At 39.0% G+C, this 59,745-nt stretch overlaps 1 protein-coding gene across 1 annotated transcript; it reads right to left on the bottom strand.

Moving 5' to 3' along the window:
- Positions 1–31,921: 31,921 nt before the first annotated feature.
- Positions 31,922–38,913, bottom strand: LOC139719228 (alpha-N-acetyl-neuraminyl-2,3-beta-galactosyl-1,3-N-acetyl-galactosaminide alpha-2,6-sialyltransferase-like). The gene is made up of 6 exons (XM_071630657.1): positions 38,896–38,913; positions 37,219–37,788; positions 36,535–36,789; positions 35,693–35,862; positions 33,217–33,324; positions 31,922–32,617 (listed from the first exon to the last, which is right to left on the bottom strand). Exons 1-6 carry the CDS (start codon positions 38,911–38,913, stop codon positions 32,245–32,247), a joined length of 1,494 nt encoding a protein of 497 aa, XP_071486758.1. The 3' UTR covers positions 31,922–32,244.
- Positions 38,914–59,745: the final 20,832 nt, after the last annotated feature.

Below are 59,745 nucleotides of genomic sequence, written 5' to 3'. Positions count from 1 at the left end.
CTTAACGGTGGTTTAGGAAAATCAGCAAAAGGCAGATGACTATCAATTTTCACACCTGTCAGTATGGAAGTAGGTACATTTCATTCAATTGGCCATTTCAAGCTAAAGACGAGGGAAGTCTGAGAATGAACACACATTAACGTCTATCACAGAGACTGCCTGATACAAATGTTCTCATGCAGATCAAAATACATGTACATGAATTCAAATAACACACAGGATGGCCAAACATTATCTTTATAGTTAAGTATACCATGTATGGCAAATAAGCCTAGGCAACTTTATTCTGTCAGCTGCATCCTAAGATGTGTTTGCTTTGATGGAGTGGATCATTTCATTTTGTCACTTACTGAAAGGAAAGAATATGTGAAAACTAGCCCAAAGTCTCCTGTAGATAATAAGCCTGGCTTGTATGAAGTGCTTAACCTTTATACCTGAAAGTATTTATATACACATAATACATGTCTATTTGTGTGTGGGTCAAATCAATTGAACTTCATCCGACTACTAGCTTTTAATAACATTTGGAATGAAGTCACAATATTAAAACAGGGATGCCAGTTAGCATGAAAGAGGGGGCCTGAAATACATCTACATGAAGCTATTTTGTACACATTGGGGCCTGAACTTTGATACGACTAGGACCTGAATGCAGGCTCTTACATGAAAACTGGCATTCCTGTTAAAAGCAAGACTTTAAAGTGTATAAACTACATCAATATCATAAAATTTATGTAGATGGAGTAAGAATTTATCAGTACTCTCTAAAAACCAAATCATCAGCAACTGCATTTTAGTAGCACAACAGATCCTTGGAAAGCTAACATTTTCATTCTTGTGCCAATCAATTTGTCATAGGCCTCTAGTAAATAATTTGAGTTCTCTGCATTGCTGTACTTATGAAAGAACGCTATCATCACTTGTACTTTCATCACAGAACACTACTAATCTACTATGTTTGGTACACCAAACCGCTTTTGTCTGTGCTACTCAAAAGACATAATGCAAATCAAATGGAAATCTTATATCTAACTGCCACATTACTGTATGTTTCTACATGTGTACAGCATCAGGTGCCTCTTACAAGTATATAAAATGAGTAATGCGGTAGAAGCAGAGACATACACTAGCTTTATTCATAAAAGTCCATGTGAATGCACATGTACGGCAAGGATTTAAATTTTACAAGGACAAAGGTCATATTATTCTTGTACAAGTAACAATAACAGAAAGCTATAACCAGGACACTGACATTGTTTCATGGATCGTCACTGAAAAGGTTCGATTTTGAGAGGGCACAGTTTATTTGCAGCAAACACATTTTGAACACTGGTAGTGAAAACTCCACAAAGCGTCAAACTTTCACAACCTTGTCCATTCATTTTAGTCAGTCTCTGAGTTTGCTCATCTATTACTGACCAGCAATGAGTCCACCTCAGAACAGGGTCTTTCTGTACACATGCATCCCCAGCCACACAGGTTATGCAGAAAAGTGATGCAACAGGAGCCAACCAGCTTAGTGAAAAGTTAGCCTGGTCTGCCCATCCTTGGCTCCCGGCACCTTCTCATACGTCAGCCTCCGCTTCTTTGTCATGGCATCGCCAAAGGACGTGCTCTGTGCATGGATTTCTGGAAAGGTCAAGTAAAGAAATTTGAGGAGAAATAAAGAAAGAAGAAGAAGAAGAAGAAGAAGAAGAAGAAGAACAAAGAATCAGTACAGATACAGAAGGTGATCCGAGAGGATACTCGGATCACCTAATAAAAAATGATGACCAGGAACTACAAAGGAAAAAATATGGCAATTACCTTGTTAAATTAGGTTTCTTGCTATGTCAGGGTACAAAAACAAAGAAATATAAGGAGTTACAGGGATGAGCAAAATCACCTTGTTTGTTACATCTGACCTCATGAGGTACCAGATTCAACATGCACATTGTGAGTTATTTGTGCCAAGTGGATGCAAATAATGAAGGTTTATGAAGTTTCTTGTCCCCCCCCCCCCCCCATATCCCCCTCCTGGTCAGCAAGGAATGCCGTTATGCAGAGCAGGGTTGCTATAAGGAAATTAAGATGGTAATTGGTTCTGAGAAATTGATCATGGATGGTGGTCAAAGTTTTAGCTGCAGATACCTTGTAGAGGAAAGTCTCTCGAAGGCACCCTGTTCGAAATGGCACCTTGAAAGAAGGTCGGCCTGCATTCAGACTTCTGCCAGGAGGTCTTGTAGCCAGAGGACTCTCTCACAGCTGTGCTGGGGTGCGGGCAATCTTGCCAGATGTGGCTAGGATAGCTACCACCAGCCCGCATGGCATCTTCCAGGCTTTGACTCCACTCATGTGATCCTGTGTTTCTCATGGTTCTCTTGTTGCAGCTCCCACCTAAGTTTGGAGGGACCCTTGGGCACGGTTGGGCCACACCTATGTGCCTCATGGATGATGGACCTTCCAATGGCTTGCTGTATGATGATCTACGTTGATTAACATCTGGTACAAATTTTAAAAGAGAGAAGTAAAATGCAGATTAGATGGCATTAAAACTAATGATAAGATCTTTTATTACCTCCGCCAAGGGAGGAGGTTATGTTTTCGTTACCGTTTGTTTGTTCATGAGTTCGTTAGTTTGTCCGTGTGCAAAATAACTCCAAAAGTAGTTACGGATTGGGATGAAACTTGCAGAAAAGTTTGAGAATGACACAAGTAACAAACAATTAACTTTTGGTAGTGATCCGAGAATTTTGGGGGAATTTATGAAGGATTTTTGATATTTTGGCAGGTAGGGTCAATGAACTTGGGAGCTCAGGCTGCGCGTACTTGAGGTTTGCATGCGCGCACTAAAGTGCGTGCTCTAGTTTCTGCTAGGGCGAGGCGCGCCGTGCAGCTTAGGGTTTATGACGTAACAAAGGCTTCTATATTGGGAAATCGGGCGACTTTCAGCACACAATGCTATAAGTTATATGGGTAGAAATCACTGATATCTCTATGGAAGAACAAGATCAGTGGTGGAAATGAGCTGCATGCTTGGAGGTCTGCGCTCTCTGAGTGCTTCTCTAGTTACAAAGGTGAACGTTGCCACATTAAGAAAGATTACATTTAGAAATGATAAACAGGATGTGTTAACAATTACAAATATGCTAGTTGTGAAAAAAAAACCACACCAGTATTTAGTAAGTGTTGTATAATTCGATTACAAATTACTTGGTGAGTATTAAAACTTAAATGTTCTAACAAAGGAGCAAACCTTTAGATAATTATCAAACAACTTACCAGCATATCTGGCATGACCTGTTGCTTCCCTGTCGGGCTGACCAAGGTATGAGAGTAATTCAAATTCATCAGAGGGGTGATCAACAAATCTGCTTTCATAGTGTTTCTGATGGAGACTTTGCATGGTTCTTTGCTGACGGGGCTTGGAAGTCTCATCCAGCATATCTCTCTGTAGATTGGTCCCGACTGAATGTGAGAGATCAAGTCTTGAGCTGTTCAAACGAGGTTTTGTGGCTCTGGATGTCGCTGAATGTGGCACTTCAGCATCTGCTGATGTCACTCCTTCGATGAACTGGTCAGAGGTGTTTCTCTGGCTGTACTCTTGACCCTCTGCACGTCCACTTTGTGGCCAGTTGCACTGCTGGTCATTAGCTCTGTCTTCATCAGATGTTAACCTATTACCATATACTGGCCTGTAAGTACCAGGGTCTGTGTAGCCCTCGGGCATATCCCATGGATCATAGTACAGCTGGTACTCATCATTACTGCCATCAGTGCAATTTTCGTATGCAGCAATGAGCTCCAAGGGTGTCTTCAAGTCGTCGGGCACGTGGCACCTTGCCATCGGTGCGTTGGCACAAGCGGACTCTTGGCAGTAAGGGAAACCCTCATCCTTTTCGAGTTTGACCCTAGGGACAGGCGCATGGTGCAACTCTTTTCGGTGTTGATTCAGCATACCAGGCCAGGTGTCTTCTCTTCCTTTCTGAAGAAAGTGGTCTGTGTCAGCTGCTGGCAAGTGCTCTCTTTCAAAGTCGTTCTGAATCTCGGCTGTAAGGTCGGGTTCTTCCTTGATGGGCCTGAGCACTGTGTTCACATCCGCTGCTTGCCTTGTGAAGACTTGGTCCCTGTGGCCTTGGCTATCTCTTGTGATGGAGGCAGGATGCATGTCATGCACAATGCTATGGAAACTCTGCGAAATACAATCAAACAAAAAAACACAGGTGCCTAAACATGTCTAGTTGAGCTGTAGATTCTTGGGCCCCTACAGTACCTTCAAGCTGCATTTGCCTCACACACATGAAAATATGTATGCCAATCAGACTTTCCCTCAAAGTTTACATTAAAGTAGCATTCAAACAGCGTACATGCCCTTGATGATATCAAAACTTTGGTGAAACTACATGGAATGTATTTACTTGCAGTTAATCAAATAGATAGTGACAATAGTGACATTGCAGCATTTTGGTGATAAGTTCCTGCCCTCTGCTTGCATTCAGATTAGGAAAAAAACTCTTTTCATATAATTTGTCAAGTTTCAATAATGCTGAAAAAAAAATAATTAACTATTGTAATGTTCATAATTGTTAGTTAACTGACAATTTTGCAAGGTTTGAGTTTCAAGTCAAAACTTTCATCAAAAAAACTCACTGACATCATAAGATTATATTCATATATGACAAAATAGAGTAAGACTTACACTGGCCATTGCATGAAGGTAAACTGGCATGCTGTGTTCTTCTGATCTTTGTTGTAATCTTTGTTATATTCCAAAAATCTGATTATCGTTCTTGCCTATGATACATCTCCCTTACATCAAAGGTTTATCAAAGTTGTAGTACCAAAAAAGGAAAAAAGAAAGAAAAAAAAAAGAGGTGACGAGTGTGTATTAAATGTTTGGATGAGATGTATGCCAGTTTTGGAGAAATTCTAATTCATATTGTTTACAAGTAGTCAGCATAAAAGAAAATGTCATCTGGTTTGGATCATGATTGTGTGAATGATGTAGTGTCTTTATGATCTCACCTCAAGCATTTTCCTAGGAATCCAGGGACACAGCTGTACAAGGTTTTTGAGAGAGGCTGTGAGTAGAGCTGGAAGTGGAGCGGCCGTCAGCATGATCTGGGCACTCATCGAGTTCAGGCAGGGGAACCGGACCAAGAACTCTTCATGCTACGTGTCAGGAAACCAGAAAATTTATAAAGATGCGATTGTGATGAAGGATGAAGAAGGTGCTGTCAGGATTATATGATAATTTCATAACCCACACAACATTCAATTGTAAATACCTGTCAAGTCCAGATTAATCACAATGTCACTCTAACCCATTCCCATGAGATTCTGAAATCTCTGTAGACTGTGCACAGAGTCCACCCAGTTCCAACATTCAATGGGTATAGACTGCAGCATCAATTAGAGGATTAGTTTGTGCCCCATTGATTAGAAGACAAGCAAAATTCAAAGTTTCAATCATAATAAGCATACATACTTAAACCAAATTCCTGATGTAACCATTAATAATGAAACATATTCCTACAACACAATTTTTCAAAATTTGCACTGCCAGTTGAAATATTCAATGGGATTGTGTGTAAAAGCCTTTGGCATTAATTCTCTGCTTCTCATCACGCTTCAGATGCAATGCATTTCAATTCACAAGCTGGTGTATAAGCTACTGAACTTGCACCCTGCTATCGGGCCTTTACTTACCCTGGTAAGACGGTCCGCTACCCACGGCCTTGCTCGCCAGTCTTCCAGACCCCAAACAGGTGTAGCGGTATGCTGGCTGAAGCTACAGATAGACTCAATGGCGGCAGCTGTCTGATCACTGTTCCCAGAATACATCACCTTCACAGAAATCACACGAAATTTTTGAAATGTGATGAGATGACACACTGGGGGAATATCTACACTGAAACCTATTTTGAAATCAATTTCCCCCCCTCAGGGTATACATATATTCATCATCCACAGTATTGCCATTACATACACTTTAATCATAACGTGTAACCCTACAAACAGGTTATGGCATTAAGTACATTCATATAATTGAAGAGGAATTTGTCTCTAGAGCCTTTCTACAAATTATGTGTATGTTTTCCTTGATGATCTGAAGCATAAACACTGGCCTGAGGATTTGATGGTGGAGTTGGCCACTGGCTCTCACCAGCACTGAACATGTTCAACTCAATTCCGGACAAATATTATTGGTTTGAGGGCAATTACCCCCTGGGCAATACCCCGGACCCTTCCCCCAACCCTAATCCTAACCTGAACCTAATCCTAGCCCTAACCCAACCTCTAACCCTAAATCTAACCCTAAACCCAATCTTTACTCTAACCTTATCACTCACCAGTATTTAGCCTGGGGGTAATTCCCCGGATACAATATTATTCCTACTCATGCACTCGACAAATATTTGTAATTGACTTTTGTAACAACAAAAGAAAATGTAGTGACCTATTAGTATATGGTATGTGACCTTCCATCATATCAACCAACAGGAAAGGTCATCATGCAAGATTTTTGAGTTTGGGTCACATTTTATGATGTGACTTTTGTGAGTTTTGTGATGCATGGTCACAAGTGTCTTCACTGCATGGCATGCATTTTCCTCAAACATCAGTCACACTTTAATTTTGACAGGGATAGTTACTCACTTTCACTTCAAAGTCGTTTGATTTGGAAGAAAGCTGTGACAGCGCAGCATGTAGTTTGGTAGTGTTGGCAACCACCTTCCCTCCCAAAGAATACCTGTAGCAGTGAATGGTATGAACACTGAACTGAAGGAGGAACATTGGTCATCAAAAGAGATTATTGCACATACATGTACTCTTAATCTTAATCTTTCTGATGATAAGACACAAGATTCTATCATGCTCAAGTTGTTTGCAATGTATGAACAAATGACAATGATAGAAATGGTTCTTAAGAGTAGTTGCTACATGACATGTCAGTGGAAGTGCTTTTGTAACAAGTGATCTGTCAAGCATCTTCTCCATATTTATTCTTTTGTTTTCAACTTTACAAAATACTATCCAAACAGACAAAACAACAAACCAACCAATCATCCAACCAACCAAAAAACTAACTGAGCAATAGTCTATCTAACTTGCACAACAAACTTTATCAAGAAACAGACCAACAGATTGACCACATTGACAGCCATGACCACCCATTGACCGATCAACTGGTAGACCAACCAACCAACGCATCAACCACCCAGCAACCCATGCAACCCACCAACCACCAACCTACCAACCACCCACTCAACCCACCAAGCAAGCAAGCAAGCAACCAACAAACCCACCCACGACCCACTAACCACCACACCAACCAACCAACTAACCAACCAACCAACTAACCAACTAACCAAGCAAGCAAGCAAGCAAGCAAGCAAGCAAGCAAGCAAGCAAGCAAGCAAGCAACCCATCAACCAACCAACTCACCAATCAACCAATCAACCACTATACTAACCTATTGGCACCACTGTTCCCTTCCAGTATGATCCACAGGACACAGAACTGCTGGGAGAGGAGGGTAATGGCGCGCACCAGAGGCTCCACCGACCCATCCTCCTGCAGCATCTCCATCTCCTGGAGGATGACACCGGTTCTCTCATCAATGATGAGGTCAGCTCTGGGCTGCTTGGAGGGAAGGCTGGTGGAAGACTGAACGTAGGCACCAGACCGTTCCACTATCAGGACATTATGTCTAAGGATTGAAAGAAAGATATGTCTTTAGTGGTGGTGTCCTAAGCAGTGGTTCTCATCTAAACGGATAAAAAGTACATTATTGATGTTGTCTAGGAATTGATATCGTTGCGGGAAAATGTGTGTGTAGCACTGACTGCTGGGGGTTTGCACTATTTATAGGCCGAGCGGGAATTATACCCCAATAGACAGGCAGATTTTCCACAATGGAAGAGAGTAAGTTATATAAGGTGCAGATACATTCACGCAATTCACCATCATGATGAGAGAGGTTCAACATGGAGTTCAAATGGAAGAGCGTATTTCCGGGCAAACTGCTAGTTTATTGGCAGATACTTCTCGTTGCCACACATGATTGACATGAGCTGTTACAGGACTTGTGTAAATGCAAGACATGAAGACTCTCCCTAAAGTCCTAGATGGAAGAAGTCTTTAGATTCGAGAAGTACCAGAAAGAAGTTCCTTGCTTTGTCAGAGCAATCGATATTTATACCTCAATGCTTAGTGTATTTCTTTAAACTTATAAAAGTATTCAGGTGATTCAAATTATGTGGAAGCTATGAGAAACTTAGAATATTTGGGTGCATACCTTGATATAGGGTAAAACATAGAATCTTTAGTGGACTATACACAACATAGAATTCCAAACGATGTAATTCGAGGAATGGTCAGAATTTAGGGAATGTGCAAGGAATGTGTACTTTATCAGAGATTCAGGCTAGAGCGGAAATCCACTTTTTTTGGAATGTGCCCTGCTCAGTACTTTATGAGGTCGAGTTATGCAAAAAATCCTAATGTTATGGTACGAAGGCCGGAAAGAGGAGAAACCCTAGAAAGTGTCAACATGGAGGGGTGTGCTAGGCACGTGTGGAATGTAAACATGGACCCCTCGAGAATTCACTGTGGAAGGCAAATGGTTTTCAGATACAACAAGGCACAATTGTTCTGCATAGTCAGTGGTTTTCTGCTTGTCCACATTCGTAACACTATATGTAACAGTACAGTACATCAACAAAACTGAAAGATGCACTAAACACAGACTGAAATTGACAGACATCAATCTATCATAATTTATCACTACAGCAGTGCAGTTGAAAAAGCATGGACAAGGTGATGTAATGTTGGTAACAAGTTCATCAATATCTTTTGTACACAATGCTGATGGATTAAGCCTTGTCTCACAAACACAGTTAATATTTTTACCCATATTAAGCGTAGAATAAAGAAGGGGTAATGCTTTAAATATACTTTTCATTACATATAAAATGTCAATCTATAACGAATATTTCCAAAGTACTCTGTTGATAGAAAATATCAGGACTAATGTTAAATATTTTGCTATCTTACCTTGTCTCCAGTAGCTGTAAGAGTGTAGCTGAGTGTGTGATCTTCTCAGATCCCACCAGCTTAAGAGGAGCCACCTTCATACCTCTATCATCAACAGACTTTTTCAGATCTGGTCACGTAATATATAAAAACATGAAAAAATTTACTATTTCCACATTCTGATAAAATCATCACAGTTTGCACATATGGGAAAAGGTAAAACAGCGCAACATAGTATAGGTACATATACCTCGTAAGTATATATGCCTGCCGATGCATATGGACGTTAATGATGAATAATAATTCTACACAAATCTACTTTAGATATTAACTTAGTCAAAACTAAAAATCATCAAATACTGTACTTACATGTATATTATTGAATTATTTTCATCAGCAGAATAGTTTGCTGCATAGAAAAAGATTATATATCCCTGAAACCTAACAGAATGAGATTAACTTTCCAGAAACAAAAACAAATATATATAAGTAACATATACATAAAAGTTAAATTGTCCTTTGGAAAGTCTGCCATGATCAGTATGTTCTGATGGTCGTACATATTGACATCTACACCCCACCACAAACTATCTTACAATACCCATCACCACAATGACTTGCTCATTATAAAGTTAGCAAAACTTAGACTCGACCATTGATTTTAATCCACATTCAATGATTTCCACATCGGACTGAAACAAAAAGCAAATAAAAACAATTTCAGCAAGGATATGCAATGACAAATCAGATCGATTTTGGAAACTCTTAAATTTTCTTGTCCTTCCCAGTGATCTTACCTGTACCTCCGTTGCCATGGCACCCAGACACAGGTGCAACTGCCACGCCCTGCACACACTTCAGCTCAATGTGGCGGATCCTCTGACGCAGACACAGGTCCTTCCAGGGGGACTTCGGGGAGGCCTCGTACTCCACGACCAGGCCAAACTGGGCCCAGGGAAAGCTCTCATCTATCTGGGAGGGGGTGGCTACCAGGGCATTGTGTTTCTCCAGCATGTTGCTGATGGCCGTGTATGTTGTAGGTGAAGACTCAAGGACACACACAGACATGCCTAGCAATATTTCAGAGATGAGCATCAACAGCCCCGCCACACACACAAAACACAACAGTCAAACAAATTCATACACAAAGTATGAAATGATAGAAAGACAACGGGAAACTAATGAGGAAAACAGAAGTGAACAATGATGGAAATAGTACGTCTCGTTTCATATTAAAGCCTCACTTACAATTCTATTGGATCTGCAGTACAGTGCATGTATATTCTTGTTTGAATCTCTGGTGGGTACCAAGAGTCTAAATACCAAAGCAGTGAATGTCAAAGAAAGAAAGGAAAGTCTTCTGGGACTGCTAAGTGGTATGGGCCTAAAGGACTACATAATGGTATGAAATTGAAATTATGCCTAATGGTCTCAGCTATGCAGGAAATGCTCACAAATAGCTGATTTGATATCAATGCTGTCTTGCAGCATTGAGTTATCTGTAGAGAAAATATGTAATGGCAGCTGAGGAAAATAATGCCTATTTCAGAATGTGTTATTGAGATACAGCCGATCAAAAACTCAGGGTTGTCCCATCACGGCCCTTCTCTTTCCTTTTCACCTATATGATAAGAATATTGACAGGAAGCAAAGAGTGGCAAGGTTGTATTATCTTTGAATCAACTGCAGAGTTTGTCTGTTATAATGCATAAACACAGCTGTGATAAAGGCTAGACGTAATTGTTCCTAAAGGCACACTCTGAGTTGAGAGCCATGTGACAAAGGATTTCTCTTTGTTTGGCCTGCTATGCACTCACTGTAATCTGTATATGAGTACAGCAGTTACAATTAAAATCAATAATAAAAATGTAATAACATGGTAATATTTGTTATCAAACCTTTGATTGATGACAGCACAGAGGAAATGCTTTCGGCCAGCTTTCCACTATCACGTCGGGCAATTACAAGCACCTGAATGAAAATTTAATGCAAAAAAGAATTCTTTTGAAGCTACACATCTCAGAAAAATAAAGCCACATCTTGGTTTGGGCACGACAGTGAAATTAAACAAGGTTTAGATGGACTCTAATACTGTATCACATGGTACACATAATACTGACAATAATTCTGTAATTCACAAGAAAAGTAGTTGTTGACTTGTTGGTGTAAAGCTCACCTAGATACAAACTTAAATGGCTGTTTTGAATGCCGGTATTACCTGCATATGATGAAGGCAAGTGAAAGAAGGAGATTGAAAAAAGAAAGTCTGACTGCATCATCTCAAATTCAAGGGAAATTCAACTATTTGAACACAATATATCATATTTTTCACTCCATATATTAACTTATCTAACCTTTGGGTCATGATCTCTGCCTTCTTTCTTGAGTTTCTTCTGGAACCATTCTCCTGTAAGTTTGGCCAGCTCACGCAGCTTTGGGTGTAGTTCATTCCTGGGCAGCAAGCACTGCTTCTTAAAGAGAGCAACCCTCAACTGCTCCATGCAACCTTTGATGTTGTGGAAGAATAGTTATTATGGTACTAAGCCAACAATTAAGGACAAACCGATTTTGTTTTAACACATATTTCCCAAAAGACACCCGCCCATGTACACGTATACTCAGGGTAGTCTTCAATGGGTTGATATAGAATAATGGCAGTTAGGCATCAGTTTGAAGCATTTAAACATTGCAGGGCATTCAATACAAAATCACACATACAATAATGATTTCGGATTCTTTTTCTCAATGTAATAGCAAAGCTTTATGGGATTAGTACAAGCACAATTTTTCTTTGAAATTTTTGATTATGTGCTTGCTAGGTCTGCAGTTACACTCCAATGTAAGGAATGAAGCAGAGTCTGTGCAAGGCGGCAATGACATTTGGTTTCGGAGGAGATTGCCTCACATTTCAGCTCTGATATGAACGATCCTAATCCGTCTAGCACATTAAATTACTGATATCATGAAAATTAGCAGGGGATGAGTTTGCTGAAGGGTCAAATTGACATTGAAACACTTTATCAGCCAATAATAACTTATAAACTCCTTACACAAGCCATATGGTCAATTCAGCAGTGAAGCACATGGGTAGAGTAATCAGGTTAGAAAATTGGATATCTTACTACAATCTGCTGCATTAGGAACTCCCATCGAGCTTTATGTAGCATCTAGCACTATGATACAATGAACACATCCCCCCCCCCTCAAACAGGAGAAAGACAAAACGGAAGATTATCTCCACATGACACAGCATGATAACTATTACAAGTGAACCTTGTCAGTGATTTTATTATATAGACAAATCTAAGACTATGGCTGCTGTCTTGCTATGTGTACCTTGCAGAATGGCATGATAGGTTTCGCTAACTGTGCCCAGGTGCATGATTGCCGTGACAGCATCACAGTGGGTGATCATGTTTGCTGCAGTGACGTAGCCGTGCAAGAGAATCATGTGCTTGTAGCTATCCTGGAACTCTTCCTCTGGATAGGGGCAGTCACACAAAACCAGCAAAACTCACAGTCAAAACATGCCAATATAATCTTCAGAGCGTTGATTTCCATGTATCTTTTCTTGATATAACATTCCTAAGGTCTTGAATAAAGAACAATTTCGACACTTTTTCATACAGATGGAACATTTTTAAACTTTGTCATGTGGGCAGAACATTTTGAATGGATGATGAAATCGAAAACACACACACACACACACACATAAAGAGAATACAAATTTAGCACCCAGTAATATCAGAAATATAAAATCATCAGATTATCTTACTGTTCAGAGGAACCATTCAAGTCAGGCGTCAAGTTTTGATGAACTGATATATCTCTCAGGAAGCAATGAGCTCATAAGGGAAGAAGATTAAAAAAAATCTAAATTTTTACATGATACCTTTAGATGAGAGTCAGAAGAGCATTAAAACCAGGGACTTATGTCCTTGTTCCAGTGCATAAGTCATGAGAAAGCAAGAAATGTCGTACTTGTTTCTGGGTTAGCTGCATCATTTTGCTTGCTGTGCTGAACCAGGAGGAAGCGGGTAATGTCCATGGTGAGGTTGGCAAATGTGTAGGATGGAGAGAGTGACCCCTTCTTGTGTAGATGACTGACCACTGGGTTAGCAGCTTCCTCCAGCATCCTGACCATCTCAAGAAATGGTGCTGTCAATCAATGAAATGGTAATATTACATAAGTAGCAGATTATGTGAATTTTGAGTACCAGCTGTGAAAGTAAAAAAAAAAAAAAATATGCACCAGATTCAAATGACACAATGACTGAACTCGGTAGCAAACCACAGAAAGTTGATATGTGATGAAAACTTAAGACTCGGTTCACATGTTAAGTTTATAAAGACAGATGCCATACAGTTCATACTTATGCTCCTCACAGTGACAAAATGTATCAAAGCAGATATTTTATCATCATGAAATGAAGAATTAAAGATAGGTTCTTCACTTTTACACCATATTTGTATTTTTTGGATGCATTGTTAATGTGTGTGTTTGCATTTATGTATGTACATGTATGTATGCACTGTATGTATGTATGTATAATGTTATATGTATGATTCATATTTGAAGTTATAACTTTAACATTACTATTCTCATTTCTTTTCATCATTTACAGAGCTTATCTGATGGCTTATGGATATCATTACTCACCAGTGAGAGCTACTTCAACAAGCCTACTCTTAATTTTCTTGTTTTCTGGCTTGACAGCTGGTGATTCCAGTGGTATGTCAGGCACTACCACTGTTGCTTTAGTGTCTGGATTTTCCACCACTAACTCCTCCTTGCTACCTGTCCATGGAAAGTTAAATAACATAATGTCTTAGTGATCAGTTTTAGCACTGCAGGTTGGATCGATTATACATATGGTATGTTGCCATCTACATAAGATAAGCACATGTATTTTCTTGTGCTGTGATTGTGTACTTTGTTTTGTGTCTCCAACAAATCAAAGGCCCTTCTTGATTTGAATTCTTGAAAGCAAAAATCAAATGAAAATTGACAAGATTATGGAAGGGTCTGGAAATATGACATTTGGAAAGAAAAAACTGAACATCTTTTAGAAGAGTGCAATATGTAGGTCCTTCACCCATGAAAGTTAACACAGTTGTACAGGAAAGCCCAGTCATAACAGTTTTAGAAGCTTGCTTACAATGTGCTACCACTTTAAATGAAGCGAGGCAGTCCCTTTTTTCTACTGGTATATTTACATTATACAAGAAGCTGTTATAATGAGTTACAATTGTTAAAACTGGGTCTCCTTTTATTGATCGACAGGTTGGTATAAACAGGAAAAGACAAATGAAACACTAGCAACCTGTCATTGCCTCATTGGGAGCTGCTGGCCGTGGAGGCTGCAGGGGATGAGACGGCACCCTCGATTCCAACCCAGACAATCTATTTCTGAGCTTCAGGAAGTCGGCCAGGGGATCAGCGGCCATCTCTCTTCTCTGACGACCTCTTCCACCATCATCCTTCACTACCACTACCGATTGGGATGATTCACTGGATGTGGTCGATGCTGTGATAGGTTGTCCAGAGTCTTGCCTTTCAATGGTTGATGTCTCTGAACCTATCATTTTGACTGGATGTTTGTGCTTCTGACCACACTTGTGTGAATCGATGGGGTTCTCATCACTCCTTTTGACAATTGGCATTTTTTGCTCGCTGACGTCACCAGGTGAATATCCTACATGTGTATCACAGGATAAATACTCTCAATGAAGATGAAGCACTGCCTTTATTTAGGGTTTTCTGTTAAAAGGGCAAACTTTTGCAAATTGAGTATATCAAACTGGGCTCATCCCATAGGCCTCATCTGCTCATTACAAATTCATAGAAAAGGAGTAAATTTGTACATATTTTGATATATCCCTTGAATATGCACATTGTTATTTTCATGCCAGTTCAGCTGAGTGCAAAATCCATGGAAACACCCACACCAAAAGGTATTCACTGTTTACTCTGTACAGTACGTAGAACAACCAAAATCTAAATAGAGAGACAGGTTATACCAAAGGAAAAAAAACAATCTTTCATAGGACTTGTGATGTGATGTATGTATTCAATTTTGATAAAATATCTATACACTGTATGTTTCCGTTGGAAATGGAAAAAAATAAACAAATGAACGGATTGACGAAATGGCTATTTGATCCAATTCAATTCAATTCAATTCAATTCAATTCAATTCATTTATTTTCATAGTTCTCATTTATGAACATTACAACAGAAATCAAACAAGTTCTTTTACCTTGTAAACAATGTGCAGAAAACAAACAATATACATGGTGATAACACAGTAATTACATGTAATGATAAATGGTCAAAATCGAAATTGAAATGGGGTTGATCAAAGAGAAGTATGACGTGACCTACATGAAAGCAAGCTTGTTTGGCTGTATAAAGCCCTGAGTAATCAGTGTTTGTGAAAAAGAAACGGAGAATGGATAGAAGATAAGACCAGATGATGTAATGGTGCCAAATAAGAAAAGTGGGGTATGCCTATGTGATAAAAAAGAAGAAGAACAAGAAAAAAATATATATATTCTAAAATGTGAACCATTACTGTGACCGAGCTATCATTGGTTTCTGGAGTAGAACATGATTTTAATACTTAATTATAAAGCCTACTTTGGTATATGCACTATAAACTGTTGTTGCATTAAAACTATCACCAGGATATGATCAGTAAGAGACATAAAGTAACATGTACAGCTATTAAGCCATTTTGAGCCATTTGATGCCTGCCATCAAGCTCTGGATGGAAAGTCAAATCAAATTGAAGTCAAATTGGAAGCAAAATTGTACAGAATTGCTGCCAGTGTCAGCCACTATGTCTTCGCACTGCAGAAAGGCTACTTAAAAAACAAACGAACAAAAGCTAAAACCTATTGAATGTACTTGATGTGCATAAAGTGCTTGCTGCCAGACTGCTAGGCTTATATTTTTCACTGCACAATATTTACTGAAGTTTACGGATGGAACAGAACACCTGTCTTCTTTCCTTTCAAATTCATTTCTTTGACATGGATACGAGAGTACCAGACTTCTCCCTTTCCATCATACTATGGCATTTGACACAGAGTAAATACAATGCATTAGTAAAGTGTAACTGGAAAAAAAAAGCAAACTCAGTTTATCACTTGTTAGATTAAATCATTATGATTTACAAATAAAACATGCAAAAAGATGCAAAAAGAAGTATACGCACTTACCTAAACTTGTGTCCTTCATGTTTTGTCCTTTTTCACAAGACACTTTAATGTGTTCCAGAGGAACATCGACCACACCATCGTCTGCCAAAAATTAAGATATTGTTTCAAACATAACTAATTTCTACTTGTAACTGACAGTTTGATATCTGCAAACAACGTCTTTCTCATCTACCACACTGCATCCCTCCCTATTGGAGTATTGTGACGGTTAGCTCAGTCTGGGTAACTGCTCTTTGCAGTGCAAATGTATCCTTTTCATCGACTTAACATAGTAAACTGATTTGATGCAAAAAACACATTATAAAAATCAAATTTGCAATAAATAGAAAGTAGTAATTAAGAAATAACATAAAGTACTCAGTTACAAAAAACAGCAAATAAAATCGATTTTACACCAATGAAAACAATGAACCTCAATTTCAGTGTATTTATTTCCCATGCATGCACTTTTTAGAATAATCAGAATGTTTAAACATGAACATGTGGTAAAGGATGTATCAGATTAAATGCTAGACAGCCTACCTATGGAGACTTCAAGAAAGTGCACTGGTGTCTCCTGGGCACATGATTCTACTGCCAAATTAGGCAGCTGCCCTTTGTCGTCCTCCAGGCTCTCCACAGATCTATTGTACCGCTTCATCGTCTCTGGGGGCACTTGCAGCGGTTGCCATGGTAATGCAAGCTCAGCATCATTGCCGTCCTTCTCCTTGCTCACGGTGTAGCGCGGCACGGGAACAGAAGTCGCCTCTGAGAAAATGTCGGTAATCCTACTGTCGGGAACTGTTGGGCAAGATCACACCATTATTTGCATGCAAAGGTATACATGCACACATAGATCTATTCTAAAATGTAAAACAACCAGGCCATACATTCAGCAGAAAGCATCTACACTGATGGAATTGCACAGTAATAATTCAAGAATATTACCCACTCATCTGCTATTGCAACGGTACAAATGATACATGATGTAATTTCTTGTTTTCAGGTTTTTTTTTTCTTATCTCACTCAGTGGCATGTCCAAAATATATTTGTATGATGTTTGCAGCAGATGAAGAGCAAAAGTGACAGTATTTTCATCACAGTTTTAAGGCAGTTTTCAGTTATAATCATGTTTTGGCCTTAGATATGATAACTTCTTGGACTTACTAAGTAATACTAAATCACATCGCAGAAAAAAACAAGTGATTACTTCATTCAAAAAGCATATTTCCTTTTCTTTAAAAACAAATAACAACCCAAAACATCCTTACATTGTAAAAATATACCAGTTATAGACATCTCTAATATGGGTATGTGATAGCCATCTTGATTGACTGACCTTTTAGACTCAGTGCCACAGTGTCATGCAGGCTTTGCTCTGACTTCCAGACTTGCTCCTCAGTCTTTTTCTTTGTTGTTGGAGAAACTATTGTGGTGTCACTGCAATTCAGATAATGTACAGTACTATACCAGGTGTATCATCTCAGCAAGATGTTCACAGGTGAGTTTTAGCTATGAGCAACTGGGCCATATTATGATTTCTACTAGCATAGTGTACCCATCACACAATGAGGGCTAGATGATGAATAACCAGCAAGTAGCTCACTAATCAAATATATCAACAACCGCATACATGTAATAGCTTTTTTTTTTTTTTTTTTTGGAGGGGGGGGGGGATATAAGGTCACTTTTGTCTTGGTTATTGAATAAGGAAAGTAGCTGACTTACATCACATCGAATTATATTACTTCTAGTCAGACACGTGACTAATATTCACTTGAAAGAAAAAGGGACCTGACTGGTAAAGAACTACAGTTGTATTTCAATGATCAAGTAAACAATGGGTTGACAAATGTGTGGTTAATCTGAACTCATATTTCTATTTTTTTATTTCTTACAGTATGACTTCAACAGCGGAGTAACCTGTGATAAGAATTATGCAATATCATATGCTCAAACCTTTGTGTGTTTTACAGCATGCCCTATAGACAATGGAGTAACCCAAATGTGAGTAGAAATACGCAATAATGATAATTATAGGCTCAAACTTTTCCTATTCTTATTGACAAAGGAAACACATTCTAATAATATGCTTCAAGTTATTGTTATGTAGGGATAAATCTTAAGTGTGATAGGCCTAGACTCACAAGCAGTCAGTGGGAGTAAGAGGTAGTTTACTCTGTGGCTCCAGCTGACCAGTGTTTGTACTCCCTGCTGTCTCATCGATGGGTGTTGTGGGACTTTCAAGGGAGATGAAGGGATTATCCCCTGATGTAGTTTGCACTGAAACCACGTTGTGTCATGATCATCAAACATATAAAAGTGAGAAAAAGAAACTACAATGTATTGTTATTTTCTAGGAAGAAAAAAGAAAATGAGTAACATCGTTTTGTACTGCAAGAAGATTTAATGAACCAGAAGTTAAGTGCAGTTTGCATTTTGTAGATTAGTCAATCAATTAGCATTAAATTCCGCAAACAAGGCTTTTTTTTCACTAATACAAATTTTGCATAACATTCTGAGAAGATATTGTGGTCTCTTATGGTCAGATGTCAAGTTCCAATGATACCAATGTAGCACAAATAATTGTAATTAGAAACATATTCTCACTGTGGACATTTATGACACCATCATGAAAATTGTTATGAAATTCAAATGCTCCATACAGAGGCAGCAGAAGCTGTTCAAACAGAAAGATTAACAAAAGATGTAAACAAACAGAGATGCTGAGAGAGAGATAGTAAGAGAAAGAGAGATTGAGAGCAAGAGATAGTGGGAGGAGGGGGGGGGAGATAGAGTAGAAGAGAGGGGAGGAGGGGGAAAGAAAGAGAAGATACAATATATTCCATCATTTAGTGATGATAATGACATAGTCAGCAAACTCTAGATACTTTTGAAACATGAACAACCATCGATATACATAATTCCATTGAGAGTTTCAAGGAAAAGCATTTGATGTGCACGGCTATCTCACCATCATTGTTCAGGGTAACATGATCAGGGCCTGAAGTAGGGATATTTGGCAAGGTCTCAACTGATGGAGCTCTGGTATCCTTGAGGGGAGGAAGGAGTCCTGACGGTGGCGATAAACAAGAGAAGCAAGTTAACGCAAATCAGATGGTGACTTTTGCAGAAGAGCACTAGGCCAACAATGCAGATACAGGAGGATCATGGTAAGGAAGGGTCCCTGCAGGCTAATTACATTTTATCTGCAGTGATATTAATGGCCAATTCTTAGATAGGGATTGATTCCAAGAAGTATAAGGTAAGGATGTATATCGGTTGTGACAAACTCATCCTATATTATAATTTCACAATAAGCGGTAAACTAACACTGCAATGAGGTTAATTTCTCGGGTAATATACACTACATCTCAACAATAACATACCTACTGGCAGGATTTTGTAAGTATTTTGACATTCTTTTGCATTGCTCCTAACATCACATCTATTAATTTTTTAGTATTTGTATATACTTTCCTTTCATAACAAAGCTTAAAACAACTGAAATATGTGTCAACAAAGCTGAGGTATGTATTTCTCGTTTCATCAGAGCACCATCAAGCACAAGCAGAAGCCCACATGCTTCTTTGTACAGCTTAAGGCCCTATATCATTAAAGACCGTGCAAAACTTTGAGGCCTGAAACTGATATAATATGCACGTGTATGAGTTAACCAATAACCACAATACCAGGGATGCCAAGTTCAAAAAATTTTTATGAGTGAGATTTTCATGACTCAACGTCTTGGCACGCCCACATGCGCTTGAGCGAGGGTGTGGGAGGGGTTAGTAGGGAGCTTTTCCAATTTTTAGCTCTCAATGGTGCGATCAGGTGCATACTTTACTTATTTTGAAAGACAGAAGGGAAATATACCTTCAATTGCAACTATCACTCTAATCCTTTGAGCTATGCTCATTATTAATAGGCCAAAGTTGCAGACTTCACCCAATGCGTGAGAAAAATGGGTGCCATGTGTGAGATTGTGAGACGGACCCTAAATGCTTGAGTCTCACGCAGAATCCGTGAGACTTGGTAGCTCTGCAATACCATAACCCTGGTATTCACAAGCAGAGAACTTCCAACACGGTTGTTCAAGCAATGCAACGCTGTCGTTATTATGTGATGAATGTAATTATCTTACCTGTCTCTGACCAATCAAACTGTGTCTTGATCCTTGCCTCCAGCCTTTCCTCATGTGAAAGGATTTCAGTGATAACTGGCAGCTGCACAGCGAGGCCCATAGTGGTCAACACATCAGGCAACAGCATTTCCTAAACCATAATCAGATGAAACACTAGTCAAAGCCCTGATACTAGATTTTTGCATGAACAAACATAATTCTGGTGCTTCCATGTCTCTTTCAAACAAAAAAGCAACAGTCAGAAGACCATATTTGCACTGAGACATTTAGATCAACTACTGAAAGTCATTAGTAAACATATATCATATCCTGCTTCTCTTTTTTTTCTCACTCTTCATAGGGTTTAATGTGCAGCAACAGTAATAAGTGACTGCCTCTCTTTAAGCTGCTCATCCACATGTAAATATGAATTTCAAGCATGCTGTTTGCCACCTTTCCCTCTTATGATTTAAGTGTTCAAAACACATGTATTTACATGTATGTAGAATAAACACATACGCAAACCTACAAATCTTTGGGAAGGGCTACTCACAGAATTAAACATTACAAATATATAAATATTGTACTACCTCATTTCTAGTCTTTGTCCCACTGTTCTGTAGATCTACAGCTAGTTTATTTCTCCCCTCAGTTGATGATTCCAAAGAAGTAAAGTCATTTTCAGTGTTCCTGGATGGAGTGAATAAATGAAAGAGTACAGGAATATCACAATAATTTGTCAACTAATATCAATGCATGTATTTGCTCCAGAGGATACTCATACATACATTTCAAAATCAGAATAATTTAGACCCGATTTTAGTAGGGTAGGTGACAGAAGAACTTGGTCTATCCGAGTGTACAACATACAGCAGTCTACACTAATGTTAAAGGACATTATATGAAGTTGGATTGAAAAAGAAAAGAAGTAGGAAAATAGTATTTGTGGCCAAACCTTGGCTGGAGTACTTCAAGTTTGGATTGAGCTGGCAGGTCTGCAAATGGGTCTTTAACAGTCTTTGTCTGGAGTTGTTTACAGAGTTCCTCACACGATTTGCTTGAAACCGACTTGGCAGTCATTGGGGAGCCAAAAGTATCCTCGAGCAGAAATCTAGCAGTGACATCATCTTGAAAACAGTGAAAGAACAAAGGTGACATTTTGCCCTTTTCTATTTTTTCAAAACCTGTCTATTGACTGAGGAAAGATTCAGTAAGTCAACATGTAAGAGTGTGTTCAAAACTTGGTAAAGTGAGAAACAATAATTCTAAACTAATTTGATATATCAATTTACTGATATTTAAAAGTTTTGATATGCTGAGTTGTATGATTAACCACGGCACACCATCAGCATCAAAATATTCTGAGAGAACAACTGCAGACTACAGAAGGCTCATGCATGTAAACTAAGAAGCCAAGATCCATTACCACAGAAATTCTACTACTAGATTGTGATATTAATGAAAACAATCCCAAATGGTGGTTTTGTTTTACATAGATGTACTGTAGTAAAAGTATTTCTTGCTGCATACTTTGAGATTCATTTTGAAAATTATACAAATAATGATATGCTGTTTGAATTACAAACCTTCTAGGGGCAATGGAGTAGCTTCTTCATGAGGTGGTACCACAGCAGTAGCAATATTGTCCACAAATCTAGACTGGATGCTTTCACAAGTTTGAGAATCCACAGGGGGAGAGTCTGGGTTTGAGCTGGGGACAATATCCAGTTCTTGATTTTTGTAGATTCTATCCTGTTCACTTACATGGGATCTGGAAGAGAAAGTGAAAGCATTATGAGAAAAATTAAGATGTTCAGAGATGTAAAAAAACCTGTAAGGTTTGTCGAGCTATACCCTGCAAAGTAATATGGTTATGTAACTTTGATTCAGACCTTCGAAAATGTGTCCATGTACACCACTTGTCCAACTTATTACTGCATGTCCAACTGACACACAAAAACCAATGGGGAAGCATAATGTCTTGCTTCCGTTGGTAAAGAAAGTTGATCCTAGTGACATATGAATCTGTATGAGAGATGAAAACCTTATCCCCCCCAAACAAAAAACAAAAACAAAAACAAACCAAAACCAAAACAAAAAACTGTATGCTTTGTGATAAGTAGTGTGTACCATGAGTAGCCGTCCAAAGTTTGTTCATTTGACACAAGATTAACCCAATGAGGGCGAGCTGATTTTGCTATAATACGCATCTACCATAGACACCTGCCCAAGTATACTTGGGACTAGTCTTCAATGGGGTAATACATCCAGGACAACTTAAAAGGACATTATTTTTATTCATTATGAAATTTTAAGGGCCATCTGAAGCAAAGTCAATTTAAACAATCATCCTATTAAAACACACTTCAATTTTCGGGACAAACTGTAATACATTGAGAGACTCAACAATTACTACAATCTGAGACATTTTTAATATCAGGATCAATGGTAACACACTGCTCCAGCTTCCTGCAAAATTCATTCTTATGTAGACTTTCTAAATACTCAACAACTATTCAATTGTAAAGACATTTTGATAGTCTTACTTTGTGCAAACAGTCTCTTCCTCAAAGCTCTCAAGGTCTTGCTTTGCTTGCACACTGAGTGAAGGAATTTGCTTGATGTCCTCTTGCAATGAGATCCCGCTGAGTGAAGTCCATATTATCTTCTGTCCCTTTGCTACAAGAGGAAAGTTAATATTAGTCAATACAGGAATTTTGAAGCTGTAAAGCTGGTATCATGAAAATCAACAAGATCAAAGTTTTTACAAACTCTCAATTGTACATGCAAAAGCCAGAGATACGGTAATACTACTATGGGCTGTTCATACATTGTCCCCTTTGTTTCAGTGACTTATCTTTTTTTTTTTCACAGCATGAATTACTATGTTTTATTGGTGCAGAGTTTCAGCTCATTCAAAAAAAAAAAGAATTGAGCATCCACAATTCTCAATAATCCACGACTTTTCCTGTATTTTCGTCAACTGCAAAGGGCATCTACAAGAAGATTGACTTCACAAAGTATATACCACATATAAACAAGTATGTTGTATTTTGACCACGATCTGAATGTATTGCTACATCTACTACATGAAGTCATCTTTAGCTGGCATTAGTCAATTTAGTTTTGAATGTTTTGAATGGTGTATTGCCATCAATGATTATGATCTATAGCCAATTTTCCAGTATGAGCATGAAATCCTGCCATTTTTATTTTTGCTCTTTTTGATCTAACTCAAGGAAAGTGTTGCATTCTTGCAGGGGCGGATCCAGGAATTCCAAAAAGGGGAGGCACCTTTACAAAATTAAAAGGGACCCTTTCCCATTTTTTGTTTTTATTCCTTTTGTTTTAATAAAGAGGGGGCGTGTGCCCGATGCGCCTTTTTCTGGATCCGCCACTGTTCTTGGGCGAGTATCTATGGGTTTAAATAAGGTTTTGATGAGCACCTACAATGTATTTGAGTCCATGGGAGTCTTTCGCTATAATCAGCAAGGTTCATTGCATCATGCTCAAGACATGATGGTAGGACCAGCAGAAATTTGTTGTAGAATCCTCGACGATATTTTGTCGCCTGAAACAAAAAAGAACACACACACAAACAGAGGGAAAAAATGAGACAAAAACCAACATAATCCGCATAATACACGTGTGTAGGTTTGTACAAAACTAAGTAGGGCCTAGATCTAAATGTATTTTAAAATTGAAAAGGTCCTGTAGCACTAGATGTCAGATGAGCAGTTTTGAATGTGGTTGGATTTTCACACATCACTGTCTAACGTTAGTCCTATCACAAGTGTGGAATTCTTATTTCAACTAAAACTAATAGTACCGTATGTACCATGAAAGATTTATAATTGGTATGAAAGAACTCTAGAGAGCATTGGAATTCATTTTTCTTCTAATTGTACCATCAAAAGATTTATAATTGAGATGAAAGAACCCTAGAGAGCATTTATGGATTGTGGGAACAGATAAAGATTCAGAAATGATTTTTCTATTTTTCTGATGGGGTCTATCACTCTTTATTTTGATGTTGATTGTAGATCTAATATGAAATTTGTCAGGGCCAAACTTGAATACAGAACCACCATAGATCTGAACAATTACTTTCATCAATATAGATCTAGATTCTATATCTAGATTCTAGTTCTATATCTAGTAAGTATATAAAATAATATTGTCTAGACTTAGCGTCCACATTCACACAGAGATGAAAACTTGTGTCTAGACAATACTCTTGACCTGCCGTCTTGTAACTTTTATGTTCACTCGGGGTTTTTTTAACCATTCAGTGCCAAACTGTTAACCATGGCATGGGCTGGCATTTATCGTTTGTCTATTTTTTTGTTTTGATTTGTTGTTGTTGTTTTTACTAACATTAGATCTAACGTTTTACCGTTTATTGCAACACGTCTTAGTTCTTGGGGTTGACCCAACACTATTATCAAGTCTGTAGATCCCTACTCTTCGTAAGAGGTCTAACGTTAGAGTCCATTATGAATATCATTTGGCAGTAAGATAACAAAGATAGAGGTCTAATTGTTAACGGTTAGCATCTACGTTAGATCTAACCATTAGACAACGGCCAGAACAGAACAGGAAAAGATTTTTTGATGAATTTGAATTAGAGTCTACCTGGTATCTATCTGCTTATGCAGTGTTTCAGAGCAAATTAGATTTAACAGATAGGCATAAATTCTAAAAATCACACGTTTAGACTGTCCACTAGATCTAGTAGAACCCTATAGTCTAGCAGAGTTACACTCTAATTTGTTAAAAAGTAATGTTAGAGAGAGAAACGCTTGACTTGTTCTTATCTACGGTAGATATCGACTTAGGTCTACCATTGTTACTTAGTGTTTGTGTTAGACATAAACGTTAGACTAAGAAGTTAGAGGTCTAACGTTAAGCCCCTAAATCTCTTTCTAACGTTAGATCTAATAGGCCTAGATCATGAGATGTCTAACAGTTAGACTCTAACTGTTAGTGGTGGTTAGAGGTCTAACGTTTATCTAACGAGTTACTATAGATCTAAACAGTTAGGCCTACTAACGTTACTATCTAACCTGTTAAAGGTTAGACTGGAATCTAACCACTAACGGTTAGTTCTAACGTTTGTAGACATAACGTTACATTAACAACTTACAACTTTTACAAGTTGATTTGAAACTAGTTTTCTAGACAACATATCCACACCACAGCACTGAGCAGATGGGGTTCTAACGTTAACATGTTTGTTACTGTTAGGGCTTAGGCATCTATTCTAACGTTACGCCAGGTGTAGAAAACTAGAAACGGTACTAAACAAGCAAGAGACTTCAATGTGATGCATCCCAGCTTTTTTATGTGGGGCAAAAACACTGTCGTTAACATTAACGTTAGCGTTAGGAGTCTAACGTTACGTAAGACTAGCCCTGGAGACCCGCCACTCTGCACGTTGGGGCCGGTCGCAGTTAACGTAATAGCAGTTAGACCTAACGTTACTCTAACCGTTACGTGGAGTAGGCCTAGAGCACAGTCTAGACGTCTAATGGTTAAATAAACTGAAATCACTTGGAGTTCTACATCTCGACAAAAATCAGAAACATGAAACACGAAGTCCAGGCAAGTTTTATAATGAATCTAGGTGTAGAATCTACATTTTCACCAAACCCACCTCTGACGCAAAGTCCAGCGCCAAATATCGAGGCATAGCTACCGAGTTCCTGAGAAGTCTGAGTGACCGTTGCTTTCCTTGGCTTATGACGTGAAACTCTGTGTTTGTTGTCTACTTTGTACCCTTTTTACAGCAGAGTAGGACCAAAGTGATTACAGCTCAGCACATATGGGGAGAAACGTCTTCTTCAGCAGCTCAGAACGGGAATATTGAAGAGGGCTACTTTCTACTCAACATTGCTATAGCCCTATAGCTATGAAGTAACGGTAGGCCCTCTGTGGCGTAGACTCAGACCCGTTTCCGGCCGGTGCATGCTATGCCTATTCATAGTGCACGTGTCAGTGGCATGGCACATATAGTGCAGCTAGCGGTGCATGCGCCAGCAGAGCCAGCTGGTGCGCTGCCGTGGGAGGCCGCATGGCTGGGTACCGGGTGCGGGCGCCGGGCGGCGTGTTTTTTTTAGACGGAGCAGATTGGGGACCCTAAAAATCTATTGGGGACCCTATCCCTAAACCTAACCCTAATCCTAATTCTAACCCTAACCATCAAACCCTAACCCTAACCCTAAGTAACCCTAACCCCAACCCTAACCCTAACCAAAAACCCTAACCCAACGTTTTTCCCATAGGTTTAACACGCGCCATGCCCCAATCTGTGCCGTCTTAAAAAAAAAAACGCCGCCGGGCGGGCCGGCCGTACCGTAGGCATAGGAAGGCGCTTGGCGAAAGTGGGTGCATCTCACCGGCACCACCGCACACACCGCATGCAGCGTTCGGGTCCTGCAGATCGAAAGAGAGCTTAGAGATCGATCACCGATAAGAGGTCTTAATAATCGCTGAGCTCGTGATCGATACTTTCGTGTCAACGATACGATAGCAAAGACGATATCAATTCCTCCTACGTAGTGTGATCCTTTATTATATTATATCAATTGTATACATTAAATGCAGCTCTAAGTTGTAGGCCTATTACATTAGCAAAGAAATCTTTGTATGCCCTTGATAACAAGAAAAAGGAGTAGGCCTGTCGAATTATAATAAATCACAGGCTTACATAGGCCTACATACAGAAATATTCTTTCAAAGAGAGAAACAAGTTTAGAGAGAGAGAGAAAAAAAAAAACCAAACAAACTAATAAGAGGCACCAGTGGCGGATCCAGGGAGGACCGCACCGGGAGCAGGCCCCCTTTATTTCTTGTTGAAACAAAAGAAATAGGAAGAAAAAAATAGGGGGAAGGGTGCGTGCGCCCCCCCCCCCCCCCCACTTAATTTTGTAAACGCGCCCCCTCTTTACGGAATTCCTGGATCCGCCCCCATACATGGTGGCAATGTTTTCCACAAACAACAGCAACGAATGGGAAGTTGCAATGTTTTGGAGCATTCATTTTCATGCTCTTGTGTCTCGTGTGATATAGACACCACCTGGGACAGACTTCATCTATTGACCATTGACTCTTTCCCCGCAGCCCCCCCCCCCCCTCTGAAAAAAAAAACAACAAAAACGTTTCGCGGCCCCTGTATCATTTTCATGCACTTGTGTGACGTAAAAGCACCTGGGACCAACTTCATCTATTGATACAGTGACATTTTGCGTATACGAGTTAGGTGTGAAGTGACAATTATTTTCATCGTCTTACAGGATTTTTTGGGGTGTAATATCTTCCTCTTTGCCTTCCATCTTTGTTGTTGTTGCTGTTTTTTTTTTGCCCTATCGTTTTGTTTGTTGGATTTATTACAATCCACCATAGTTCCACAATTAAAATGTAATGTTCAAATTTTGAATGGGACTGCTAATGCTCATGGTTTCAAGAAACAATAGTTTAGAATTAGATGCAAAAACAGCTATATCCATTTTCATCAAGTTGAAATATTTTGGACTCCTAATCTGCAGAAAAACATATAAAATAATCAAAGCATTATTATGCGGTAGTTTTGATATCTTCAAAACTACTCATCTTGTAGTGTATACTATAGGCCCAACGAGGGCAGTGTTATTGGAAAGGTTTTATTTTTCTGTATCATATTGATGATGACCTTTAATAGGCACCTACTTTAGAAAAATAAAAATAAAATGGCGTTTATCTGTTCTTGCATTCCACCTTTTATGTTGTACAAGATAATGCAAATTAATCATCTATATTGTGATAATGTCATCCCAATCGCCTCTTGTAACGTTTCTTGTTGATATGTACAAGCGAAATCTATTCTGTTGTGACATGAATAGAGTGAAAAAGAAAAAAAAATCATGTGTGTCTTCGTATCGAATTATACCGGTAGACCTAGGTGTTATTTAACAAGAGCCTTAAACTTAATTTTTTAGTGGGAAAGGATAATTATATTACAGATTGTTCAAAAGCATAACTTTTTCTGAAGAGTATTTCAACATAAAGCAATAGAAATTAAACTTGTAGTAAGATAATAAGACCATAATTTCTTCTAATTTGCTTATGCGTGCAGTGCGATAACTGTCAGTGTGCTGTGAAAACAATGTGTTGTTGTTGTTGCTGTTGTTTGGGTGTGTGACCTTGAACCTGCCATTTTTTTTCTTTTCATTATTAGATTTATTTACCTTGCATATACGACAAAAAGGTGATGTGGAACGATGAAAAGCGAACAGAAGGAGACGAAAAACGAGGATTAAAAAAAAATAAAGTGGAGAACAGTGGAGAAGCAGAAAAAGGAGAAAGAGAGCAATACAAGGGATTAAGTAGTATGGGAAGAAACAAAGTAAATCCATCAAAAGTTATAGGCCTACTATCATGGATATAGGTTCAAACGTCGATAACATTATACCATGAGATGTAGGCCTATACATTATTTTCTCATATCAGATTTGTTATTGTTTTCAATAAAGGTTCGTTTGAAATCGTTTCATTTTTTATCACAAATCAACTATCACAAGGGGCGGATCCAGAAATTCTATAAAGGGGGGGGGGGGGAGGGCGCTAACAATATTTCTGGTGCTACTTCCGGGTTTCATCTCATTTTTTCTTTTTAATTTCTTTTGTTTTAAAAACAAATAAAGAGGGTCGCAAGGCGCGCCCGGTGCGCCCCCCTCTGGATCCGCCACTGGTCACGGTAGTAGTTATGTGAATCAAACAGCTATAGCACAGTTTATTAACAAACTACAGACGTACAATATGGCAATAGTCATGATATCTTAAGTTATTTATCTCTCTATAATACAAAAAGCTCCTCAAAATCTTTATTAGATACGACACCATACCCAAAACTCAATGATTATGGTCTCCACAGGCAATATTATTCACCATCGATTTGTATGCGCTTTTCATATAAAATAATGTGATGACAACTTTATAGAGTCTGAAGGACTTTGACAATTCCCTCGAACGAACACCCCTTATACTGCTCATGGGATTGGCACGGATAATGCTAAGTGAGTTAAGAAGACAGCATTACTATCAATTTGGCACATTTACGTAAGGTGTGTGCTGCTTTAATAGTAATTGTTCTACTTCCTATATTTTCCGTCGTTTGTACTTGAGCTATTTCGTTGTATAAAGGGTACATATTGGGATTCGCAAAGTCCATGTGTGTATTTAGCGAGGTCTTTCATTATTCTACTTATCTCAATCACACTTCAAAAATAATATCAAAGAAGCTCTAACTTCTCATTTTGATTCATTGTTTATTCATTCATTCATTTGATATAGATTCGTTCATTCATTCATTCATTCATTCATTCATTCATTCATTCAATCATTCATTCATTCATTCATTCATTCATTCATTCATTCATTCATTCATTCATCCATTCATCCATTCATTCATTCATGTTTATTTGAAGGAAGCGATTTACCTCTATAGTTGATTTATGTACCGTGTGCATACTAGTGCCAGTCACCAGGAGTGAACCACAAGGGGTCGCTTTTCATCATCCGTTTTCCATGTTTTTTTTGTTTTTTTTTTTTTGGGGGGGGGGGGGGGCAAGGCGTGAATTTCTGCACATTTCTACACATAAACATACATACACAAACACACACAAGCACACACACACACATACACATATGTATATATATATATATATATATATATATATATATATATATATATATATATATATAAATGCTTAGTCAGGGAAATAAAACACTCAGACAAAATGGCTCTATATAATGTACCGGAATACACCGTAATTCGTTGATGGCTAGACATTTTCGGCGCGCAAGATTTTCGCGCCATTTCAATTTCCTTGTCTTCTTTTGACCTGTAGGATACTGCTGGAAATGCTAAAACAACATTTTACACCTTACGTATTATTTTTCAGTGAACATTGCACAACACATACCATATGCAGAACATAATGGTATATATGCACATTGGTAAGAGCGATGGCCATACTTTGTGTCCATGCGTGCAGGTACATTGTAGGACCTATACATGGTATAACACTGGTGCTTGGTTATACGAGTGACCGGCTATATCCTATTGTTATTTCAAATGATGTATTTTATGGAACCCATCCAAAAATTTGAAAAAGAAAACAGAGAATAATGTGATGATGAGAGTCAACGAGACTCTGGGCAAAAAAAAAAAAAAAAAAAAATCCTCAATGACCTAAGCACACAAATCACTTCCATATTCAAGGTTAAACTGCAGATATTCAACTTAAGAATGAGAGGAAAGACATACAGTTTTGCACATCGCAAGCAAGATTTGTGATATTCTCTTAATTTTACTTGTATCATCATAGATATCGGCTAAATAATTTCTTGGCAGATATAAATCGATTAGTATATTCCTAACTTTTATTCACAGCAGTTGTCAATTAATAGCATACATCAATTCAAGGAGTTATTCTACTACCAATGAAGCCTGTAGCATTTTTTTTTTCAGATACATACATTTCATGGTACAGTTGGTACTGATTGTGGGAGGACAACATTTCAGTTTCTAATTACCATATCGCTATCAAAAGCCTAAGTGAATCCGTTTAATTTCCTTTCTGAGGTGAGAGAAGACAATTTTACTGTTTTACGACAACGTACGAATGCGTTATGAAAATTTACGCAGATAGAATACTGTGAACTCTACGGTTATTGCTCAAGCTTACAGTAATTATCATAGAGAAGGACAGTTTCCTGTGTGCTCAAGGCATATACGTAGGCCCTAAATGGCACATCAAAAGCAAAGCTATCATCTTTCCGGGTATTATAAACACTGCGTTGGCAAATGGATAATATACGTTGTAAAAAAGAAAGTCATCTGTGTTATAACACATTCATCTCTTCTTTGTCATTATCTGTCAACTTTTTGTCATTAATCATCTTCCGGATGTTGGAGATAATCATTCTTGAAATACGATTCATGGTATCACAAATAAAAGCAAGACATTTCTGCTGCATATTGTGTACGTTTATATTCACTGTTCAGATCAAACACATATTCTTGGCAATCAAGAGGACAGATTCAAAATGGCAACAGCGGAGAGTAGGAAATAAAGAACGAAGGCGGTGCCGTCATAACAGCTTACAACAAAATAAATAAGGGTGCTTAAACAGCAGTCACAAATCTATCCATAAACAAGCTCCTTATCTTTACTTACTCTTCAAATTTATTCAGGCTGCCTAAAAAGCAAAAATAAAAAGTAAGAATATTCATTAATCTTCATTTATGGTTTATACTAGATGCTATCATTCCAATATGACGTCTATAATCTTTGTAACTTCACAATACGTTTGAGGAAGCACTTAAATTTTCTCTACAGAAGAAATGAAAGCCTCTCTGAATAGATATTTTTTCATACGTCATCTTATGTCATCGTACGTCAAATATATATTATATAATGTTCTCTCAAATTCATTTAATTGGAATTCGAAGAAGCGTATAAATGCGAAGAAGGTGTGCCTTCCAATGACGATCAGTTAACGTTCTGGGAGACTGGATGCAAAAGAAGAAAAAAAATATAGCAACCGAGGACAACGAGGAGAGAAAAAAGCTTCCATCACATTTTGTACCATATTCCGACAGTATCCATGGAGTCTTGGTATGCTCCATTGGTCTCTGTCTTTATTCCGGCTTTCTGTCCACGTAATGGCCTTTGCGTGAGAGGCGAGGGAATACCTTCAAACAGCAGGTGGATCGCTTCCAAGGCACAGTCTCCCAATCAAACGCACTAACTTCTATACACGCAATATTGCAGTTATTGATACGATTAGAATAGCACCATATTTTTGTTTTCGTTTAAATAATCATAAAAGTTGGTAGCACAGGTCCACTCTTTCGTCATGTTTGTGGTCTCTTCTGCACAACGGGGATTTTCCTTCGTATAATGACCTTCTTCACCACTCTTTTCACAACTTTCCGTATAACTCTAGTCCTGTTTGATATCCGTGGGAGCGTGCCGCTCCTTTTCGCTTCGTAAAACCTCTTCAAGAACGGCGTTTCTATGGAAGCGTTTCGTGGTATGTTCGTCAAGTTCCACGCGGGCCAGTGAAACTCGATGTTAAACTTGGTGGCCCAGCGGGCGAACACGGCCTTTTCCGTAATAAACTTGTGGCCCGAAGTCAGTTTCTCTTCGCTTCGCTTGTAATAGTCGCACTCGCGTAGGCCGTCCAGTTCGTAATAGTGGTATAGGGTCGTCGCATTCGGGTTCTCTCTGCAAAAATGGAAACAAGGAACGAGTGAGAAAAGACAGGGCGATTAGGATAGTGGAAGTGATGCCGATGATTAGTAATTTTGATGATTAATCACAACAATTATCGTAATCATCTTCAGCTGTTTTCTCAAGTATTATACTATCATCGTATTGAGTACCTCTGACTCTATCTGGCGAAATGAGACACGTGGCTTGGTTCATGTAAGACAAAAAGGGAGCATTTTAGTGCACAGCTTGTATTCTTTGTTTCGCGAAAGACGTCACTTTCTCTAGTTCAATTAAGAAAATTGGTGGAGAGAAATCTATACATATATATATACATCTTTAAAAAAGAAATGTGGCATAACATAACCAGCGCATCACTACGTCATTGAGCTGTATACCAGGCAATGCATGTGTTTGCTGTATTTAAATCCTGTGAATCTCAACTGGAAATGTAAAAAAAAACTATTTCGTCAAAGACGTCATTATCATACTCTCAAACAAAAATAGAGATTTACCGTTCATGCTTCTATACAAGAAAAAAAGAAAGAAAAGAAACGCGAGCAATAGGCATAATAAGAAGTATATCGATGTATTGATCGATGAAATGGACGTACATGCAGAAATTTTCCGGAGCCAGACCAAACACGTCGACCTTGTCACATACATCCACAGCAAACAACATACTCATCCAGCCAGTCGATAACCACGTGCGGGCTTCTTGTCTGCAGAGTAGGTGGAAAAAGAAAACATGTCGGTTTACAACCCTTTACGGATTTCGTTGATTAACTCTAATTTTCCCAAATTAACTAAAATAATAATCATTATGACCACTAACTTGGTTGGCTCTTAATGGCATGCTTGTTTATTAACTTCTACTCGCTTGATTCAAGAAGAGGTTTGCAATTACTGCAAGTCATATAAATAGTACTTGCATTTGCCAACTGTGACCTCGGAAATATCCACAGCTGATTGGTTTCTGTTCAGCTGCTACCATGGAAATTGCAAGATCAAAGTATGTTTCAATATTGTGGCAACTACATCATGAAATGAAATGGGATCCAGATCTTTAAGAGAAGAGAAAGAATACCCTTAATGCAAAAAAATATTAGATTGCCAGTGGAAAAGATGCCTTGTTGCTTCAGTCAGACTGTTTTCATATTCCCTATTCATTTCAACAAATCGGCACAGTCGCAAAATTTCTCTCATAATTCTCACGGTTCGTGTGATTGCCGCCTAAATTGAATAGGAATAGATAATACTACCTACGAGACGTAATATCCAAAAACGTGATTTCAGATTCGTTATTCTCGAACTTGGCATATTGACAGCAGTAATATCACTGAATTGATAGGCGTATACAATCAATGGTAACGGCACACGAATGGTCCCGATGTAATATATATATATATATATATATATATTCAACGATTCTAAAAGGAGAAACATATTCTATTGACACCCTGCATGTTGAAATTGTGACTAAACGAGCAAAGTGTCATTTTGTGAGCAAAGTAGCGCAATGTTATGATAAAACAGCATCTTCACTGATCAGCAGACATGTCTCAAAGGAGACCTCAGGATGATTTTCAGACTTCAACATTATTTTGAGCAACTACTGTATAAATAAACACGGGTCCTGAGTGTCAGAAGTTATAGTGATTGGAATAAGGAATATGAATGTTTTCAAAATGTATACCAAGTCACAATAAACAAGGATAATGACATGTCAGCTTCACCTTAAAAATACATGAGTGGGGACGCGAAGAAGCAGAATAAAAGAAGAAAGCATGCATAGATAATATTGTATAGGTAAATCTGTTAAGCAAGCGGTATTATAACGAAATTACATTGCTGCATTTCTGAAATCTGAGCCTCCTATCATAGTATGTCATCATCCTTGTTCAGTGTAATTTGTTTTGAGTTTCTCTGCTCAAGGACCACAATAGATTCCACAAATCTATACATGGAGCCGTCGATCTATTTTCTACATGATATGACAATTCTCTAGACTTCCCCTTTAACATCAGCCGCATAGAATGGGTAGATAGACAGACAGACAGAGAGGTTAAGAGAGATTAACCCTTTCTGTGCCAGTGAATCAAATATGCACAAATTACACACATAGTACCTATGGACAGGAAATCAATGTAGCAAGCAGAGGGTTAAAGGAAACCAAAGCCAAAATAATATGGATGGAGCGAAAGATAAATATAGAAGTGAAAGTGAAAGAAAAATATTAGTAGAACACATCAGTGAAAGTTTGAAGCAAATCGGACTAACAATTCCAAAGTTATGAATTCTTAAAGTTTCTGTGTCATCATCGCCGGGTAACGAGACTACTACACGTCATGACGTCATTATATTGACATCGATTGTCCGATTTTCCTTAAACTTTTACTGATGTCTGAGTTGTACTAATATTGCTGCATTCACTCAAAGCCGTTATTCAGGATTAGGTTTCCTTTAACATCAGTACATGCTGCCACATAAATTGACATAGAATGTGCATAGAGACAGACAGATTGAGAGGGAGAGGGAAATAAGAAGGAGACAGCGGGAAACTGTAGACACAAAATACACAAGCAAACAAAGTATCGGCGAGTCGCATACGATATGTCGTCTGCTAGATTTCGCTTCGCGTCTACAGTGACAGGCAGCTGATACCATACACGGTGTCGGCCCCTAGAGAGGCAAAGTCAATTTACGTCATCCGACAAACCAGTGGGTATAACGTGACCTTTTTACCTGACGCGAAAGGCTTTGTGGTATACGCTTGGAGACTGCTTTCATGTTCATGCGCATATATGTATCGAATAATGCGATAGTGTGAGAGCGCGAATGTGCACGTGCTTGCATGGTTAGCACCTGGTTAGATGCAATGCATTTATCTTCATGCAGAGGCGGGTCAGTCGTATTGGTATACAGTAATCAGCTTAAACTGGTTATTGCGATTGTGAATGTAACATTCATGTTCTATACCTTCGGGGCTACCCTCCCCCTCTTTCTCTCGCTTTCTGTGTTTGCGTGTGTGTGTGTGTGTGTGTTTGTGTGTGTGTTTGGCAAAAGACGGAAAAACAAGATAATTCGTACCTGCTTAGACCTGTTTCTGTCTGGAAGAGGCTCTCAGCAATCTTGACTTTATCGGGGGTGAGGAGGAAGAAGTCTACCTCTGGGTACACCTTGGAGAGGTTGCGAGCACTCTTGAAGTACATGTCAGAGGCCCTGTTAACGTTGACGTTATACAGCCAAGGAACTACGACCTGCAGCGGTGACGAGACAAAGCAAGGCAAATGACGTCTACTTTGGTTTTCCGCATTTAATGGGTCTTGAACTTCGATGAACATTATTCAATTCACAGGGGATGGGGGGGGGGGCGATTGAGGGCCATGAAAGAATCATTTTGATAATTTTGATCGACTATAATGAAACCTGAGCAGCAACCTGACGTATTTTGAAAGATTTTTGTAACATTCGGCAATTACATATTCTTCACCATGTCTAATACGACCCATTTTCACGTTATCTGCTGCATTTTATTGCGGCAAAGTTGTTCGCACAAGGCCTACTACGAAACACCTTAGTGAGCATGAACTTCACGGCAAATGACAAAATCATGAGTGTATGAAACACAGAATCATGATAGAAACAGAAGTGAGTGAAGAAAATTGCTATCATAAAGTTATTATAATACAGTCAACAACTTCAATATCACTTAGTTATTGTATCAATTTTATTTTATCAGACAATTAGGGTCTATTTTGCACTATATGAGCATTTGTTTGCACTTGCCTTGTAAATTGTTTTAAAACATCATATCAAAAAAAAAATACCGATTTGATGTCATTCGTGAATAATTACTGTCAAAGGTCCACTCCTGACCGAAATAAAAAAGAAGAAAGTTCGGCGGTCAGACATTATAGGTGTAGACGAACCTTTTCAGCTCTGGTGGACTGGTTGCGGAGAATCTCCGCCTGAAGCTCTTGGCTTGTGTTAAGAACTTTAAGGTTTACGTGGCCCACTATTCGGATGGTCGTCCGAATGCCGACGTCGGTCTCGTAACCCGTGACAGGGGCCGAGTTCATGCGCAGGACGCACGGGTAGCTGTCGATCTCGGCTCCAGCCGAACTGTTGACGAGATGACCCGAACTCGACACGAGCGCGCACTGCGAGCACCGAAGGCGGAGACTCTGCATTAAGAAGAGACAACGACCGTATAATATGATTACAATAAATGTGCATAATGAATTTCATTTCCTCTCCACGTGATTGTATGAAGTATATCAATTCGGGGAGCACAAAGGCGTAGACGTATATATACGAAAGAAAGTTCCGTCTTTCGGCTTTGTCCAAATCGATTGTATTAATGAAATCATTGTATTCAATTTTCAACGTAGACAAATGGGGGAGTGAGAATGTCTGTATAATATGCGCGTTCGTAAAGACCGGTTTGCCCTATCTGATACGAACTTAGTACGAGTAAGTGAACATTAGAGATGTACTTTATCTTTTGATATTTATGTTTCATATAATCTGATTGATTTGTTAGTTCAAACGGGTTTGCGATAGGAATCTGTTATTACAGGAATTGGGGTGATGTCCTGTACGTCTATACTTACCTCTCCAGTTTGAATATTGTAATAACCCTCGACAACGGGAGGTGGTGTTGGCTTAACGGTAGCATTGAAATAGTGTACTGAAGTTAAATCCACTGCTGTTGTCACTGGCACTCGAGAGTCATTTCCACCATATTTGTGTCTTGAATTCCGACCCGCATCAACAATTTCTATTTCCTCTTGCTCCTCCTCCTCCTCTTGTTCTAAAATATGAAACGTTCTTTGTTCCACAAGATTTCGGGATTTCCCTGAGTCGGCAACAGCGCCGAAATCGTTCGACCTGCTGAGAACGATCCCTTGCCAGTCCACGACCTCATCCCGAGCAGCATTCGAATCCGCTCTTTTTCCCGCCACCCTGACGTCGTCTGCTCTGTACAGATGCAGGGCCGCTATGTCGTCTGCTATGACAGCTTCCTGGCCGCGCGAAAATAGGACGCTGTAGAAGCCCGAAGAGCGCCCCGCTCTGGTGGACCCATCGTGCGTGTGGACGTCTGTCTTCAGGGTGTAGAATACATAGACGGTAACGGCTACCACGGTATACCACAACGTGAGCAGTACCAGGCGACCCCGTGTCTGAAATGACAATAAAGGTACATTTCATTTCAAAACGAAGAACAAAAACAACATCAAAAGAACAAAATCAGACTAAAAATAAAAAGAAGTGTTATATTGAGTAGGTCTGCGTCTTTTTAGAGGCTTTGGTAGACTGGTGCTTGATGAAGAAGATTCAACTTTATATCCTTGTATTTTTCTAACTCATGTATGCAATGATTGTGCTATTGACTTCACACGGCCTACAATGGCCTATACAAAGTTAGTTAACCAGGGAGTAGATCTTTCTTTCTTTCTTTCTTTTTCAGAATATCAATACTTCTACTGATAGAGCATTTAAGTGTCATGATGTTATTGTGAGGAACCTTACAGAGTATGAGATGAAATAATCATCAAGTAATCAGGACTAGTCATTGCAGTATGCACAGAGATTCTGTCCCTCTTTAATTCGCTTTGATGTTTGAACAACAGCTCACATCAGAGCGTAAGAAAAGCTATAATCCCCTGTCTTACTTTTGTAATCATAATCGAAAATAAGCAGTGATAACTCAATCAACTGAATTTAATTCGATTTAAATCTATCTTCATTTTCGACGAAATATAATAGCATGTGAACTTCACTTGTTCACTTTACAACGAAAAAATAATGTAGACCATACCATACATTGTGATATGAACAGAATACAACAATAGCGGAACACCAAAATAATGAAACATTGTAAAAAAATCATCAAACTATGTGTTCTTTTGCTATCATAATTATGACCCTTGTCACGTAATAAGTTTGTTTAGCGACATCTAAATTTCACTCGCCAAATATATAGCAGCCTTTCTCACAAAATGAGAGACAGATAGATAGAGTGGGGGGGGGGAGGGTGATAAACATCATTATCCACATCGAAAAAGGTAACGAATGTGCTGTGTTAGTGTTATCATTTTGGTAGATATCTTTCAGGCTGCACCCACACCTAGTAAAAGCTGATCGACTGACACTCCAAAATTCCGATTATAATAAAAGAACACATACAGCACCTCAAGACCATTATAGGAATACCCAGAAAGACATACAAAAACTACTAAAAATATATCATTCTGTTAAATGAGCAGAATCTGAATCCATAGCATTACGGTGAGGACCCGCAGCATCGTCTTATGATTACTATGCTATACGGACGGCAAAAATCGTTGTTGTTCTCTTTTTAATCAGTCTTCTTTGTTTGATTATATTAGACTATGTACTCATGGGCAGACCTTATACTCAGTCAAGTTCGTTAGGCTATATCCACTGATATACAGTCACATAAAAAGTTTCCTTCTCACAGTAAAGACACAAAGTCCAGGGGATGTCATCTTGCATTTAAAACTAGGTGGACGTTTTGCTACCAAGATGGTTGTTGCTATACAGCTATCCACATCAGACACAAAAAGAAAATCTGAGGAAATGAGGGACGAAGTTTGTGCGAGAGAAGACTGCCGTGACCTTTCAAAGCGTGACATTCTTATGGAGGGAGAGAGAGATTGGGAGAGGGAAAGGATAAAAATGAGATTGAGCTCGGCGGTAGATCACGGCATCATCCCCCTTCTTCTGCTAAATTTGATGAATGTACAGCTGGTCCCTCCGTGCGACAGCGCGCTTGAGACGCCAGATTTAGCATCACTCTCTCACGCCCTATTCCTTGCTTCACTCCCGCCCAAACAGCGGCGCATACATTACTCCGTGTTTGCTTACGGTCTGGCAGTGTCTGCATGGGATGGATGCCGTATCCCTGATCCGATGAATTCAGTCCCCGGGACTTGCAGTGACGGGTGCGGATTGGTTAGATTGCACTGAGTGATGTCATTGGTTATGGTATTAGGCTACATCAAACTTTGCTTGATTAGAATGATAACTTTCGAGCTCGGCCCGTATCCAATTGACTTTATCTCAAAAACGTAAGCATTTTTTTTCTACGTCATATTCCAGGCAATCACAAGTTAACAAGCCAGGGTAGGTTTACAAATTGACATAGATTCTATGTATAGACTTTACGATCAAACCTCTATTATAGTATAGAACATGAGAACAAAAAAAAAAAAAAGGGGGGGGGGGGGGAGAGGCTTTAAGAGAATGATAATGACGGAGCCAGCAGAGGCCATTGGCCTTTCTACCACTGGGCTCCCACATGTGATTTTTATTTTTATTCTGGAATACACTTCCAAGAGAAAAACAGGGGAACCATGGCTGGGAAATGGTGCGAGCTGCAGAAAAAAGGGTTACTTTCAGTGCATTTTAATCATTCTTCAAATATCTACAGAGGTATAAAAGACTGCACTGCTATCTTTGCAATAATAATGGTGATGATGATGATGATAATATTAATAATAATAATAGCAATAAAGATAACAATAATGATGATAATAATAATAATGGCAACAAAATATGATAGAAATAATGATGATAACATGAAGAAGAATATTTATAATTTCCATTGTTAATATAAGTAGGGTTGATCATTATCATAGCTATTATACTATTACCGTGATCGCAGTGGATTCTGACTATTTTCTATAATCAAATACTCAATATATACGTTTAAAAAGCGTGTTTTTTTTTCCCGTAGCGCTTAGAAACATTTCATGTGATAATGCGCCATATAAATGTTGTAAATTATTATTATTATTATTATTATCATTATTACTGTTATTATTATCATTTCCTGGAGTGCTATCTTCGGCGACAGTCGCATCCACCTATACACCACGCTCTACCTCACATTTCTCTCTAGTGCCTTTAAAATACAGACATTCACTGGGAACGAGGCTGTGACGAAATACTGTAATAACTTCAAATAGAGAGAGTTAAGCAATTTACGTCACAGCACTCAATGCTATATACCTGTACTGTTAATATCGTCAGCCAGACTGTGTACCATACAGTAATGTGCTGCAGCCCTCTCGCATTCGGTAACGCCTGATGCAGAAAGCGGTACCTTCAGCAGAAGGTGCTACTTACAAACCATAGAAATATTAGCAAGGCGCTTCTAACACACTGTTTGAAGCTCGTTGATATAATATCATGCACTGAGATCGGGCAGAACGGAGAATATTATACGAGAACGGGAAAGGCAGGGTGGGCAATATTTCTCCCGTTGGGGTGTCATAGAGATGATATTGGCCTTGGCTCTTTTGTTCACTAACACGAGCGATGCATCACCGCCTTATAGTGCGTTAAAAACTCTGGCCCACAAGACCCTGATAAGACATAATTTCTGTTCTTTTTCTTTTCTAGCTGAAACTTCTTTTTACTTCTTTAAATTATCAAAATAATTAGACCAACAAAAACACTCAGGACTGTGCGGCTTTTTGTGGTGTGTGTGTGTGTGTGTGTTGCAGATGTTTATATCGATATCGAGTATCGATTCCACACCGGCTCCACATTCTGAGAGATACTGTAGCAGAGTCGTTCATTAACCGGAATATAGATGACAGATGAGAAGACAATGCCGGCTGATTTTTGCTTTCCTTGACTGTCATAGTTGAAGAATATTGGATAATTCCCAAGTGAACGAAATTCCAGATCAGTCGCCGTATTCGAGAAACATTCACCATTTGGAATGGCGAGCGAGTGAGGGGGAAGAGAGGGAGAAGAGAGAGACGGGGGGGGGGGGGGGGGGACATGAAATAACAACACCTATATCGGGAAGCGCAAATCGTTCGATATCAAAGCCATCTTCCCCCGACTGCAAATAGCTCGCGTCGAGCTGCAATCGCGATGTCGTATGTATTTCCATATCTAGCACGCGAGAGTCAGTATACTGGTAATAATATACGCCCACATGCAATACTCCACAGCCACGATTTCAACTGAATCTATCCGAGCAGAGCACTATGATCTGTCATGTGGTTGTTATCCGAGACCGCAGACTTATAAGGTCTATACGGTAAAGAACGGAAGATATTGCTGTCTTTGTCGGTGAAAAATATCACACCGAAAGAGCATCATATAGGTAGAAGCCCGCCGTTATCAAAACAACAGAAACAACAACAAAAACATAACAAACGGTATTGTTTTCTGTTAAAGGAACGCCCTCTCTGATGAAAGTTAACTAATTCTCACAATAAATTAGGGCCTATATCATGGCAGTCTCATCCCTTTCAAGGTTATGATAAAACCTGAAAATATAGAAACTGATTGCGTCAGTCTTCCAATCTGCCAAAAACACCGAAAAATATGAGGAAAACAGCAAAAAAGAAAAAAAATCCTTCCCAAACTGGATGGCAGATCTGAAACTGGCGTTCTGCTTCTAACTTTTCTAACGTGAAAGCAATAAAGGATCGATGAACTGGAGGATTTGGGAGATGACGTAGAAATGTTCATTATTGTTTTTTTGTCCGCTTCTTTTCTCGCCCTGCAACCCATTAACATGAAATTCGTGAATTCAACTTGATTGGAGATTGCAGTGGGTGGCTCTTTAAACAATTATTTATCTGACAGACATGGAAATATCCCCCCTTTTAAGCATACTTATTCTTGATAATTAATGATTATCATAATGAAATAAGAAGATCATTCTGCACAAGAGGAAGCGTACGAACTTTTTTTATACCGATTTTGCCAAGATGCTGCATGTCAATTTTCATATAGAAAACAGCGGCAGTGAAGGGATGTGGAGGAAGGATTTTATTCAAGTTACACAACTATGACGTCATTCTTAAAGGCATCCCGGTCCCCCCTTAAAGGGACTGGGGAGGAGTGTTGGAACCCAAAATGCAAAAGTGCTATTTCATGAAGTGAAACAGGCAAAAACAAGGACCAATGCCTATGAAAGGACTAAGCAATGAAAAAGAATCGATGAAAAATACGGCATTATGAAGATATCTATGATTTTTTGAAGAGCGTTACATGTAACGCTTGTCAAAATCACGGGGGGTCGGCTTAGAGGCTCTCCGTTCAAGTGTTGTTTTTGCCTCCCTCTTTTGTCCGATTTTGGCACAGCGTTAATGTATTGCCTTCTCCTCGGCGAAAAGCAAGCCCAAGATATCGCCGCGATTGCGAGGCGAAACCCGGGTGCCTGTTCACTGGCTAGCGAGCGTTATCGGTGCATTTCCCGGGATCCGCCCGGCAGCTAGCTAGCACGGGTCCGCTTGAACTCTGATCTGCTGGCTGCGTATAAATACCATCCACACTAACAATGGAGCCGCAGGAGGAGAGCGAGAGATCTGTCTCCAAGAAGAGGAAGACCATGAAAACCAGTGACAGAGTATGGAGATGGTGACAGAAAAATAAAATGTAGAGTCCCAGTTCCCCTCAAGACACTAGAAGATAAGGGGCTGAACGACAGAGATGTCATTTCACTTCGGCTGGATCGGTAATAAATTTGTGAAACTCGGAAGACCTCATAGAGTTCAGTGTGAGTAGGACCTATAACAACTGTTACAGTGTTAGTGTTGTTAGTGTAACATTAATTGATAGAGATGTCACTTAGAGGATCTACACACACTATTGGCCTACTATTTAGTAATACTGATAGTAGGCCTAGATTAGTAATTTTGTTAGGTGTCCTATCCCCTATGCCACACCCTACATTTTTCTATTAAACTAAAAGATATACTTATAGGCCTATCAGAGTTTGCCTGAGATTTTACTCACATATGTGGAGAAAGGCTACATGCAGATTCACAAAAAGGTGTATTCAGAATGCGATTGAGGTATGGTAGGTATCCTAGACCTATGTATTTTGAGACCCATAATTTAATGACATGAAAGTAGAATAGGGCAACATAATCCAGAATACGGTAAAATAGGAATTCGCGTATCTACATGCAAAACACTTTATTAGCGTGCCATTTCTTAATGTGAACAGCGATTTATGTGTAATTAATAGAGAAGCACATTTCAAAAAGGAGAAATGTTGAGCCAAATTTGGGATGTCATTCATAGGCAAAAAAATTTCCAGTTATGGTAACTATACACAGCCCAGTCGCTGTACGTACGTAGCGACAGGATTCGCACAGTGTACTTACAGCGTGTGGTCGGGCTACAGCTATAAAATGGCAGAGAAAAAGGGCCTCGGACTAGGAGTGGTAGACGCTGTAAGTACGCTGTGCGAATCCTGTCGCTATGTACCTACGTACAGCAACTGGGCTGTGTATAGTTACCATAACTGGAAATTTTTTTGCCTATGAATTACATCCCAAATTTGGCTCAACATTTCTCCTTTTTGAAATGTGCTTCTCTATTACACATAAATCGCTGTTCACAGTAAGAAATGGCACGCTATTTGTGTTTTGGATGAAAATATGCGAATTCCTATTTTACCGTATTCTGGATTATGTTGCCCTATTCTACCTTCATGTCAAATTATGGGTCTCAAAATGTTGAAATAAGAAAGTTACGACACTCATCAGAACTGACGTTTGTTACAAATTGGCGATAGGCGAGAAATCCAATTTTACGAAACGACACTGAATGAATGAAAGTGTCAGCGAATCTGGTAACTCTCGGTTTTTACAAAATACTTTGTGGCTGACTCAACTGTGTATATGTTGTCATCACAGCTATGATCGGACCAAAAACGTGAATTCACATGTTTGGTAAGGTACCTTGTTATTGTCTCCGGTACACATGGCATTGCAAAAATGTTGATTGAAGTGTATCTATTGTGCGTACATACATAAGTGGCTAATGGCGTATATGCATTGTAGCGCAGTTCACTCAGTCTCTATAGTGTAGTGGTTAATGGTGTATGCTTTGTAGCACAGTAGGTGCTAATTGTTGAGAAAGGTCTGTCAGATATTATTGTGGGTATCTTTCGTAGGGCAACAGCCAGCATCGCATTCAAGGACCATCCTGACTAGGCAGCTCAGTGAAGCCAGTGACAGCCCCTCTGGTCAGTTGAGACCAGCCCTCCCAGCTACCCAGCTTGATGAAGCCAGTGAAATTCCCTCTCGTCAGTTTTGACCAGCTACCCAGCTCGGTGAAGCCAGTGACATCCCCTCTCATCAGTTGAGACCAGCCCTCCTAGCTTACCAGCTTGATGAAGCCAGTGACATTCCCTCTCGTCAGTTTCGACCAGCTACAATGTAGCCTATACCCGGCTTGGTGAAGCCAGTGATGTCCCCTCTCATCAGTCGAGACCAGCCCTCCCAGCTTGATGAAGCCAGTGACATCCCCTCTTGCCCATTGAGACCAGCCCTTCCGTCGGTACAAAAGGTTTGTACAAACTAACTTTAATTACCTGGTACTATTTTAATACACCTAGATCCAACAACTGTTTTGAACCTGCAAATGAAAGTTAATTTTGATATTTAGTACACAAAACATCAATAAATTGTTAGATAACTCTGTGTTCTCAAACGATGCTGTTCTTATTCTTGCTGTAATTTAACTTATAACATTTTTTTTTTTTAAACCCAAAGCTGTGGTAGTGGTTAATAAGATTATGGTTGTCTTGATCATTACTTTTAGGGTTACAAGTTACATAGTTTGTACATTGCAGCCACATATAGGCCTACTATATGATTGTATGTGGAATTATACAGACCCCCAAATCCCTTGCATGTGGCTGGATTGAAAGACATCATAGGCCCGATGTGAGGTTGTATACACAACATATAAATAAATAGGGCCTACTTTGTAGATGGGTAATTCCATGAAGTTGGGGCAGTGTCCATGTATGTAGCATCGTGATATTGACAAAATACATGTCAGCATAACTCAATATCAATTATGCTATACATTTATTGTTTGTAGGCTTTACATTTGCATTGAGGCCACACATTTTCCTGGAAATTTTGTGCCATTCAGACTCAACTTTAATGAAGTTATTAAACAATATGTAACACTGTGTCCTGGAGCATCATGACATGTCCACGTAGCATCGTGATATTTTAAAATTTGGTCCAAAGAGACAAATTATGGCAATGAGCTTGACCAAAATTTGATGCAATATGCATATTTACAAGGTATGAATAAGATAGCTAAATATCTCAAATTTCCTGTACACAGTTTCAATTTTAAAAGAAAATTACAAAATGTATCACGATGCTATGCGGTGTCCTTTTTTGTGTAAAACTGTGGAAAGGAGAGTTAAGATATTTAGCTATCTGACTAATCTAGTAATTATGCATATTATATCAATTTTGGTCAAGCTAATTGCCTTAATTTGTCTTTTAGGACCAAATGTTTACTATCACGATGCTACATGGACACGTCACGATGCTACAGGACACCATTACATATCGTTTTAATAATTTCATCAAAATTGAGTCGGAATGGCACAAAATTTCCAGGAAAATGTATGGTCTCAATACAACTGCAAAGCCTATAAACAATACATGTATAGCATAATTAGTATTGAGTTATGCTAAAATGTCACACTTCGTGCCCCAACTTCACAGAATTACCCAGATGCACAATGAGAGGCTGAGGTCATCCCGACGTCATGTGCAGTGTCAACTCATCAAAAATTTGGCTAGGGTCTCTGTAGGTCTTATTTTCCTTTTTGCTATTTAAGTTCTACAGTAGACAGTCTATTTCTAACATATTTCATGGAGTTTTCTCTGTTGCATGTATGTGAGCACTACAAGATAAAGCTACCTGGTAGACTCTACACTGAAATACATGGGATAGCAAGTTCTGTGACTAAATTTACAGATTGGTGAAGAACTAACGGGACTATCCTAATTGTAAGTCAGTGTTAATGCCTTTCATTGTGTCTGATATACAGATGAACTCCAGTCCAGATGCCCCTGTGAAATGGAAAAAGGACAAGTTCATGAATGCCGTTGCCTTCTCCAATTAGTTGTGGAGGAAAATACTACTCTGAGGAAAGGACTTGGGTCAAATTGAAGTGGATCAAAACCTGGTGAGAGTGCTGACAGATATTGATTTTATCAGAGCCTGGGCAGATGTAAGGAGATAACAGGTTACTGTAAAAGTGGATATTTTAGCGCGACTAATTTTTTGCGGTCGGCGGGGTAAGAAGAGTTTCGCATGTTTATAGTTCCGCGGAATCAAGACATCAACTACTTGAACAAATGGCGAGCAAAAATATTCGCATGCTTTTATTTTCACGCTAGTTTCGGCTTACGGGAAATGCGTGAAAATGTCAACCAACACCGCAAGAAATTTCCACTTTTACAGTAGATGGCATGCATATTAGGGAATTTTTATGTAAATATCATAAATAAAATGAGCTATTTTCATTGGACTTTCAGCATATAACATAATTGCTTTCATCAGTACTAAACTTGTCATTGCTTGAATGATAGTCTTTAAAGAGAATATTTACTATGTGTATTACTGAATAGTTAATTGAGTCTATATGAGTAGTAAAATAATTTTTCATTGTAAATGTGTAGTAGTTACTTTATTACCAACATTCAGTCATTAGATGAGAGATCAATAGAATGTGCTTGTTGGCCTCTATTGCAGTGGAACAGCTAGCATCACATCCAAGTGCCATCACAGATATCCAGGTTGTTGAAGCCAGTGACACCCCCTCTCGCCAAATAAGACTGCCTCTTCTAGGCTACGCAGCTCGGTGAGACCTGTGACGTCCATCTCGCCAGTGGAAACCAGCCCTCTCTGCCACCAAGCTCAGTGAATCCAGTGACATCCCCTCTCATCAATCAGAACCAGCCCTCCCAACTACTTAGCTCCATGAAGCCAGTGACATCCCCTCTCATGTTCTTCTTTGTGGCTGGCAAATGTTTGAAAACTGAACTTGGATGACTTCAATATCATAATTATGTTGAGTGCATCCAAGTGATGGCAATGATAATAGCTCTGACACCAGTTCTTCCTGTAAGCCTACTGTCAATTTATGCCTTCATTGTGTATTATAGCAAAAGACATGTTAGTAATGAAAAAGCTGCACCTTTGTACCAGGATTGTTGGGGATTCTGATAAATGCACATTGAACATGAATAACATCAATTCCAATCATAGACTACATTCATGTGATGGCAGTGATAACTGATATGACACTACATTTATATCTCTGAACTCTCTATTTCTGTCTTTCCTGTGAGGTAACAACAAACATGTTAGTACTCAAATGTGTGAATCAGAATGAAACAGTGAATTGATTGCCTGGAAAATTTGTTCTTGCCCCATGTAGCAAGTAGGGAAAATAAATCCTGTAAACTCCTAAACTGCATGTGCATTAAACTGTTACTGGAAACTGAAAGGGCTGCAATATCCAGGCACAAAGTGTTTTGTCCTTTTTTTTTTCATTTGGTCTTTTTTCCCCCTGTGTTTCCCAGGTGTTTCAGAGGTGAAAAACTACAATTACTCCGTTACGATAAAATATTGCATCAGTGTTTTAAAGTGAACTTAAGCAGGGCTGTCATGCACAACAGTGTACATCACTGAAGGGCCTTTCACACATTTCATTATTGCTCTAATTATTATTATTATTACTACTACTACTATTGTTGTTGTTGCTAATTTTTTATTACTATCATCATCTTCATAATGATTATTATCCTCATCATTTATGTGATCACTGATATCATGCCATGTGTTACATTCAAGTGGCACAGCAGGTCCTACACAGTAGCATTGTCCATCAGCATTTTGGAAGACACTTTTTCAGCACAAAATTTTGTGATAACTCTATCAAATCACATTATTATGAGGACAATATTTTTGTGGTAAATGGAGTTTGTGCCCTTGTAATATTCATTGCATCTATATTTTGTGGCCAAAAAAAAGAAGTATGAATTTTGATAAACAAATGTGTTGGAAGTGCTTCAAACAAGATGTTCAGTTTTCATTCACATAGATATAAAAATACATTGTAATATACATTTTGGTAGGTCCCTACATGATGTTCTACTGATATAATTGTATATGCTCAAACCCTAAACCAATTGTGTTTTGACAATGCAATATGTAGAAGGTCTCCACACTGAAATAGTATAGTGTTCTTTGTACTTGAAGTCATTAACCCTGTGACATTGATTCTTGGACTTTCACTTCAATATTTTTTCCCTGCAAATGTGCAAGTTATTTGAAAGTGGTTGCATTTGTAAGGTTCTTTAATTTACATGTTATAGTATTATTATCATAATTGTTCAATATGATAGGAGTATAATGTGTAGATGCCCAAATTGACTAATGACAGAATGCTGAGCAGTTTCTTTTTTTCTTTTTTTTTCTGCAAATGATTACCTTACCTGTGTCAATTGGCAATCTTTGCTTTACAACTATTTCTATTATGACATTTTATATTTAAAAGATATAGGCCTACATGCAAGTAGCCAGCACAGATTTGTTATCTCTACATTGTATATCACATCACATTACTGTGAGAGCAGTTTCTAAATACATGTAGCACATTTGCAATTAGAACCTGTGCTCATGATGCAACACCAAATGCAAATATACATGCAAAGATAAAAGAAAATGTAAGGTCAGTGTACCCTGGTACACACAACTTCTAATGTAGGTCCCATGTACACATGCAATTTATATGTGCACATGAAATTTGTATTTATGCATGGTAGTATAATGTAAGTGTAGGGATTTATTTTGAACCTTTTATTATAAGTGTATCCCCCCTTCTGTTATTACAGGTACCACCCCTCTACACGTAAATACGTCAACCCACACATACAGTAGTACCGGTATTCACATCCACAGGCATCCACACACCCCACCTACAATTGTATCACAGACACACCACATATCACATGACATTTTCCACTCTTTCACTTCTCACCCATTGTTCCCTGTAATACTGAAATCATGCCTAAATCACCCAAGCCTGCACATCATTTACATATTATTATGAATATTTCGTTTTAACCTTTGTTTCTTTATTTGCATGTTCTGTTATGTTGATTTTGTGTATGCATGAATATTTATGTAACAACCCACATTTACATGTAAACCCATGCCAAATTATGTGAAGAATAAACTGGCTACAAGTTAGTTAGCCAGGGGACTCCTTCCAAGTAACACATGTGTGCTGCCCTAGTTTGCTTTTAGTGTGATGAGTGCTAGAGAGCTAAGTGAACCCTAGCCCTACATAAGTAATGTGTTAGATTTAAATTCACTGAAATATCACAACAAGATATTACCTGTGTATACAGGCCTAATTGTTAAGCATCAATTTACCAATGAGAAAAAAATGTGTTTGGATGATACAAACCTAATCAGGGTTCTAGATAAAAACTGAGTGAATGTTGTTGACCTATGTGGAAATAATTGACTTGAACAGATTATTCCTTGTGTCTTGATTTTCTCCTTGTATAGGTGAACAAGACATTGCATCATGCATGGTTGCATTGTACAATGTGTATGATAAATAGGAAAATGTATAAGATAGCCTCAGAAATTGTTGGATTGGTTATTAGACTATTACAGGTATCACATTATTCAGTCTAGAAGACTGAAAATGATCTGATCCCCAACATTTTTGTGTGTATCTGTGAAATAATTCCAATTAACCCTATTTATACAGAAAATAGGTAGGCCTAAGCCATACCAATGACCAACTTTCTAACCTAGTATGTGCATGTGTCAATTGTGAAGAAAATCATCCACAATAAATGTTACAACTATTAAAGTCACATGAAATTACGAATACATGACAAGTTGTACCGGTAATAAAAATGAACTATTGGTTAGTTCCAATGCAAGTTTAGATATAACATTGTACCGGATACTTCGAATTCTCTGGCCTACTCGGTACTTGTGTTTCAAATCTTTGAAGAAAAAAAAAATGGGTATGCCATGAAGATTGCATTGAATTGCATGTACATGTAATAACACAACCCGTTTGTGTTTCATGTAATAATTACATGAATTGTAAATTATTGTAAATTGAGATTTCGTTGATTTTTTTTTTCTACGTAGCCCGACCAGACGCCGTGCGAAGCACGGCAGTTACTGCGTACTAGTATATGGTACCGACCTAGCGCGCGCTGGGCCGGCTGTGTCCGTCCTTACCCGGAAAAGTTTCTATGTACGTACACGCACAGCCCAGTCGCTGTACATACGTTATATAGCCCGCCCGGCGTCTGGTCGGGCTACGTATTACTGTACCGCATTCACCTATCCCGCTTTCGGTACTTCTCAACGAAGAATCTTGTAATAAATGGAGTTTGATGGCTTTTAGGATACGTAGCCTACCGAGTCTTCCGACGATAGAACTAGCTCTCATAATATCTTGGAAGAAGGACATGTGAATCAGAGAAGGAGGAGTCCTTTGATTTTAGGTTAGCGCTCTCATCAAATGAAAACACGCAAGATCGTACAGCAGCTCGAGCTTAGAAGCACTAGCACTGGACACTGTGTATGATGATGCGAGTTATGGCAAGTGAAGTGCGGCCAGCGCTCGCCGCGCCCATAGGCACAGCCAGCCGTAGAGCTAGCCACAATTGCTCTACGTATAACTACTAGTAGTTCCGCAGCTCACTCGGCATGTTGGCTTGATTTCGCTGTAAGTTGGCTTGATGTTCGCAGTCAACAAGCAGTATTCCGCAATTCAAATACGTATCGCCATCGTATCGAAGGGTCTTTTTCCAGAAAAGTATGTTTTGTTTTTCGCTTTTTAAAACATTTGAGAAGATTCCGATTTCCAAGATATTTTCACACATGGTAAGTTACATATCTACCTTTCATTTTATACCCAAAGCACCTTCTCTTTCGCATGTTTTGCACAACTGAACACTCATCCCCAGTCCCTTTAATGTCATTGATACTATCAGCCATAGACGGCAACGAAAATCAGAATGCATATTACCAGAGCTACATTAAAACTGCCTCTTATCTTGGTATCACATAACACCCTGTAAACTGTCTGCCTGTTATTTCTGTCGCCATCAAGCAAACATTCAAAGAAATTAAAACAAAACTAGACAAAATGGTTAATATAATGTGCCTGTTTTTGTCATGCAGAAATGATTTTTGGAAAAAGTCATACGGTACAATCAAACATACTAAAAATTTGAAATTAGCCGGCGCGTCAAAGCGGAAGAGGATCATCTTGTGGCCAATCAATGTTGGCATCAAAGTCGGCGCAACTCTTTTGGACTCCTAAAGAGCTTTTTGCTATTATAACAGCTGAAACGGAACTGATTTCATTTCTATGACCGTTAACTTAATACATTTTTTTGCAACATGCTTTAGTGAAAATGATGGCGCCGGATGATTTTATTTCTTCCTGTAATGTGCCTTGTTCTCTGTTTCCTCTCCGTGTGCACGGGAGTGGATGGTAACGAAATGTAATGGATGAGATATCAAGCCAGTCACTTTCCAATAACGCTCAATCGAGATTCCAAAATCGTGGCGTTCCGCTACCACTTAATGCTCACGGAATGATGGAAAGAGAGAGAGAGAGAGAGAAAGATAGAAAGGGAGATTGAAGATACAGCGATGGAGGGAGAGAGAGAAAGAGAGATAGAAAGATAGCATTAGCGAGGGAGAGGGAGGCGAGAGAGGGGTATCACGCATCACAAATTGTCGTCGCGATTTTATTCAATATAATATTTTTTGATCAGGGAGGTGGAATCTCTCTTCCACCTCCCTGCTTTATAGCCTTTTGCCCCATGCAATATTTAGCCTCCACACTCTGAAAAGCGAAGATGTTCACGGGCAAGTGAGGATTGGGCACGGGGAATATGGCCTCTATCAACCTAAACACGGTCAGAGTTGTTGGTTCTATTTGCTCCAACACCTACGTGAATGTATAGACACAATGTTCCGTGGCTAAGTTTTGCTAAGGACCTGCACGCTCATGCAACATGCAAGCCATTCTTGCCCGGGGGCCCCCAGACCACCTTCTGCAATGTGCTAAAATGTTTTTATTATGTATGATAATTGCTGTCATCAAATTACAATACACTGAGAGGGGAAAACGAAAGAGCTGGGAGAGTGCCCAACTCCTTTCCGCACAAGTCTGCATCATTATAGAATAATTCATAGTACGGTAATTTACAAACGCGTACGTAGTGTCAGCTATATGCCTTTGCCTTCCGCATCACTTTACGGTACAACCTCCATAATATGATTGCACGGAACCCATTCAATACGATATTCTAGTACATTTGTATTTCCACTGATTTTACATAGGAGCCACAAGACTCCCGTATAGTCAATTACTTAAAGAAGAAATCCACTCCAAAATCTTATCAATTTCATAAAAATCTCTGCAGCACAGTGTAAAAATGAACAAAATCGGATAAGAAATAAGGAAGTTACGACATTCTGAAATTTCTTTTTTTTTTGCGGAAAACACTTCTTGCCTAGTTGCTATGAATATTCAAATCAGTAAGTTGATGAAGTCATGTTCTCACGATTCATTCACTTCATTATGCAGAAATGACAAAAATCTCATATTTAAGCTGTACAATATATTGTAATAATCTACCTGGTTGTTTTTTTTCGTATGTACATGAAAAATTGTGAGGGTATGACATCCTCAACTCACACATTTAAATTTTTATAAGGACTGTTCAAGAAATGTTTTCTGAAATTCCTTATTTCTTATCCGATTTTTGTCATTGTTCGAACGTTCTTTAGGGAATTTTTTTTATCTTTCTTTTGGGGTTTGTTTATTATTATTATTATTTTTCTTTTTTTTTTGGGGGGGGGGGGGGTGGTGGATTTCCTCTTTATAGACGGCGACACGTTCTGATCGTTAATGCCATGGATGCTAAATTAGCGTGTCTGGTCTCGTCACTGGTCTCGTAAGTCGCGAGATTTTCTAGCCACAGTAACGAGAAGGACGATCACTCACCTTACACGATGTCAACCTTCGCCACCAAGAGCGCATCTTGCTTCCGACCAGGGGGCACCGTGTCCTTGCAAACCCCTCGCCTCGTCTTGTCACTCACAATCTCATCTTCCAGTAAATCGTCATCTTCCCGCTAATGAACTTCTGATCATTTGTCGGTGAGGGCGTGACGGAGCTTAATGCGTCTCCCGACGAGTCCGCCGATAATATCCGTTGACGCTTTTTCACACCTTTTGACTATAATTCTCTGCCGCGCCTGATGGAGCTCTCTCTCGGTGACTTGATTCCGGTAGATTCTCCTTGTCATTGTGATAGGTGTCGCCCCATCATTGTGCACCCTGCAATGCATTTAAAAAGGAAGAGAAGAAGAAGAAAACAAATGCATATGGCTCAGTCTCACGGCGTTCGCATATCTCATACTACGTAGGCGGACACGAGAATCGTCGCCGCATTTTCTTGGTAAAGCCGCAGACATCAAAGGTGAGATAACTGCAAAGTTACAGAGTATGTAGTCTGCCCGAAGAACTGGAAATATGTTATTTCGCCAAATGTTCAAATCATGACATCTTAGCTGCTTGCTCTCCAACTATTAACCCATTCCTATACGGGAACCTGGCGGCATGTGTATTAAATCTATGGGGATTTCAGAATTCGGCATGGATTGGGTTAATGTCAAAGAATGATTTGAATTACATTTCAGTTTTCATAACAAAATAATTTTCATGACTATGCAATTTTGACTTGCCCTGTTATGTGTCGCAATGATAACATCCTAGGTGCTCACCTGCATCTGAATTTCGAAGCCGATTTTCTAACAAACTGTATTTATCTGGCTGACAGCTTTCTTGCCCTTTTTATGTTTTTTTTTTTGATAACATGGGACAATTTGAAATTTGGGAGTCTGTGAGAGAGACAGAAATGAAAAAGAAAAAAGAAAATCAATCAATGTTCGGCGATTTTATCAAGCTATTCGAGTTATGTACATCCTGAGCAATACGACGATTTGATTGGCTGCACATATAGAATAGGTCTGAAATATGAATTCAAAGGCAAAAGTAAAAAAACTAGAAAAAGAGATATCATTATGTGAAGGTTATGATGTGTTTCTCACAGAAAAAAAAATCTGATGGGAGAGCGAAAAAGAGAAAAAGGATGAAAGATGGGAAGTGAAAAGAAAGGACGGAAAAAAAAGAAAAAACAGTGGAAAAACAGTGGCATCATATCAAATGAAATGCGCGTTTGTGGGAACTGCCAGAAAAGCAAGGAAATAACAAAATATATACCAGGTATAATGCATTTGTGTATCCTGGAACAAGATAAGACAAAAAAAAAAATATGCATTCACGACTGACTTTATGGCGAGGTGATAAGAACAAAGTGTGATTTGACGGGAAAAAGCGGAAGCCCATATACTGAAGTAAGCTATAACAACGTCGATGACAGTCTGTGGGTTTCAGTATTAATGTACTGCACTCTTGAAAAAAAAAATGTGTTATGATATGACTGGCGGAAATGCTTTCCCAAATTCCATCCAATTTCACTCAATCAGTTTTCTCATCAGCTATCCCACTTTGCCGAAATGATAACGGAACAACAATGCATTATTTTGAGATCTTGTTGTTATTGTTGCCGTTATTTTTTTATGGGGGGGGGGGTGGGGAATTGACGGATGCATGGTTAGTTGAAAAACAGAAGCTGAAGACTAAACCTCGAACGTACATTCTCCGTTGTGTTACTCCTACTCTCAGCCGCACTAATGACCAACATCCCTCGCTACATGCGTGGGACTAAATGGCAAGGGAGATACCTAATCCTGTGTCCTGAACATCGGGCAATGACGGACCTAATGGTATGATATAGACTATACTCAGTGACGCACAGAAAACCTATTTGCGACACGTATTCTATTATTTCTTTAAGCAGAGCGTCATTTGATGTATTACTGTACTGCAGTGTTCTACTTCAATGTCGGGTAACAATAATGACCAATGTGATCGTATATAGTTTCGCTACAAACGTGATCTCGATTACGGTTAATGACATTTTACAATTATCGCTGCTGTGAATGCGAATGCAGTACTGCTCTTACTGTATAAATGGCAATAATTATCTCAACTCATCGACTACCATCTGGTAGTCGCGTGTAAAGGAAAGTGAGCTTTCTCATTTTTGTGAGGAACAGATTGAATATCACGATATCATGTTATTTTTCTCTGCACTGCAGTGGAAATTGTCTTTAAAATGTGTGTCATGAATGTAGCAGATAATTGCTGAATTAATATTTTCAAGATCATAAAAACCTTTGGGTATACAATGATAATATTGCTATTCCCAACCACTTCTTCTGTCACCCCATGTTAAAGATCTGGACTATATTATTCATATATTTTATTCTTAGTTTCACACGAGCAAACAAGAAATTAATGATTTCCTTGCAATGACTTAGACGAAGACTTGATAAGGAATATCTTCAAAATAACAATCAACCCTCTGCGTGCCACAGTTATTACCTGTCCATAAATTTGTGTGTGAAATTTGTGCACATTATTGACGCATTAGTACAGAAATGGTTAATGACCATCTTGTATGTACATGAGCCAGTGACAAAAAACCGAAAGACCGAGAAAATGGAGTGTCAGGACACACGAAACACTCAAGATTAGTTCAGCGAAATTCAACTGCATGGGGTGGTAAGCTCCATGCTTCTTAGATTTATGAATTATGGTAACACAAAGTTTTGATTTTTGTTAACTGCACGCGTCCAGGTTAGACGCTTTGATCAATCATCCCAGTCACCAACACAGCTCAAACTGGCTGACCGGAAATCACCGATGCCAAGTGGAAGGGCGGCGGCGTTGACCACTTGACGAAATTCAAAATTGCGCTGCTTCTCGAAAGATTCATCACTAATGTATACGTTAATGTAGCAAAGTGTTGTTGTTTGCTGTTTGAAAAATTGTTTATATCTTCATCTCACAGAAGAGGAAGAAGGTATGTCTTCTTCACAAACCACCGCAACATCATCATCATCATCGTCGTCGTCGTCGTCATCATCATCATCATCATCAACATTATCATCGTCATCATCATAATCATCATCAACATCATCATCATCAGATCATATTATAATATTGCTGCTGCTATACCAACTACTACTACTACATGTACTGCCGCTGATATTATAATCAGTACATCCCCGTCCTATATGCACGTAAGACAAGTAAGTCAAGTCAAGTCAATGTGAGCAGTACACGAGAAAGTCTTACGAGTACATTCGTTGTCGTAATCAGATGTCAGGTACTACTATGATTACACAGCAACTCATCACAAAAGCATCATTCACTGAAAACATCGACCCTCGTCCCAGGAGAAGTAACAAACGCTACGGAAATGAATTGCCAGTTTATGCACATGCTTAGAAGAAAAGGGCGTTAAACGAGAAAATACAACTGGCTTATGCATAAAACCTGATAATTATTGAATATCTTTCATATTTGGTTTTCACGTTCGGAAAGAGTTCGAGTCATCACTTCTCTCCACTTTTAATGTAACATGCCGAGTGGATTCATTTAGAAATGCCAATTATGCGCACAAATCTCCTTGTTGCTCCCGAATGGACCATGGGTGGTTCTTCGGTGATCACAGACCTGACAGAATAAAGACTGGTTCCTCGCAATTAACAAACAGGACAATTAACCAACCCCGTAGTAAAGCCTCGTTCACCATCGCCACTCTGGTGTGAGTGCACAATAATCGCAGCCCTGGTTCATTTTCGAAGATAATCCATGACAAGACCATTCAATTCAACAACAGAATCCTGCGGGTATTAAGCGCGATGGTGTCTTACGATTTCTTGTATAGCCTGAACTTTTTATTCCATGTGAAGACGCAATCACACCATCATTTCTTTCTATTATTAAAGAGTGGTGCTGGGTGACCAAGCGAATCGAATACAGCTGGTTGTGAGAGAGGGAGGAAAGATGCTCAACGCGGTGCAGTAATTCCCGTGATCCCTCCCCCTCATTGAGTCATTAACTCGCGACGTGATATTATTATCATAAACGTGGTCCTCGACGAAGCAGTAGTCCACAAAACCTGTGGGTTCCCATTATTAGCACTGTTGTTGTTGTTGCTGCTGCTGTTGCTGTTGCTGCTGCTGTTGTTGTTGTTTTCTTCCATCATAGTAGTCATCATTATCTTGTCCTCTGAATTTGCGGGAACGTTCCGCAATGGTGAAGTTCAAGGGATCCTCGATAGAATTAAAACAGTCAAATAACCAGCAGAGAACATTTTCTCAGAAGCACACTCAGAGAGTGAGAGCGAGGGGAATTCCATATTTTACACTTTCCACAAATGTGATGTGTGTGTGTGTGTGTGTGTGTGTGTGTGTGTGTGTAAGGGTATTCAAATAGTCATGAGTGCCGCCAATTAACATTATGGTATCAAAAAACAACAACAAACAAACAAACAAACAAACAAACAAACAAACAAAAACTCTGGTAAACGAAAAGGACCTAAATCAACCTCATTCACATATCCTGGCGGTTGGCATGGAAACCTCTCCGCGTTCTTCTACGATGACTGATGACAGGGTCAGATTATTATGGCTGTTAATAAGCCGAGACCTCTAACCACAAGGGAATTCAACTTCAAGGCGTTGTTCAAAGGCGCTAGAAGTAATTTCCTCTTCCCGTGGATACGAACGCAAAACGTTGTACACACACCTCCATACCTTTTGTCACGAGAAGCAAACTGTAAACATATCCCAGTCAGCACAGTGGAAGGAAATTGCCACTATAGGCCCTATCAGCAAAATAAAACAAACGTACAGATTATCTAGCCTAAGCCCACAACTAATGCAATCTAAACAAACTAATCAAAAATATGTGAAAAAGACACAACTGACATATTATGTTCCGTGCGGTAACAAGACTCATTATGTGTTTGAAAGATTTTTATCACTAATTGTCTCCCTCTGTGCAAATTAATGAACTTACCACATCGCAACTGCTGATCTATCTTCTTAACAAATATCTTAACAAACACCCCTCTGTTTTAATAATATCTTGCTTTTGAAACTCATTATGTCGAAAATATTAATGGTTGACTAATGGCTTCATCATTTTAACACAACCTTGGCATTAGGGGTAAAAAAGCAGCAACACAGCCAAGTTTTATCGACTATTATGTATATCAAGACTTTGCACGTAGGCAGTGACCAACGGAAATGGGACACTTCAATTCAACACATTCAGTCTACCCTGCATATCGCTCTCATAAAAACCCTTACCCCTTGAATGTCCAGGCAGAAGTTACCTGCACAATGAACAACTCTCTGAAGAATGCGTCGATCGAATATCACCTATTATGAACACGGGTCCCGAACAAGCCCCTTATAATGTGAGGCATATTTAAAAAAGAAAGTGGCAACGAAGCTGACTATTCCTGGGGTATATGATATACAACGGAACTTACCTTTCATGTCCACGGAATTCTTGAAGGATGTCTTATTACTGTTTATGTAAAATTTGAAGCTAATTCCTTGGTTATCCTCTGGTTATCCTTGTGTAGTAGAAAGAAGGCGAGAGCAGTAAAAGCACCGGCTAGCCCTCCACGACACAGAACCGCGATCGATAATGACTTGTCAGAGTAGCAGGCGATCGTAGGCACCTACGTCAGCTCATGCGAGCTTTTGACTCTCACACATTGCGGCGTATTAAACACAATGCTCGCAGCTGTGTGTTCGTGGAGACGTTCGTTGTTACGTAATATAAACCGAGGAGGCGAGATCGTCGCAAAAATGATGTGAAAATGTCGATGAACGCAACATTGAATTTCAATTTAACTTAACATCAGACAGATGAAGGATAGCCACACTTTAAAGAACGGATGTGACTTTTCCTACGCAGAGAAGCCAGCAGACACTTTGCATGCATGGTCTGTACATTACCCGTATCATGATAGGCGACCGCTCTATAAGATCTGTGGCGCTGTAATGCCCTTTCACGATGTACGGCGACAATAAGAGAACTTGCTCCGCTGTCGATATCAAAGGAGGCGTGTTGCGGCTGAGGCGGAAATAGACATCGAGAGATGCGTTCTAGTTTAAACGCTTCATTCGACTGAATAGTACATCAGTGACCTCCTTTGCGTTCTTGAACTTCTTTCGAACGTGCTTGTGCTTTTCAATTCAATTCAATTCAAATGAGATTTTATTTCCAATAGCCCATTTTTGTTGACACAAGTTCAA

Source organism: Diadema antillarum, unplaced genomic scaffold (genome assembly GCF_040938485.1).
Source record: "Diadema antillarum isolate AM-2024a unplaced genomic scaffold, OU_Dant_1.0 scf00000107, whole genome shotgun sequence".
Lineage (NCBI taxonomy): Eukaryota > Metazoa > Echinodermata > Echinoidea > Diadematoida > Diadematidae > Diadema > Diadema antillarum.
Note: the sequence above shows the minus strand (reverse complement) of the source record. Positions and strands in the feature narration are given on the sequence as shown.

What these genes read in the sequence shown, in the direction of transcription:
- LOC139719228 (XM_071630657.1), bottom strand. An exon ending in ACAATATTCAAACTGGAGAG is followed by an intron (nt 36,790 to 37,218) that starts GTAAGTATAGAC and finishes TTCTTAATGCAG; the next exon opens with AGTCTCCGCCTTCGGTGCTC. An exon ending in AGTCCACCAGAGCTGAAAAG is followed by an intron (nt 35,863 to 36,534) that starts GTTCGTCTACAC and finishes TCACCGCTGCAG; the next exon opens with GTCGTAGTTCCTTGGCTGTA.